At 45.6% G+C, this 72,089-nt stretch overlaps 1 long non-coding RNA gene across 2 annotated transcripts; it reads right to left on the reverse strand.

Moving 5' to 3' along the window:
* Nucleotides 1-21,620: 21,620 nt before the first annotated feature.
* Nucleotides 21,621-41,436, reverse strand: LOC129784244 (uncharacterized). Of its 2 annotated transcripts, none has more exons than XR_008746710.1 (3): nt 41,306-41,436; nt 40,002-40,111; nt 21,621-22,114 (listed from the first exon to the last, which is right to left on the reverse strand). It is a non-coding gene; the product is annotated as an uncharacterized LOC129784244 (long non-coding RNA). The 2 variants fall into 2 exon arrangements; XR_008746711.1 differs by lacking the exon at nt 21,621-22,114 and adding an exon at nt 38,934-39,843.
* Nucleotides 41,437-72,089: the final 30,653 nt, after the last annotated feature.

The raw sequence follows: 72,089 nt of genomic DNA on the forward strand, positions 1-72,089 counted from the left end.
AGCCACAACAATGCTGGGGCCCACGGGGCATAATTTAGGAGAGGAAATTAATAGAACTGAATGCAAATAATCATCTCCCAAAAGAGCCCAGACGACCTCCAACAGCAACGCTTGCCTCGGCAGGCTCTGATTTCCATTTCTGGGGAGCAGGGCAGCTGGGAATTTCCCTCCTGCCTGCTGCTGGTGGGGCTGGCTTCCGAGCACAGGAACCTCCCAAGAAAAGGCCTATTCTGGAGGCCACTCTGCTTGAAAAAACTCTTTATTTAGCCAATATGCATCCGAACTTGGACACAGCTGCAGTTTCTTAGGGCTCTCCAGGCTTCCTCACTCAGCATCCTGGCTCCTGTTGGCACATTGCTCCCCTCCTCGATGCTGTCAGCACTGTGACCCCTCCTGTCCCTTCCCATCACCAGGACACCTGCCCACTCCTGTCTTTACTGATGCCTCCTGCTATGCCCAAACCCATCCTCTTTTTCAACAATTCCCATCAGCAGTGATGCTCTTACCCAAAACACAGTAAAATACAGAAGCCCAGAAAAATTGCCACATGCTTCCCAGCACTGACACTGCAAATGGTCAAAAGATGCATTAAAGCAAATATCACTTGTCCTCCTACATCCATTAGGTTCTTTTTCATTAATATATAAATCAAAGAACTGTGTTTGTTCTCCACTAAAAATAAGTGATCCTGCAGTTTTAAGACAAATCAGATTGTTTCACCTGGGGGGGAGGGGGGGAAGCCAAATTACTGGGGAGGGCGGAATAAAGAATATCCTGCACTCCCGTCATCTTAGAGGAGCTGGGAAGAGCTGTATCACATCCTTAGACAGAAGACAAGAAAAACCATCCACACTGGTGTGAAGAAAGTAGGAAATGTTCCAGGTAGGGAAACAGGATAAACAAACATGATTATTCCCAACTAAACATTAGATCAAGCATGTCTATCACCTGGAATGCTTAGCACCCAAGCACTGCCTGTGGAGGCACTCTCAGTCCCTCCACCTCCAGCTTTAGAAAAGGAAAATAAACCAGGAAAAAACAGCAGATATCCTGTATATATATAGGAGATATCTCCACATACACAACCCTCCCCTCTCCCCCTGAATTTTTTTCTCTTGCTCTATAAGATAGATAGTAAGGGGTCCTGGATGTCTAGCCATCAAGGAGCTTATGGTAGAAACTCTACAAATTGGATAATTTGAAATGGGAGAAAGCACTTGAACTTGTGCACAAGGAATGCTGGCCCCAGAAGGGAGTGTGGTGACCTAACTGGTCTTTTTCTTGAATCTGCTACATTCATCTCCTAATACTTTACCAATGTTAGCCCCTTTCCCATGGTTTGCATGTGTTTTTTAAAGTCCTTCAACCACCATCAGTACCTCAGCAAGGGAAACCTATTAAAAAAAAAATTTAAAAGCCAAAAAAAAAAAAACCCAACAGAGCATTCTGTTGCATCAGGTCACAGAAATTTTGGTTTTGTATGATTTCTCCCTCTGGAAAAGGTGCAGCCCTTCCTGGAGGCGGTGTGGGGCTGCCACAATGCTTGGGCAGAGCCGGTGCTGGACCACTGCAGCTTCACCCTCGGGACGATCACAACCACAGCACAGGCACGTGTGGATACACACCTGAGAGCAACATTTACCATCATAACACAGGAGTCACTTCAAATTTTGCTTTTTGGTCTGTTTTTTACATTTTTAGTAAACTGGTCAATACTTTCTAAATCTGTGTGTGGCATCCCTTGACTCTGCTCAGACCAGCTGAGCCCAACCGCACCAGTCTGGGTAGCTTGAGGCATCACGCTGCCGTGCAGCACAGCCCTTCAGTAAGCACCCTGCACGCACTTTGCCAAACCTGGACTTATTCCCACTTTTCTCCTGATGCCAGCAAGCACCTACCCTTCCTGCTAAAGAGCCAAATGCTGCTAGAAATTTTACGTGTATACCTACACATATTTGCAAGTATATACATATGTACATCTATATGTACATATATACATGTATTTACATAATATACTTTCATTAAAAAGCAAGCTGTTCCAAATGACCACAGTGCCAACTCATTAAATTAGATCTTCTCTTTAAAAGATTGCCACAGCTACCAACAACATACCATTTATATTTCTTTCAAATGCTACCTCACAAACCAGACAAGACTTTAAGATTCATCTTTCTGCCAGTTCAGGATTTCCAGGTTAAAACAACTTCCAGGGACTTTTTTTACCCACCAGACATCCTTTGTTATGCAGATGGTGTGGGGGGAAGAGTGTGGCTGAGCGCAGCTGAATACACTGGGCTGACTGATGTCTCACACACCTGTGAGAATTGCCGTGGAGCACACCACCGGGTTGGGTAACCAGGGCTTTCCTATTGCAGAGGCTCAAATAATAAGAAACTGGCTTTTCCCCCCAACTGGGTTCCACAAGCATTTTGACTCCAAGCCTGCAAACAAGTTATTTTAATTCTGAGAGTTTAGCTTTACTGCATGCAAGACTGTCATCTCCTCACCACTGTGGTCTGGCCCTGTGCCCACGTGTGATGCTTTTCTAAAAGCCAAGCCAAGCTGCAGTGCTAAGCTGCAAAAATGTACAGGTTGGAGCGGGACAGGCATTACGAGATTAAATGACCCAGCAGTGGGGTTTGAAAGAGGACAAATTCATATCCAGTGACCAGCTGGTGGGATTGGTGTCACCTTGGAGCCCACAATAACCTGTCCCAGCAATGGGGGTAGGAACAGAACAGAGACCAAGACCATCATCCTTCCCCCAGGCTACTGGCCTCGCTGAGTTAGGGCTGAGCAACACGGAAGGAGCTCACCAGGAGATGTGCTTGCTCGGCACCTCCCTTACAGACAGGGCTCTCAAGCTAACAACAAAAATACCCTTGAATGCAGCCCTGACAGTCAGTCTGGAAATGACACTGAAAGGCAGTGCTTCTGCCAAAGAGAAAGCAACAGGGAGAGCTTTATATCATCCCAAGTCAACTGCTGAGGTCTCGAATAAATACCATCTGGAGCTTTCTTGCAGATCTGCTGCCTCTCCTCTCAGATGTAGGATCTACCTAACATACCGCACAGCAGCTGCAAATCTGGGCAGGCTTCCTGCGAGCCATGAAGCCGTTCATCTTCACCTGCAAAAAACATTGGCTGTGTAAAACACACCGCAAGCGGGAGGAAGTATGTACAAATTAATTACCTGCCTGAGGCGACTTGATATTTTCCTTAACTAGGTCAAATAAACTGTAGCAAACCACTCTGTCTCCCGCTCCCCTTAAAAAAATACCGAGTTGCAGGTTTAATGAACTGAGCTTCCTTCCAAAAATAGTTTTGCAGGTTGAGACTGCAGCTTCCCCTATCATATGAGATGTACACCACAAAAGAAAGAAAAATAAGTCAGTGTTGAGCGTGTTGATACCCAACCTGTACAGGACCAGACTTCAGAGCTTCTAGCTGCAAGTAACAGATACCCATTTGATGCATTAGGAATAAGACTTTAGGATTTTCACCTTTAAGCCATCGGTTGTTCAATGCCTGAAGCAGCTATGGTGTTCCTGTTATCCAGACTTAGGGTCCCAGCCGGAAGAATCTGAGGGCATGACTTCACCTGCCCTGGTCCCATGTCATCATTCCACTGGTGTTAACCAGGGATAGCGTGCTACTAAATCACAGCAGAATCCTTGGCCCTCCTTTTGCACAGAAACACAAGAACCAACAGTCCCAGGCAATGGAGGCATCGGTGCCTGTGCCATGGGTGGTGCAGCTGGTGTTCTCAGAGCAGCTGACACCCCTTTTGTCCCTGGAGGTGGCCAGGCAGGCTCCAGTGGGCACTTATACTAGCAATGCTTTTGAAATTGCTGCTCAGACTGCACTTGTCTAGGGACAGACGCGAGGCACATCACAGGCAGGGAGATGCTCACCTGCAGATGGTCGTGCTGTACCCAAATATAGAAAAAGCAATACATCCAATTCCATGGTAGTCCAAAAGGGACGATGAGCTGTTGGCTTCTTCTTCAGCAGCCCAGGCTCCAGGGGGAATCAGTACTAATAAATAAAGCCAAGTGACACTAGGCAAAACTGGCACAGTCCCAGTGGCAACAAACAAAAAATGTGGCACAAGACATCCTGGATAACTTGTTGTCTGCAGAATTGCTTCACATGTACCTGTGGGATGTGCCAGGTTGCACCAGCCTTTGCACTTGAGCTCACACTCACTCCATAGAGAGGAAGAAAATTTCTCAGACCTGGAACTCTTCCTCTTCCCTTGGTACGCTGGAAAACCTATTTAACAAGCTCCTGCAAGGCTATAAACAACCCTGTATTCTCCAGTAGGAAACAGCACTGGGGGAACCTGGAGTCATCTAGAAAATTAATAGGGAAAATCCTGAGTCAAAAGCAAAACACAGTACAAAAGTTTCATTCACCAGTGGATCTTGCACCAAGAGTCAGACATGGCAAGACCATTGCATTTTAAGACTGACTCATTTTTCTGGATCCATGTGAAGACACCACGCTCATCTGTTCACAAATTTCCCACCAGGAATATGGGAATCACTTACAAATGCACTTGTAATTACTCTGAAATTGTACTGTCTGCTTTTGCTGCCGGGTTCTGCCCAAAGCCATAACGCAGCACACAGGCGCCGTACCGCTAGAGCCAAATGCAGCTGAAACACACCTGGGCTACAGAGGATTTCTTTTAAAGGAGGCAGCATATCCAAAGCTGTACCAGTGAAAGAGCATGCTTAGGGCTTTCAGGCACCCTGGTAAAAATGAAAGTACAGCTCTTAGTGTTTCGGTTTTAATGCTACAGCAAAAAGGCAAAAGTTCCTATTTTCTTGGGCTTATCATTTCTTTGCAGCCCTGGGACCTCCACACAGACCACAGTGACTTTAAAACATGCCCCATCCAGGTGGGCTAGCTGCAAAAATGCAAAGATGTTAAATTTTGTAACAAGGGATTTCTCTGAGACACTGATATTTTGAACACATCAACGGGGAACCCTACATCAGTTTGCCCAGCCCTCAGAAACCATGAAATGTTGCACCATGAAGCAGAAAATTGAGATGACCAGGGATTGTTCACACTTTTTCAACAATTGCAGAGCTTGTTTTCACTTCTGTCCCAGCATGGGTGTTGCTAACATCCCTATAGTCTATCTGGGCAGTGAAAAGGAATAGCAAGAAGAAAAAACCCAGATGACCAGTAATACAAACATGATTGATTTATCAAAAACAGCACTGCTGTTTTAAATCAAAGTAGTGAACAGTTACTGTTTTGGCACACTAGTTAACAATCAAAATCAACAACTGCTTGTAATTTCACTGGTGGCCTATAAAAATCCTCTCCAAAACCACTACTGGTCGTCTTCCATCAGTGAAGACTGCCCTAAGAGCCATCCACTCAGGCAGCTTATGCCATTTAGAGTTGTGCTGGGACAATACCAGGGTTTCAACCACAGGATTTTGTCCCTCCTGAATAGTCAGTATTTTCAGCAGCGTACTGCTTTCTCACAGCAATTTCTGATTTACTCACAGATCCTCAAAACAGTTTTTGTACAACTGCTAGGGCTTCAAGCTTTTGGAAAGCTTCAAATCAAATCACAGCTGTACACATAAAATTATGCCTTTTTTTGTTTTTGAAAAGCACAAAAACACCAAGATCTAAAAATATTTTGAAGGAAATAAAATAAACTTTCTCCCCATTCCTGAACAGCATATCTCACCTTTGCTAATAGCTCCCAAACTAAGTTCACCTTCAGCTGTAATAAGAAATATGTCAGAAAATTAAATAGGAATGAAAATAGGACATTATAAAGAATTTCTTCTTGCATTGAGCTACAGGACTTAACACTGGAAATTGCTGCATTTTACAAAGAAGTAAAAAGTACATTGAGTGAACAGCTGCACTTCACATCTATGTTTAATTAAAAAACAGCTGGGATGAAAAGTGGCTGCTTATCAAGAGCTAATATCTACATTTCCTACTAATCTACAGAGTGCTCCATCAGTGGGGCAATAACACATGTAAATATGTACAGACATACCCATATATATATATATATACATATATACACCTACATATGGCATGTATTGGTTTTGCAATACGGCATATTCCAAGGAGTCTTCTGTCCCCATGAAGGGCCCTCAGTCAGGCAGCTACACCACTCTTTAAATAAATGGCATTATAAGAAAATCTGTGTGTCTCATACCAGCAGCATCCAACCTGTGCAGGCTCCTGTGGCGTGCTGAAGCATCAGGTAGAGAGAGGCTGAAGGCAGCATAAACCCCCTGCACCCACTCCTGCGCTCTGAGGGTACTCGGGCATCCTCCCGCTGCCTTGCAAAGCCAGGCAGGCATCAAACCCCATGCTCAGCAGGAAGAAATTAGGAGCAAATGCTATAAATACAGTGGGAGTAAACAGAAGCAAAGAGGCAGAATAACAGGCAACATTTCAAGCAAAATCCAGTGTTGCACATCTCAGAGGATGGGGGAAATTCCCAGGGTCCACATGGCTTTGCATCCCACATTGGGCATTGCATGGGCGTCCGGGCAGAGGGATTCAGGGCTCTGCCCCAGCTTGGCACAGCTGCCAGGGGTTTCCTCCGTAACCCCATTATTACCTTACATTGCTCTACACTTAACAGCTTAAGCCTCTTATCTTCTACATGCTCTGAGTCTTTGCAAATAGCGCTAATAAAAGCAAAGGATTCTCATTACAGGCACAAATCTCTTCCCAGTGCACAGTTGTGGCTTTTTTTGCTCTAAGCACCAGGAAAGAGCTTGGGAACACAAAGCAGCACAGCCTCAGAGGACAAAAAAAAAAAATTAAAAAAATGCAAAGACCAGCTAAGATACAGCAAGTAGAGCCTTTTATTTGCCCCATCCAAGGCCAGCAGCTCCATCCCTCAGAGTTCAAGTTCATGTTCAGAGGGATTTCCAGAAGCCAGCCAAACCTGCTGAGTGTGTTCAAGCAAACACGTTCTCACTCCCATGATTTAACTTTCAGATCTAAACCAAAAAACCAAAACCAACAACAATAAAGAAATCAAGCAAGAGCAGACTGTACTGTCTTGGTATCCTAAGGCCCAAAGGGCAAGCACCAAAGGACCCATTTTTTGCCCTGTACTTCCCGCTGCCAGCTGTGCATCGCTGCTACGACACTTGTTATCCAACATGATGTTGCCTCTGACACTTCAGCTGTGCATCTGCTCTCTGCAGGTCTCCCTTTGGCCTTTAACCTGGGCACTGTCTCCCCACCTTTGATCAAGCATCTGGCAAGGTTTAAGGGCAATTTATGTATGATGATTGTGTTCCAGTGTTAAGCAGATGGAGAATAAAGAAACCCACGGGAAAGGGAGGGGGTTAGGAATGAAACCTAGAATTCAGTTCCTGGTTGTGAACCAGCGGATGAAACCTCTTTCCTCAATCTCCTCTTCCTATGTAGGTGCTTATAATGCCAGTGTCACAGGCTGTGCACACATGAGAGGCAGTACATCCCAAAACGCACAGAGATCTTCATAAAAGCTAATGTCACTCCAAACCAAAACTGGGGGTTTTTTCCCCTCTTTTCCTACTGATTAGGTGCCTGCTACAAGAAATACCATTCCTCAAACTTTTGACTTGCTTCCATTCTCCCAGTAATTTCACAGCTCCTGCCCTGGACTTTGCTACCTTAGAGGAGCAGTAATTTACCATCAGCAGCTGCTAACTACAAACCCCACCAGAGAGAGGGGTTGTTCTACATTTAGCATGAGCAACACAAGGTAGGGGAAAGAAGGGAGATAGCAACCACAGAGGAATAAAACTGGATACCTGTAGATTGTTTGCCCTGTTTATCCTGAAAGCTGTTTCAGTAACACAGAGTTATTTAATTACTAGCTAATGTAGTCTAAAAGACACAAAAATGCCTTTCTCACAGGTTATCAGTACACCGTGCTCTGCAGAGGCTTCAGGGTCAGATGTTCACCATGTTCCCTGTCCATCAAGCAGCATTGGGATAAGCAGATAATGAGAGACTACAAATAAATATCTAAGCTGGTTCCCAGCAAAGTTTTGCACAGATTAAAAAGGACAGAACATCTCGTTGTCAATTAAAGAGGCCAGCAGGGATTTGTGAGCTGTTGCACTGGTTCCTCCGCTTGCTACCACAGCCTGAAGTTTCACAGGCACATGGGGAAGGTGGCAGGGCTCTGCCTGCAAGCCTGCGTCTCGTCCGGCTAGGGGCCTTGGAGAGACTGCAGCACACCAGGGACCCTCCACATCCCAGCATCGCTGCGACTGCTCCTCTGCCACCGCCCCGGGATGCTCTGGGTGGGTGGCCGCAACCAGAGCTTGCAAACACAGGCAGCACTTCGGCGCTGTGTGCAGGGAATAGCCGCAGCCTGACAGATAGTGTTGGCAAGTCGTTAACACAAAGCATTTCCTAATCCCTTGTTCATTTGCAGTAACTCTGTAATCAAATCCCAAAGCAAAGCTCCTGGCAATCACAAGGCCAGCCCTGATCCTGCCGTTCCTGATCCTGCCGTTCCTGATCCTGCCGTTCCTCTGTCTGCAAGTGGCCAGCAGGATGGGAGAGCCTGGGCAGAGCACGCTCAGGCCAGCACGCAGGTCTGATCATTACAGTTTATCACAAAATCACTGCATTTCATTGAAACCAACAAAATGCAGACCAGTGTCCGAGGGATCTGAAAGCGCAATTATATCAAAAGGAAACCTGCATTTTGTTGAGATTATTTTCCCTTTCTTCCCTCCCTTCTCCGTGCTGTCGGTGCTGGCAGGTGCCCCCTGTTCAGATGAAACCTGCCCAAGGAACCAGCCCCTGTGATATTACATCCACCCTCAGATGCAAACAGCATGAGCATCAAAACATTCCTGTTAACATCAACTAGATTAATATAGATCACGCAAGTATTTCAAAGTATGCCTGCATGCATATTCATCTTTATCTGGATAATGTGTAACACCAGCCCAGCAAAGCCCATGTCTAATCAGAAATGCTCTGTTTGAAAGCACTGAGCTGCCCTTCACACCACACCAGCCAGCATTTGCTCTTCTTCTTTTTTACCTCCCTTTCTTTTTTTTTAACACTGTGACTCTTCAAAGAGAATTTTCCACACTTTGGACACATGCTGTGTTTAAAGGCTTGGGAAGCCTTTTTAATTTGAAAAAGGCACCACTGAAAACAGAAACACTTGAAAGGAAAAGCACTCAGGAAATATTAATACGAAAGAGGTGGGATCCATGTGTTTTCCTTTGAAAAGTTCTAATATCTGAAAGCTCAAACATACCTTGATAGACAACAGCAGGTCAGCCAGGATGTATGACATGACATTTCTGTTGGCCACAGGTTCTTTCTTCTTTCCTTTTAAATAATTATGCAATGGTTTAAACTCTGGAGGCTGCTTACAATCCATATGTAATAAGACTGTCATGTTTGAACAACTGATTATGCAGACTACAAATATGCAAGGATGTATTTAATTATCTGAAATTACAGGGTAAGGGGTTGCATTTTTTTCACACATAGTTGGATGGTGGTTTTTTTGAAAGATCTAAAGTCAGTTTACAGTGTAAGAGGAGTCGGGACCAGCCTGGTGCCAGTGAAGATCCTGGAGCAGAGGGTTGCAAGTATTTATGAAGAAAATGCACAAAAGTATTAGTTTCAAAATTAAGTCTCTAAATCTAAGTCAAAAGCATCCACCTCAAAGCATGGGATGCAGCCATTTGCTCTCATCTGAAATATTCCTGAGTTAAAAATGCAAAATACTGTGGCAGCCTGGAATCAAAAGCGGAGTGCAACCAGATGAGACAGTGGCCATGCTCTTGGGCTCACGACAAGGGTTTTGCACAACATTTAACTTCAATGACTATGAGAACCCCCAGCTCTTCTCCTTAGTTTTTTTGCTGGCCAGGTCAACCAAAGCTCGGCACCTTTGCTGGCAACACAAGGATGCTCCCCTCAAGCCTCAGTGCTTTGGAGATGCCTGGATGTCTCCTGCTCAAGGGCCAGACCAATCTGCCCAGTTGGTGAAGTGCAGTAAGATGACAGGGCTGAGGTACAGCCCATGTGGTCGTTCGACTACACGTGTGCCAACCTGCTTTGAGGAAAAGCTGTGAGAAAAGAAAGAGGAACGGGGGGAAATGAAAATTCGGTTATTCATGATTTTCTTCTAGAGTCCAAGTGCTATTCCAGTGAACACGGGTCACATGGGACTTTCAAGGCTGAAATGCTTCTGTAACTCAAGCATCTCCCTACTGCCTTTCTCATGCATTTACACCCTGAAACACTCTTCCCAACAACATGTCAACAGTTTCTTAATATTGCTGAAACCACAAATTTACACCAGCTCTTTTCTCAAATTTCTCCAGTGTCCTTCCAGACTAATACAAAACACCTACTGCCTGGTGAGTCTCACTCTGAAGAACAATGAATGATTCCTCATCAGCACACTGCAAAGGACAAACTCCACATCTCACACTGCCTCAAAAAGCTGCAATCATTCACATTGTCATCAGGAAATGCGGCATGCCTTCAGCTTCCGAAATCATGCCGCGCTCTTTGTATTGCATCCCATTAGCTCCAAGATAATAAATAATGACAATGTGCAGCACTAACATAACACTTCTATTCTTGGAGCACAAAACACTTTATGAATGCATGCAAACACCATTAATGCAATTTTGCAAGTGGGGAAACTGCATGGAGAGCTTTGGTTATTTTTTTCCTGAAGTCCTATAGGGAGTGAAGTGGTGGAAAGTTGTTCCTTTAACCCAGTCCCATGGTGTATTTAGGCACAGAAAAGCCAGCAGTGGAGTTAACTGCTCAGATGAGACAGGCTAACTAGAAGGTGTGAAAGTTTCTCCCTCTCTCCCATATTTTGTTTGCCACTTTGGACCCAGCCAAAGCCGGCAGCGGCTGCGGTTTGCGAGCTCCTGTGCAAGCATTCAACACTTCCCAGGGCTGTCATCCACACCACGAGTATCTAAACAAAACAAACCCACCGAGCAGAGCTGCAGGGGCTATGTGTCCTCCTCGTGAGCCCAGACAACGCTCCATTGAGGTGAAATACTGACAAGCAAAGGTGGATGAAAGTATTCTGCCAGGGTTCATACCCAGAGCTGACTTCCCGATCAAAAATTAGACCCTTTCCTTCCCAGCACTGAGATCCAAGCAGCACTCCCACACAACAGCTCATCCCGCAGCTAAAATATTGCTGATTTATATGTCACCTGGATGTTTCTCCAGAATCACATCCGGATGAGAAAAGTGATGGACTAAGTCAAGAGGTCATCTATTTGGTGCTTTGGGCTAAGCAGCCTTTCTGCAGCTGAGCTCCCTCATCTCCACAGTGGAACAGAGACTAACACCAAAGCAAGCAAACCAGAAGGATACACAAGATTAAAGAGGAAATAATAAACCTAAAGTAAATGGGAATGTGTGATTCCTGACAGTGGGGACAGACGGTATTTTGTTCTTTCTCCATAAAAAGCATCTAGATGCATGCTGGTCTGTAGAAGATCAGGAAAATACACTGTGCCCAGGATTGTGAATGGACTTACCAGACATAGTATGTGCTGGGCAATTATTAACTTTTATGTTACTTCAAGAAGAATACATAACACTCACATACACATTAGCCTTGGCTTCTTTAATACCCACGGCAATTTAAGCAAGCACAGAGAATGCCTGTATAGCAGAGAAAATAACAACCAAAACTCATAGCAATGCATACATTGCAGGCAGGGGAGGAATAAAGTAAGATCTGTAAGGCAAAGCACACCAGCTAAAGCACTGTTTGAATTAACAACACAGAAATGAGGAAGGGCTCTCCAGCGGTTAAGCAAGCAGCCTGGCTAGTGGCTTAAATAGTATAGGCTGCACAATTTATTTTGAAGCCAATAGAGAAAAACAAATCTGCTGCTGAAGTAAACCAGAACACATTTATATGGTTACAGCAGCAGCTCAAGCTGACAAAATTGGAGCTAAATATTGGCACACCAGGCATGCCAACACCACCGCACTGTTTGCTACCATCCGGCCTCCCTACATTGGATGTCAAGATGAGGTGACACAGAGGTGTCACCCCTGGGCTCTGTTCTGGTGCAGGGCTGTGCTGCATGACAAGGACCATGCAGATGCTGCAGCCCAGCTCCTCGCAGCCTGTGCAGGGACAGGTTTTGAGCTGCAGCCCAGTGCAGGGTCTTCTCCCACCACAATGCACAGGAGCAATGTGGCATAACAGAAGGTGGCCTTGGAGAGCTGCCTCCAGATGGTCCGGCTTCTGAGTGGGACACCTCCCAGTGAGACAGAGGGGAAAACAGGGATGCAGCAATGATTACATGGGTTACTTATTCCCTACTGCTTGCTCTGTGATAAATGATTGCCTACCCTAGCCAAAATGCAACAGCTCGGTTTGTTAACACCAAAACACATCCATCCTCCACAGGCTGATTACATTCAGATATCCACAGGCAGCCTATTGAAAGTCTATTTTTTATTTTTGCAAGAGTTGGGCAGAGCTTAATTAACCAACCTAGTGGAATAGGGAATAAACAAGCCAAACCGTGAGTGCACAACTACAGGGCAGGCTGCAAGGACAGAGGCACTGAGCTGATGAGTGGCATCTGGCACCAAAATTTTACATTAAACTTTTAAAAGGAGTGAAGCTTCAGCCAACAAAGTTTCCTTAAAAAAAAATAAAATATCAGAAGTAGACTAAGGGAAGGCCCAGAAAGCTTTTTTTGAATAAAAAGCTTTGTAGAAACAGAAAAATCTGATAAATGTTTGCTTATTTGCAGTGGTTTACTGAAAGGGGTGTTTTCCCGCTTTGAGAGGCTTGCTGTTTTCATTACCCCAAGACTAAATTTTCTCTGTAAAAATGACAGTAATCTCTCAAATATTAGTGAAGCTGCATTAAATCTTCCCTTGTTGCCTAAGAAAGTTGGTATGGTGGGTTTTTTTAAATCTTAAAAAAGTTCACTTCCAGTTCTAGATTAAAACCCCCAAACCATCACCATGCAGTTCCCTTTATGTGCTGATGCACTAGACCTCCAAACGATGCACAGCCTGCCTCTGTGGGTTTATTCCTTCTTTGCTGTTGGATAGGGGGGTATTTCCCAATCCAAAAGCCTTTCTGTCTGTTGGGGGGTGTTGTGGGGCCCACAGCCACCACATGTGGGCATTTTTCAGCAAAGAGCCTTAGCGCAGTGACAGATAGAGCACCGGATGGAGCTGTTACTTCCTCCTCTGTTCATAAACATCTCCATTACAGTGAAGACCTATTTTACTAGGCAGAAGATTTTTCCATCTTCTCTTGACCATCAGCAATCTAGGCAGGAACTGATCTACCTCCAAGGTTTTTTTGGTGGAAGGGACCTCATCTCCAGCCTCTCAGCTTTATGCTGCCCTTTGGTGTTTCTGCCAGTTAGAAACACCACAAGCAGAGGTTCAATTTGCACCATCACTGGTTTTCAAGGACCCATCCCAAGACCGGGATTTTGCCATGGAGCTGAGGACAGAAGCAAGGTGATGAGGTGATATTCCCTTTGCAGACTGACTTGCAGGAAACCTGCAAACTCTCCTTTGCATCAGCTGGAGCTTTTTGCCTTGCATTGCTACTGCTTTAAGACATTGGAAAAATTAAACGATCCAGCTTTTTGTTGAAAAATGCAAGACTTCAGTCTTGTTCAATCTATATGGAAGGAACAACCCAATTTACATAAACCCAGAGCTTGAAGAGGCCTTTTTTCCTATTTACCCTCCTGAGAAATGCCTCTCAGCGATATGTCAGGGGGACTGCTGGGTATTCCCAGCATTTCTGCAAACAGAAGGTGCATGAATTTAGTAAGGGGCGAGTCCTTCAAAACTGTTTCCTCTCCACCCAGCTCATTTCAAGCCCCACCTGACAGACCTGAAGCCAGCTGTTCCTCGAGCTGGGATTTCTGCAGAATTTGTGACTTTTTCATAGTAGAGAATTTGGGATAAATGGCATACAAATGACTGCTCTCAGAAGACCAGTGACAGAAGAGTTCATGACTTTCCACCTTTTCCCCATCTGCTACAAAAAGAAGGGGGAAAGGGAGAGAGCTCACAAATACTCACCTCCAGCCCCACAATCCAGCTGGAAAGGAGCAGCCACAGCCGGGCAGCCCCCAAGGGCTGGGGCTGTAAATGTTGCCAAGGGCTGCAGCACCATTGCAGCCATCTCCTCCTATGGCATCTCTGCATGTTGGTCTCAAGGGAAGGCACGATGCTCTGCCGTGCCGATAAAAAGGGCACCTGCTGAGGGCTGCAGTCACCTCCTGTGCCTTAAAAATTCAGCATGGAAATGCAAGGTCGAAGGTGGGACAATATCGCAGACATTTTCAGGGGAAATTTTCTTTTTTTCCCTTGAGTAAAAAACTAGGGAAACATTTTAAGCATTGCATTTTCATTCGGCAAGGAATCGTTATTAATGTCCATCAAGACACATTAAAGTTCTCCCACCAGCTTGCAGAAAAAAAAACCCAAACCAGACCATTTAAACCCTTAGAAGGAGGTTTCTGTTTAAGCAAGGATACTATAGGATGAAGCACGCACGCAAAGGCTATCACTCTTGTATGCAGAAGCTTCCACCCAAGGAGGTCACTGCAGAGACATCTTAATAACAATCCTTACCACATGCAAGTCCAGTAGTTTCAATGTAATTGGAACGTCAGGGTTGCAGCATAACTAAATGTTTTAAAGAAAAAAGTGTCTTTCAAAGTGCTCACAAGATCAACAGCACCCAGTTCTATGTAGTCATTCCTCTTGTCAGGGTAGGCTTTAGCTGGCACCATTTCATTAACACATGTAAATTACACAATCTGTAATTTATACATAGGGCATCCTGCTAGAATTTCAAGCCATTACAGCAGCAAATAAATTCCACCATACTCATGGCTGCTGCATCTCTAAATCAAACCTAGCTGCATGTGGCCCTTACATACTACTGCCCCTTAGTTAATCTGAAGTAATGACAGCAACTCCAGCATCAGGGAGGATAAAAGCCTTGCTGTCGGATGGGAGCAACTTCCTGGGGATTGTCTTTGACCCCTGCCTCTTCCTCAGTTCCAGAATGCAATGAATTGGCAAAGGATTTAGCCCGAGTGAGGCTTCATTAACACTTTTTCCTCTGAACAAACCACACATTTTCATGGAGCAAGGCTGCCAGGTAGTAAGAGAAACACCTTTAAAAGGAAGGGCCCAATGAACCCGAGTAATCAGCTCACCAGCATTCTACAGCAGTGCCTTTGCTTTTACGTTTCAAGGTATGCAACTTTTCAGGAGATACTAAAAATAAACCTAGAGCAGAAAAATAAATCACTAACATCTATGTCAGAGCCTCACTCAACTCCCATAGTACCTGGAGACCTGAGAATATTCAGACTACACAGAGATCCCACAGCAACGCCAAGGCGTGGAATCAGGAATTACACAGCAGGCAGCGGTATCCTCATAAAATCATGGGCATCATGCAAATTGAGACACCTCAGGTAACACTTATGTCACTCTCTCTTCCCAGTTCTTTATGCAAAACCCAAAAGATTAGCTTGAGCTTGTTGTGACAATCCACTTTTCCAAAAAAGTCAATACATAAATTCAAGGTATTTACTGCATTTGTTCTTTAAATGATGTACTTTGATCTCCACCCTGATAACAAGCAAGTAATTGAGGCTAGCCTAAAGCACAGTGGCAGCATGTTGTTCTGCAGCACAGCACAGCCAGCAGCTGGGTGTACTTGGCATTCCCACAGCCCTCACTCGCTAGCGAACAGAGAACACAGCGTGACTCTTACAGGTTGGGGAGTCCAGAAGTGAGAGACTCCAGCATCCAGACTCTTGGCCCCAGCACGCAGCTATCCCAAATTCTGCAAGTGCCACAGCTTTTCTCATTTTTCTAAAAAAGCAGTTCTCACTCAACAGAATCCTTTTTGAAAATGAACTTTGTTCAAACACAAAGAAGCTGAGCTTAGCTTTTGACTTCAGCACCTCTTGCAGCACTAGCAAGGATGGCACAGAGGGGACACAGCCCTGCAAAAAACAGATCAGTGGGGATGTGAGCATCCCCGTCGCCAGCGGGAGGAGGAACATGGCTTTGGCCTGTCGAGAAGCAGATGCTCCTGGATGTCAGGAGCTGCCTTCACAGAGTAGAAGCTGGAAGCAAACTCGGTACTCAGTGTTATTCCTAAGGAGAAGAAAAAAAAGAGAGGGGAAAAAAAAAAAAAAAAAAAAAAGAAAAAAAAAAGGTGAACAGGCACCACATCATGAGTCCAAACCACTGAGCTCTGTAAGCCTGTCTCTTCCACTGACCCAGGGCCTCACACAGCTGGGACAGGGAAGGCTTACATCGCAAAGTTTTGGGGGTAAGTAAAGAACTCAACAAAACTCCTCAAAACAGCAGTCCCAGCTCCCAGCCAGCTGGGAGGAACATCTCAAATTGGGGGCATCTGTAGCTTACAATTAAAAAAAAAAAATGGCTACATTTCATCATTTAGCAGTTCATGGTCAGTATTTCATGAATTATGACCAGAATTGTCAGGCACAACTTGCTTCCTTATCCCTGGCTGCAAAAACCAAACCCCACACAACTCTCTCCTGAATTTCAGAGACAAATGTGTTTGCTCCTTCTCCTCTCCTCCCAGTTGAACATTTGCCGTTATGCAGAGCTGCCTGTTTAGGGCAAGGCATGATAAATAAAAAGCCTGTCTGACACCGAGCTTTGCTGAGGCAAACTCCAAAATCATCAGATTTTGATTAAGTATGTCTCTATGGAAAAGCAGCCTCTTCTTCCAAATAATACAATGGCAATTGTGGGGGCTACGTGCCCCGAGATACTCGCACTGTAGTCATTGGTCTGTGTTCTGACTAGCTCTGAAGTCATCTATAATTGTTTCTATTTAATGCACGTTTGATCATTTATACAATGAATTTGGCAAGTCCTAAATTCAACTCCATCATTACAAATTCGCTATTGTGCTTTACGCTGGACTACAAACTCTAAGACAGGACTGTCTCTCATTATGATGATGTAGATACACCCTTAATCTCTTCTTCGTAAGGAAATTGCTCTGCTCTCATCACTGTAATAGCTGGTCGTCACATTTATCCTAATTTGAATTCATCTTCCTGACCACGGGGAACAGAACTTTGTACAAAAGCAGCCAAGATCCCCATCACAATCCTCTCTTCCACCCACGATGTCCATGCATCTCCTCTGGGTATTCCTCATACTCACTCCAAGATCAATGTAAGAGAGAAGCTCAGCCCATAGCTGATCACCAGGCAATTCCTTTCGCAGCCTCGCCCTCCTTGCCAATTCTCTATCAGCCAACTCCGTTCTCTTTGGTGTGTAATTCTCCATGCGACACTGTGACAAACACTTCCAGACATCTGGGAAGTTAAGACCCAAAGTGCTTCCCTTGTCTGAAAAACCAGCTCTCTCACTGAGCAATTGGGATAACCTGGCTTTATCTCATTTTAGTTATCTAATAAAATAATAATGTGATAGACGTCACCTAGACTTTCACCTTAGCAGTAAATTTTGATGCCGTTTGGTTGACTCTGCTGAGAAAGCCAGTGGATAGAGAACACAATAAAAGTGAAAACCTCAAACATGTTCCAATGGTCACTTTGTCCATAAAGCCCAGTGGCCAAACGCAAACTTCTGGGGAAAAGGTGGACAAGGAAGGAGAGTCTAATACATCTGGGGAAGGGGCAGGTGATAGTGGGACTTCCCACATCCAGTATTAAAACCATGCAGGAAACACAGGAAGGACAGCATCCCGTACGTTTTTAATGCAACTCACAGTCTGAAATACAGGAAATCTCACGTTACACGGATGTCTAGCAACCCTACCTCGTGGAACACCGTGGGAGCTGGACCGGCGCCTGAATTCCGCCTCTGCTTCCAGCTGATGTTACACACACTGAGAGCACAGTGGTCTGATCTCAGAGGGGACCAATGCTCAAGCCTCAGCTTGAAAATGGTGGGTAAGATCTACTGCAGCCCAGCACCCCTTCAGCTGCACCTAATACTATACTGGGGCTCCAGACAAAAGGAGGCTCCCAGGCTCAGGTAACACATGGGGGAAGCTCTTTATGAGTCCAGCAACTGAGGAGAAGAAAAATGTGGCAACAAACTCCAGGCCAGGCCATGCCAAGTGCCTCCTTAGAGCCACAAGCAGGTAGTTCACAATAACAGGAATCAGCATGTTGAGAAAGGACAGGGAGTGTCATGCTGCCCAAGGCCCTCGATGCTGTGTGCTAATACTTCCAGCTATTTCATCAACCACCTTCACTTGCATTGAATAAAATAACATAGCGCAGTGCAATGACATCACATCCCGGTGATGCATCTGCCCACAGTTGCCTCTGGTGAGTTACTGGAGTCCCACTGCAGAGGTTTGTGCTGCTAGGATAACAGAGCTGTCTGGGCAAGATGACGGCACCTTGATCTTTACTGCAGATTCCTCTCTGTTTTCTTAGGATTCCTGCTATTAGCAAGAGCAGTACACAGTTGTTTTCGTATGGCAAGGAAAGCACGTGATTAAAAGAAGAAAAAGCCTCTGATCTTCTCTGAGCAGAATGTCTGGCATTGCTCGCTCTTGCAAATCATTCAGCATAGTGCTGAGTCCCTGATAGCACATGGAGCTGCTTGCGACCACTTCAGTGAGCTGGGCTGCTAGGACACTGCACCAGTTTAGGAGAGTAAGAGATGTTAATGTGACTTGGAAACAAGTACAGCTGTTACAGATGTTCAAGAAGAAGGGGGACAGTGATGCCCTCCATGCAAAATATCACGCCGGTCATGTCAGCCATGGCTCGGGCTGCCACGCCGCATTAAGCACTGACTATGCACCTAGTGTGATCCTGAAATGCAGGGATGAAGGTGGGTTTTCCTGGTGTCTGCAAGTCTCTACCAAGAAACCAAAAGTATCGGAATTAATCATTATTGGGATAAAGAGCCAGCAGGAGTCAAGGTGAAAGCCACCCATGAGGTGCTGTACTTTAACAGCTACAGGGCCAGGTTCGTAGCTCCCTGCTTGAGAAAATATAAAGCAAATGGATAGAGGGTATTTAAAATAGAGCTACTTCCCTTTTCTAAGATCTTTCAGGAAACAAGATACAAACTGAACTTCAAGAACATGAGTTTCCTCAAAGGGAAACAGGAGAGACCTTGAGAGCCCATCACGCAGCAACATCCCTGGAACACAGGCTTCGAGGGCAGCTTTGGGGCCAAACCCTTGCATCACAGATGCCATTTACTCTAACCAACCAAATTTCCTAGTGGCCAGCAGGCATTAAAGTAGAAGCTGGCACTGCTGAAGGTCCTGTCTGACAGCTCCAGCCATATGAAGAGCAGGGGTGGGCTTGCCCTGTGCCTCAAAGACTGCTACACAGAGCTGGGCAATAAGGACAGCCAGACAGGCGCAGTCTCGGCAGACACTGCCGACAGAAAGAAGATGCTCCCACATGCTGAGGGATAAATGTTCATCACTGAAATGAAAGACACATGCAATCGCTCAAGGATGAGTCCCACACTTCTCAGCAGATTGCACAGCACACTGAAAACTGATAACAAACAGATCAGTCTTCTAGTTACCCCAGTGCAAGCTAAGGGTCAGCCTATGGCAGACAGTTTACATGAAAGAGCAGGATTTGTGCTGTGCCCCACCATCCCCTGATCAGGTTGTAAAAGGAGCCCCAGAGCCAGCACACATCTGCTCAGCAGGACTAATCACACAGGTGCTACTCAGGATGGGGTGGGATGCTGCCAATTGAAAGCAAGGGACAGAAGGGAAAAAACAGCAGCAAGTTGCAGTGATCCAACAGGAATTCTGGGGAAAAGACACCTGAACCCAGCAAGCCTTGAGGGGAATTCTTGTCAGCATGGGGAGGCATGCCCTGGTACCCCTCTCCTACACTCAGGAGCCAAGAAAAACAAGTGCTGTGAAAACAAACACTGTGACACTCACACCTGCAAGCTCTCCTTTGCACAACCCAGCTCTCCCCAGGGAGCCCTGCCAGCCACCCATCCCATCCTACTACAGAATCCCAGGCTCAGCTCTCCTCCCTTGGTGTCTCCAAAGAACTTGTCCCTGTAGAAGATTGTTCTTCAGGAGCTGCAGTCTCTTGAAAACCTCTAAGGCTCTCTAAGCAGTAATTTCCATCAATTATGGTCACGCTACTCAGTCCCTTCTTTCCCTAGATACCCTTAGCGCATCCTGCTCAGTGCTCTCCCTAAGCTGTCCTGCTGGCAGAGTCCCCCGTAAGCTGTTCCCCTTGTGACATGTCCCACAGACATCCCGGGGCCATGAGGCTCCTTGCCCTCTCTCTCCCTGGCTGTGCTGTTCCTCTTGTTCCCAACCCTGTCATTTGACATCACCTTGAAGAAACTTTGCTGTTCCTGACAGATCCACCCTCACCCCCATACAAATCTCTTTCCCCATACCAACTATTTCATCACTTGATAGCCAAAAGTCATTTTGACTAGAACCAAAACCAAATCCAGCCAACACCTTCAAACAGGCACTGTGACCACCAGGTAGGTTATCTCAGCTTTATCAGCTTTGTCTTGAAACAATGCTGCCAGCAAACCCTATCTATGATTTTAAAGACAGCAAAGCTTCTTTAATAACTCAGCCACTTATTTTTCAGGTGATAAACCCTGCGCCCGTACGCATCTCTCCTCGCATCCACATCCTGCAAACCAGAGTGCCCACCACCATGAATGCCTAGCCACCACCACAAAAACAAACAAGCAAAACAAAAAAAAAAAATCAAAACCCACAAACAAAAAAAATACCCAACTAAAAACGCAAGCCCTGCTGTGCTAATGCATAGCTGAGTCGGCAGCTGATGCTCAGAGACCTTTGTAGAGATGATGTGCAGAACTGCACCCTCCAGACTCTGCATCTGCCCAATGCCCCGCTGAGCACGCCACGGCTGCATAAAGGAGTCACTTCTCCTCCTCTCCATTTGTCTACCCTTGAAAGAAACCTCACTCATTTTGCAGTCACCCACTGAACTGAGAGTGAAACTCCAGTATCAGGCAGGTTTCAAGGTCTCCATGTACCAGACACAGCCTGGCTCTGGGGTGAGGAAACCAAAAGCAAGAAAATTTCTCACCCATTCAAGCTATCCTTAACTCTTCTGTTAGGGCTTCCAGGTTTAACAGCAAAGGAGGGGGAAGAAAGAGAAAAGGAGGCAGCAACAGCAAGGTAGCCCTGTCCTGGGCAGTGCAGCTGGGTCCCGCCGCTGCTGCCGCTGCATGATGGACTTGGGGCCAAGAGAGCGCCGATGGCAGCACCGCTCCCCAGCACCGCCAGCAGTGCGGTCTGTGGGCACAGAGCCAGGCAAGGGGCTCTGTGAAGCAAAAGAGGGAGGGAAAGGGGGAAGGAGAGAGAGAAAAAAAACCAGAAAACCCAACCTCCCCAAACAACCCTGCACTGAAACTTAATAAACAGCAGCAGCCTGCATGCACCTTTCACAGAAACCCCTCTTTATTATTCGTGGGCAACTGTATTTTTATCCTGTGGCTTTCTGTTTTTCAGACGCATTCCAGCACGAAACCAGAGACAATACGCACCACTGAGCAGCAGAGTTTATTTTAAGGGACAGAACATTTTCCTGAGAGGATGCTCTATTTGCATCTGCTGCAGGAAGCAGTAAAATGGCAGGTGTGTTTCCATGTAACCCAGAAACACAAAACAAAATGCACAATGCAAAGCAAACGCTTTTGTCTTGCAAATCTCTGCTCAGTGTGCTGAAAAATAGAGAGAAAAAAAAAAAAGAAAAAAAGAAAAAAAAAGATAAAAAAAGAAGGAGGGAGAGGGGTTTTCCCCGGGGCCTGTTTTCTAGCTTATTAGTCCTGCAGATGCTCAAGACCTATTTGCCAGGAAGGAGATTCATGCCCACCGGCAGGAGAAGGCAGCAGTCTCAATCTGCAGGCGTAACCACCGCTCCCATTTGCATGCATGTAAAATTTGTAATTGCTGCCGTACATGCCGTGCCTTGCAGGAGGCTGCGCTCCCTCCAGCAGTACCTTCAGCGACCATCTTCTGGTGAGGCCTTGCTCAGGAGTGTGCAGGCAGGGTAATCTGGAGGACAGAGCAGGTAATTGTATTTAAAATATATACAATAACCCTACCTGGTTTGAATGTAGCTTCTTGAAGCCACAACAACTTCTTCAGCACACCAGCCCAGTTTGACTTGCCGCTGTAACAAGCCTGTTGCAGTTATTTCCTCTGAACAATTAGTACCTCCAGCACAAAAAAATACAGTGAACTTTCAGGACGTTACAGAAAGAAATCAAAAGAGTTTTGCGCTCCTTTGTTTCCCCCAGCCTTACACTTTGTGAAAGATGTATTTTTTTATACTTTGAATGCAAATATATATACCATTCTGCCCTGGCAGTTATTACCTCATTTTGCAAAGGTAAATGAGAAAAAGCATGATACAATGGGCAGCATTATATAGTGAAAAGAAAAGGGGTTTCATTTGGGTTTTTTTTTTAAAAAAAAAAAAACACCACCAAAAAGCACGATGACTCCGTGTCACAAAAGACCACCCTTAGTAAGATACCAGGAACACTGCAGCATTTGCAAGAATTAGCAATAGTACTTAGTGTTATGTTATATAGGATGATGTGCCACAAAGGATGTAAAAGCAAGCATTAGCTGCTCATGGGCCCATAAAAGATAGTGTTTCTATCCAAGTTAAAAGCATATTTATGGACAAACTAACACAAAGGGCAAAACAGGCAAAATCTTTTACTCAAATGACACACTTTTCAGGAAATTGAACTGTTTTTCCCTTTTTCTATTCTCTAGAAAATTCTGAGGTAACCCATGGGTGTTGCTGCTGTTTTCACTTTTTCATTCTGCAGAGGACAATACTCCTCTACCTGTTCCATCAATCTGCGGTCATCCTTTTCCCTAAGTACCCTACCTGTTACCTTGCAATCCTTTCCTATTTCTTTTTCTTTTCTACCCGTTATGGCTCACGGTTTAAGTTTTGTTTCATGGGAGTCTGAGTTATCTTTGGCCACAGGCCTGGATGGGCTGCAAAGCCATGGGTCTGATCTGGCCTCCAGGCAACACTGCCCTATAAACCCTAATAAAACAATAACGTCTGTGCATAATTTAGACCAGCAGAGCTCTCTAACTCTGAAAACTTAAAAATAAATATTGTGCTTTCACTCTGACTCTTGGTACGCGTGTGGGCACCTCACTGCCACGAAGGAGTCTGGGAAGCATCTCTGAAAGTCTCCTCCTGCTGCCAGGGTGCTGTGGCCAGCATGCAGAGACACTAAACCCCACCGAGTGTACCCAGCTCATCACCCACAAACATCCCCTGGGGCTGCCCCCCACCAGCTGCAGGAGCTGGGTGCCCTCTCGCACCTCGGCTCTACCAGTGTGGCACCCATGTGTGCTCCAGCCTCCTGCCCGGCACTAAACCACCAGGTGTCTCCTCCTAATGAACGGAACAAGCAGACATATCATCTCCAAGGCTCAGTTCACACGCAATTGAAAAGGCAACTCGGCTACATGCTCAGGGACTCCTCCAATTTATTTTCACAAAGCACAGGGACATGGACAACACCCACACAACCATCCGTGCAGCCTTACAGCACCGATGGTACAGATGAGCTTCGCCAATGTAAATTCTCCTTATGAGGGAGGTTGCCTCATAGCAAAGTCACCCGGCAGAGCTGAGAGCTTAGTTTGCTAAACCTCACTGAATTGCCCACGCGATGGGAGGGATACAAGCACGGCGCACGGGTATGGGTTGCTGAAAAGGAAAGGGCTGGTTGAGCACAGCACTGCAAGGGGTTCAATTTGCATATCGGAAAGTTAGCGAGAGAGGGGAGCAGCTCCTCCCAGTATTGTATTACTGACAAATAATGTCACTGTGCCCTGTGTTACACGGTCAATAATTAAAAGATTATAGGTACCTCCCCTAAGGAAAGCATGCAGGGACAGAAGCTGGCAGAAAACAAGATGTTTCCACTGTACAAAAAAAGACAGAATATAACTTTATTTCATGCGCAGGGAGTTACTTCTACAAAACAGTTTTCTGTTGCAGAACAACAGAGAGCCCAGAGAGTATTACATTCCTATTATAAAGACTAACAGCAAAAATAAAGGGACAGCTTGTGCCCTGCCTCCATGGAAAGGTTAAGGGGATCTTTGGGTTAAAAAAAAATGGTTGCAAATCTGGAGTGCCAGTGCAGTCTCTTGCCCCACAGCCCCCCTGCAGCACCAGCACTTCATCTTTTGACACCCTAGCTCTCCAGCTGCAGAACAGATGTAATCCCTCCCACCCTGTTCCCCTGAGGGGTTTCATGTGTAAGCAGGGAGGAGGACACAAAAAACCCACCTCCCTTCTCCAGTGACCCCTGCACCACATCTCCTTCAAGGCTGGGAGAAGCAACAGGGGGCTCTGGAAGCTGCCCCACCTTGCAGAATGGATGTGATAAAGGCCTGACATACTGTTATTTTAACAGCAAGCAATATACCTATTCCTTTTGTCCCATTTTTTTCAGTCTTTTTGAGTATTTTTGGACTCACTAAAGCATGGAAGTTTTTTCTAACTCACAGCTGAGCAGCAGGTAACCCCCTCAGGACTTCCCCCATCACGCTGACAGCACCAACACACTTCCTTAGTGCCTGCAGCGCTTTCCAATGTCATGACAAATTTTGCCTCCCACTGCCACTCAGACGTAAACCGCAACAGCTGGCTGCTCGTGAGAGAATGCACCAACTCTCCACACCAACGGGGCACCGCTTGCCATTGCATCCTCAAATCCCACCACCAGCAAATGGGACAGCAAGTTTGGACAGTGCCACTTGAGAGAGATGGGTTGAAGAAAGCAAAGACCAGAGCTACAAAGTTGTTACAGGGTACGCAAGATCTAAGAGCAACTCAAGCCTCCCAAACCTCTCAGCTAGAGGAGTTCATTGTTGCAGCTTCGTGCAGCAGGCTCGCAGGTGCATAGCTGCCTTCCCCACCTGCCTGACCCTCTTCCCAGTGCTCATACACTCTGCTGCCACTTGCCTGTGTCCCTGCTGCACTAACCAGTTCCCAGGACCTTTTTCAGCCCTCGTGTTGCCAAGTGCATGATTCAACGGAGTTGCTGGCCTGGCTTTTGCAGTATGCACGGGCCACATATTCCTCCTGGGCCAAAACTCAAGCTCACCTAAATCCTGCCTGGCTCAGAGCCTGCAGATCAAAGTCAGCTCCTGCATGTTGAGCTCCCAAGTGGCTGAATGACTCACTGCAAGGGTGGCAATGGATAGACTGTGTCGACAGCAAATGAAGCTTGACAAGAGGAGCTGGATGGGCTTGGAGCCTTCTGTGAAGCGCTACGGTCCAGCCCAGGTGAAGAGCAGCAGAAGCATCCCACAGGCAAAGGACAGCACGTGCAGGACAGTCCCAACCCTGCGAGGCACCTACCACACAAACCCTATCACCTCTGTGAAACCATGCTGCCCAGCATGAAAGCATGCTTTTGAAAATGAAGTTTCCTGGTTTAGGTTTGTGCATGACCTAACTTCACCTCCACAGAGCTGAGGCTCACATGAGTGCTTTCAACCCAGACAAGAACCTGGAGAGCAGCAGAAACTGGAAGAGGCATCAAAGCTGCACTCCTGTGCCACCAGCTGACACCCTTTACCATTGCTGAGAAAGCAGAGATGGAGGATCAGGCCAACAGAGGTGATAAGGCACTGACCCAGCCAGCTCAGCTTCTCCTGGAGGCAGAGGTAAATACCAAGGGAAGGTGAAACAGGGCCACATCTGACCACCATTCACTCCTATAACACCCTCCAGGAGGAGGAAATTCCTCCCTGATGTTCACAGCAATCCATTTAACCTCACCAACGAACAGGTGAATCTCCATTTTGCAACTCAAACTGCATCACAGAGAAGGACCTGGGACCAAAGCTGTCCTAGTACCAGTGGGAGCATCTGCCCACCACTGGCCATGCATCTCACATCTCATCTTTTCTCCTCCTGCACTGTATCCCGCATGCTGGCTGAGCTATTTCTTTTCACTGACTCTAAGTCCACTGCCCATTAGTGGCAAAGTGACCTCTTTGTCCCTTTTTTATGACACAGCATAAGGAGGAGATGCAGCCGATTTCCCCTAAGACTTCAAATATTCACATACTCCCCAAGTCTACTCCTTTCCAGAGTAGGTAATATACTGACATGAAATGCAAATGGAGTGATTTTCCTCTTTGAAGTTATCAGCTGTAATCTTCAAGTTTGTCCTTACGTCCAAGCGTTTAAAAAAATAATTTATATTAATTGTTCCCACTGCAATTTGGTTCACACACCAACCTCCCAGCATAAAAAAACTCCACCTAAATTCCTGACATGCCCAAACCTTCCATTAATTTGTGCCCACTCGTTCTCATGCTCATCTCTGGCCCAGTAACATTGGGAAATCATTTGCCTTAATTCCCCACATCCAAACACCAGCCAAGCTAGTCCCCACTTTTGACACAAGTTTTTTGACAACCTTTCTGGTACATTGACCAAACACATTTGGCCTCGTAAAACCTGGACAGCCATAAAATGCACCATTTTCCTCCATACAGACAGGAGTACAAGCAAACCAAGCTTTGACAAATGTTGGTCTTTGTGCATCGTGGTGGCACAGCTTACTTCTGCAGTGCTCGCGTCTTCTGGAGAGGGTGCTAGGGTTGGCACCCTGCCCTGCATCTTGCAAGCTTTGCAGCCCTGATGCAGCAAGAGTTTTGTTTAGCATAAAAATATATATATATATATTATGGGGTCCACAACAGGCATGCCAGAGGAACAGTGTGATGCTGTGACTCATGCTGGGACCTAGAGGTACATCACGGCACCATCCCATGCCAGGAAGAACTTTTCTGAGAGTACGATGCACAGCTCTGTTGCAGCATCAGTAGGTTTTGCATCAAGTTGCATCTGGGCTGAAATCAGCCTTCCCAGCCAGGGTGCCTGGGCTACGGACACTTAGGTGTTTTCAGCCCAGGCCCCCCAGCAGCTCTCTGGGACACCCCTGCTTCACTTCTGGTACAGACCACACAACTTCCCAGGTTTTAACATGGTGAAAAAGGAGCAGAAGCTGGTACTGGAAATATTCTGCCTTCACATTTCATGGCTCTGCACAGATTTTTGTGGTCAGTGCCCAGAGAGGTAGAAGGCCTCATCTCCGCATCTCACTCTTTTCTTTTGAACACACACTTCTCCGCATGCCTGTGCATACAGAGACACTTCTCAGCTTTCTAAGAAGTCTGAAGGAAACCCTGAGCTGCTAAGTCCCCAAATGAACAAGGCTAAGGAGTTTCAGCAAGTCGCCAAGAGCTGAAAAGGCTCATTAATCCTCACCCAAATCTAGCAACATTACAAATCCTCTGCTGCTACAAATGCTGTATGTTTTATCATACCCCACAGCTCACCGTATTCACCAGTTCACCCCAATAATAACACAGATACTTTCTTTACCGGGGAGCTTCAATCCACTTTCCCTACACACTGCTCATTTCCTCGATGGCAGCAACTTGCCTGACACCCATCCACGCTACAGGGGGCTGGGATGCTGTATCCACCTCCAGCAGCTCTTTGCACGGCAGTGCAACCTGCAGGATGCCAACACTGGCCTTGAATCAGAAAAACATTTAGGAACATGATTAAGCACAGCATTATTCAGGACGGCAATTAAACACATGCTTACAGGCAAGCACATGCTGAAATGCTGTCCCGGATGGCAACGCTTTCAGAAATCAGGGCCCCTTCCAAGGAAGATGCAGTTGCTGGGTGGATTAACACCGACCTGTTTGTACTGCTGCAGTTTCAGTATGTGTGAACAAACTGGGGAGAAAAAAACTGGACCCCCCCCCACCTCAGCTGTCTACACCAGGTAGCTGGGCTGTTTACTACAGCTCTATAAGTTCTGAATTATTCTCCACATCCCATAGTGACTGGCACAGAACTGAGCAACACTTGTCACATACCCAGTCCATCTGCATTCGTTCCCAGGTTCAGGCACCTGCCTGGCAGCACAATGGTCCCCAGTAAAGCACAGGGGGGACACAGGGGCTGCCGCAAGCCCTTGGGTGGCACGCACTGGGCACTGCACTGTCTACGTTAACTCCATTTCATTCGTGCTTTATCACTGTTCAGTGGCTATTCCTGTCCCCAGCTGTGAACAGCAGTGGAACAAATGGCTCGTTTCTGTTTTTTCTCTAGGATGCAGCAAGACAAAAGGTCCAAGTGCAGGGAGTCACACAGACCCCTCTGCCCCGGTGCTGCCCATTCGCACCCTTGGGCTGTTACATGCTGCTCAGTGGGGCTCTGCCACTGGGGTAGCCACACGTGTGCCAGGCCAAGTAACTGTGTTTGGAGACTGGAAACATGTCAGGGGGAAGGAAAAAAAGGTCTTTCAGTTGTTTTTCTATTAATACTGGCTTTAGGAAATGTTTTCTTTCCTATTTCTGTCAATGGCACAGAGTATAGGGTGAGTAGCTCCGGGGGGAAGAGGCTGCTATCAGGGTTACCTGCACCAGCTTCTTCATTTTTGCTTTGGGCCATCAGTCAGAAGCGTGCGGAGACCGGAGCACTCTGGAGCTTGCAGCAAAAAGAGGGTAAAAGGAGGCAAAAATGGCTAAGCCGAGTAAAAAATGTCATTGCACCAAGCTGTCACTGGTGAGGAAGCAGGCACTTCATGGGATTCCACAGGAGGGAACAAATGCACGAGCCCAGCTCCAAAACTCATGCTCACTCCTGCCCAGCTCTGCAGTGAGAGGAGAAAACGCAACAGCCACTAGCCCACCACATCTCTCCCAGGCAGCCAAGGGCACCAGGACCATAGGCACAGAGATGCAGGACATCTACAGAGGCCAACCCAGTCCTAGTCACCAGGTTACAGATAGGGGAAGTCAATCAGAATGGAAAGAAAATCAGATTTAAAAGGTTGCTCTGCTCTCTGCCCTGATTCAGCTGCAATTTACCCAGCTGCAACATATTTACATTTCTAGCAAACTTAATCCTAAACTCCTTGGGCCAGATATTCTAAGAAAGGAAAGGAACTTTATTAATTATGTACTAGAGCTGCACCCACAGCGAGCTGCTCAAGGAGCCAGGCTTGGACTGAAATCTCCAGCACTGCATAGCCCCCAGGAATTTCTGGATGTATGTTATGTTGGTTTTGTTAGTTTACTTTTTTAAAAAATATGTGTTTTGTAAAATCCCAGATTTTTCCACTAGATATTCTCACAGGTATCAAGGTAGCATTCAGGCCTCTTGCTCTAAATATGAATTACACTATCTACAAGAGAATTCAGAGCCTGGCAGGCTGAAAGCAAGCAATTCACCTTCAAGCAAGCGCTCACCTACTATTTCTATGATAATGAATACATAATTTATTAAGTGAATAAAATGCAGGAGACCAGAATTAGCAGCTGCACTGTGAATAACCTGTGTTAGAGATCTAACACCCCCGCCTGAAAAAACAGCCACGTATCTAAAAATTAAACTTTTTCTTAGTTTTCCAAAGTTTCCTGCAAGTTAAAACACTTTTCATATGGGAAAGTTCTGAAATACTGTCTCCTCGTAATGTCAGAGATCTGTGTGCATCTGTTTTACCGATACATAGGACAGACTGAAAAGCAGACATTGCATGTGGCAAAGCCCACGAGGCCGGCAGATGGAGATACCAGCTTTGCTCCACGTTAGCCTTTCCTGTAAACTGTCACATTTTCATCTCCCATTTCTTCAGGTCTGTTCCAATACTACATTTTATACAGCTCCGGAGAAGAGATCTTAAGGCTAACATTGCTTTGCATGCACTGCCACAAAACCAACCTGTTTTACTACAAACTCCCTTTGCCACAGTGCTCACGATAAAGACAAATTTCGTTCTGCATGGCCAAAGCAGTGAGGGTGCGAGTGGGGCTGGAGCAGCATCACGGCCCAGCCTGCTAAAAGGCTGGTCTGGTGCCCCTGCGGCTGCAGCTCAGGTCGAGGAGGAGCAGAACCCACCCTGGGGTACCAATCACATCCCTGCATCTGAGAGTTCAGCAGGAGGGAAGCATGTCGGCTCCTTTTCTCAGCTAAGGAGTTCAAGCGGAAAATTTCTCTGATGATGTCTTCTTATGGCTCTAGTGTTATTACCAGCATATCTCCTAATGAAATTATTCCTGGGGCTGCTGCTCCTTCAGCTTTCAGAAAAGCTTCAGTGCCACTATGCTCTAAGGGAAAGTGAAGAGCCCAGCCTTTCAGGGCTGGCTGGTGTGGAAGTGAAACTCCATCTAATTTAATTTAGGAAAAAAACAAAAGCCCCCAACTCTTTGAGCCTGAATGACTTAGGACTTTCCCTTGCAAAATGAAGGAAGAATTAAACCCTATATTAATACCATGAGGATGCAGGAGTGAGGAGCAGGCAATAAGCACAGAATGTCCAAATTAACCTAAGTCAGTCTGAACTCATTCCTCTGTTTATGTACATTTTAAAAGAGGTTTAATTAAGCTACCACATCTTAAGATGGGATTTTCAAAGCTATATAAGCAATTTATAAGAATCCAGACGGCAAAGGGCAGTTCAGGCACTCATGATTCTTTGAAAATCCTCAACTGGTGTAATAGAATTCATTTTCTCCTGCAAATTAGATACATATTTAACAAAAATAACCCGGGGCCACGTACAGAAGTTACAGATTATCATAACCTAAGCATGAGGGCAGAGTTAAGGTTACAGAGTCAAATTTTACTGCCATGTTCTCATGTCAGAGTGTCAAATATCCAAAGTATAAAAATGACAAGATAGAGAAAAATCTGAGCATCTTGCAGTAAGGAGTGGTTGGGCAGAGTCACCCAGTGGTGACAAATGTACCTGTGAAATCAATCAAATAATCAACCAAATCTAAGACTGGTCAAATTCTTTTGCTAAAGCTTTAGATCTGTTTAAGGTATTTAAGATAATCTAAGCCCTTATATTAGCACAAGCTGTTTAAAATGATCCGAGGCTTTAGATTGGTTTAAGCTGCTTATGCAGCTTTAAGGTTTTAAAAGGGTTTAGACTGCTAAAAAACATTCCCCAAAAAGCAAGTGGGGTTGTTTGTTGGGAGCTGGTTGTACCATTTCATGGATGTTAATATGGTGCAAATGCAGAAATAAGTACACAGGTATAAAATGTTTTGTTTGCAACGCTAAAAGTCAGTGTCAGTCAGTCCCAAGTCTACAAATACCGAGTTTACAGCTGATTCCTATTGGCATAAGTTTGAGAAGAGCAGCATGCCATAGTTAAAGCACCAAGAACTCTGTCTTCTTTAAATTAAAAAAAAAAAAAAAAAAAAGAGGAAAAAAAAGGTACTACAGGAAATTACACAAAATTAATGCAATTCCACCCTATTATGAAAATACAGACAATGTGCTAGCATATAAACCCTAAAACTCAGCTTTGCTCTCTTCTGTTCTACTGCTCTTATTTCCAGCTTTGTATCACCAAAACACAGTGTCCCTTGTCACCCATTTGCAAGCCTACAAGTGTCTCTGGGGATATGAAATCCAAGGTGCCCAAGTGGTGCTGGGAAAGCTCAATAGCAAGACCCCATCACCCACACATTCACTTTCCTCCAGCAGCGTTACTGTACCACAGCGGGTGCTGGAACACACAAGGGCCAGGAAGGCTCTTCCAGGAGGCGAGGATGGGCTCCACTGTGATCTGCATCTTTGCAGCACAAAATTATCCTCACTCAAGTAAATTTTTTGCAAGGAGCATGCTCAAGCCCCACGCTTCAAGCTAACTACCCATCTCGCTGAGGTGCAGAACTCTTACCTGCAAGGAGCACTTTTTATTTTCTTAAGTCCTCCCTGGCAAGTCCAGCTGGGCTCAGAACATGCCCACAGCTCCCAAAACACACTTCTCCATGCGATCTGTGCCCTGGGTCTTGCTCCATCATCCCTGCACCCTGCTCTTGCCACCCTGGCAGGACCTTTTGCCAGCCCCAGCTGCAGTGTCACCCTGTTCCGGGGCATGGGAGGGCTACTGGGGCACGGGCTGCAACAGCCCTTGGGCTCAGCCCCAGCCCAGAGCTTCGGTCTCACCCAGACTCAGCCTGGGAGATGGCGCTCAGCTGCAAGGATGGAGTCACCACCCCTCCCTTGGGAAGCTTGAATTTCCTTCCCAAAACACTGTCTGGAAAATCAGGGCAACTCTCCTGCTTGAGGGCACACCTTTTATAAACAGCTGCACAAAAACTTCTAGTCTCCTTCAGCCAGTTAGATCACGACAGTTTACAGTTTGCCTTTCTGCCCTGTGGAGGGGAGGGTCCCATCCCTCCCTGCCATCTAGATGCAGCAAACGCAGCCCCATTGGAACAAAGAGCCAAGGTTTTTAGCCACTGGAGCAGAGGCACCACGGCACACAGCCACCCTAGGCTCTCATTTACACAAACATAAAGGCAGAGCATCTGGCCATGTGTCAAAAGTCTTTAATTACATGATTGAGCTTATCTTAAATATCTATTTATTGGAAGTTGTAAATAACACAAGAGTGCATTCTCTCTGATAAACACCACACAGACAAAGGGAAGTTATGATTACATATTCACCCCAACACTTTCTTATTCCATCTTTTGATTGCTTAACTTTGCAACCTTTATATGATATTAATGTAGGCATCCTGTGTTCCCCCCTCCACCTTTGCAGTTTGCTTTTGAGTACCAAGTTCATTTTACAGCTATTCAGTCATGGAGAACCAAGTAAGTTTTTTTCATAATCAAGGTTTTTATACTAATAGGTATTTTTTACTTGGGACCGGGCTTCTTCAGACGGCATCAGTCCCCAAGCAGTTTTTGCAATGGCAAACACTGAACAAAATCCAAACGACTGAGAAAAAAACCATGAATGCTGACAGAAATAGCAACAGAAGCAACAGAAACCTGTTATGTACCATTAGCTGAGAAAATTAGCCTCTTGATTTTTCAATTTACCCAACCTTCTCCTCTGTAAGAAACAACAGGCTGCTCAGGGATGGGTTCATGCCTTGAAAGTGTACACAGCATCCCAAAACAAAGTGCAGAGTAACTATGGATACAGAATTACAGCTTCCCTGGAGTCCTCTCTGTCTGCGGGTTATCACATGACTCGCAAAATCTTCATAAACAATAACATCACACAAGGAGACAGCGCTGGGAAGTGAAAGACCAGAGTCAATGAGCTGATTTCCCAGAGGGAACATGCCCTCCTTGCACCCCAAAATTTCAATGGCCAAAGGAATATAGGTCCTGCCAGCTGCAGGCATACCAGTCAAAGCACTTTTGTATAGCTTTATCATAACTTGTTGCATTCCTGCAGTCATAATAAGCCAAATTCCAGCTAAATTAGCTATTCTGAGAATTTAGTTATTTCCCTGGTATTCCCCATGCATGTTTTCCAGGACACTTTTGAGTTCTAGTGTTATTTACATTACCACGACACCTTGTTATCGATCCTTGCCAGTTGACAAAGGGGTGTTGAAACTGGAGCATGGAAACACAGCAAGACATGCAAGGAGCAACAAGCTCTTCCCCACAGCACTCTGATGAACACAGCCCAGCCTTCTGCTCCACGGCCCACAGTCAGCCAAGCACACCGCTCAAGTTCACTGTCTTCACACAATTCACTGAAGGGCACGTCCTTTCTGATTTTATGACCTACTCCATACGACGGAGCAGCCTGAAATCTCCAAGTCGAGGGTCCCATGAAGCTGGACCCTACACAAACAGCAAGAGCACCTTCCTGCTTCAACAGCCCACCAGCTGCACCCATGCCACACAAACACCCAGAGCACTGGCATCTGCTGAGATGTCCACGAGGAACTGAAGCCAAGGAACAAAATTTTTGCCTTAAAGAATGGTATATTTCTGTAAAAACAGAAACAAGGACTCTTTCTTCTCTTAAACTGCCTGTAGCACAGGGAGACACAAGAAATCTTGAGTAGCATCAACCCAACCATCCTGCTGCGTTGGAAGAGCATGTGCATATACCTTGCTTCAAGGGCACATGAGAGTGCACTGGGTGGAGGAAGACAAATAATTTCACATGCTATGCAATTTTAGGAGCACAACCTTCGACAGGACTTTTGCTTCCAGGTCCCCATGGCAAAGCTAACTCCCACTGATGCTTAATCCATAGCATAACTGTAAATGTAAAATGACATAATTCCTGCCCCAGCTAAGAGGCATGTCTCACTCACTATGAAGCAAGCCAGGTATAAATTCAGCACTCCAAAAAGCAACTGAACTATAACAGCAATATCTTCCATTTGTTACCTTAGTTGTTTCTTTGAAGCCTGTGGTTCATACTCTGCCGACTGCCCCCAGGCATCTTGCAGCCCGTAAGCAGCACACACGCCAGCACACCCTCTCACCGTTGTTGAAGCTGGCCCAGGATCAATTTTCACCCCCTGTAGTGGGTGGTCTGATCCACAGAGCCACCGTACTCGCTGCTTTCTCTTGGCATAGCACCACATCTTGTTTGGAGACACAAGGTCACCCTAAATATTTTCCTTCAGTCTGCCATGGGTGCACAGTACATGCCCTTCGCTTGGCAGGTAGCAGATTTTTTTTCCACCCCGTAAAATTACTGTCCGATGAATTAATCAAAGTTATAATCAAATGCAACTATCAGTAAGGTAGACATTGCCTGCACTTGCTGGAGCCATCCCTGCCACAGAGGGATGTCTGGAGAATTAATTTCTAGCAACAGATTCACTGCAGCAGAGTTTTCAGACAAAACCTGGCCAAACTGCTTTTGAAGAGCCATTAAAAACAAAACAACCTGTCTGGCTCAGCAATTTTCACTCTCCCATAAAGTGCACTATGATGCCAGGACCAAAACAAAAAAAAACAAAAAAAATTTGCAAATATGAGTTAAAGCAACCAAAACCAGGGCAAATGGGAACATGTCTGCAATGTACAGGATTACAATGACTGACAAGCAACACAGAAAGGCCATAAGGAGAGAGATGAGGGATGATAAATTTATTTTCATGGGCTAAAACACACAGGCAAAGGCGAATTGGCTGGTGAGGATCAGAAATGCCTTTGAAACATAGGTGACGTAGGATGCATGTGGGTTAGAGGGACCAGATCTGGGGCAGGACAGGATGATGCTTGTGCAGCCGAGCCCATCCCAGAAGCCTGCTCTTTTGCACATGAGCATTTATTTAGAAGACCATATGAGGTCCAGTCACACCTCTATCAATGTTTCCTTTGGTTATTTCAAACATAGTAGACCTTTTAATATCAAAACCACCACTTAACAGTAACACCCAGCAGGATATATAAAGCATATTTAAACTCTAAAGGCAACTAAAAAAAGTGGGCTTGAAGTTTTGTTTGTAGCAGAGGTGTATTCTGAAGGATGCTGAGATCATCCCTGACATCATCAGAGCAGCATTCACCTTTCTCGCTTGCACTCTAACAGAATGATAAATTCTGTGGTGACTTATTTTCAGCAGATCACTTGTTACATCAGGGTTTGCTCATTTCTTTTTGCTGGCAGCCCCCAAAGCAGGACTGTGAGTCAGCAGCAGCCCTGGGCCCTTCCTCCAGAGATGCAGGAAGCGGTCCAGCCACCTGCGGTTGTCTCCTCCACCGGAGTTTATTGACCAAGCTCCCTTCCAAGGTGCCCATGTGTCCCACATCAAGACCTACCAGAGTGACAAGGTGGCACACGGGAAGGGAAGCAAGCAAGAGACAGTCTCTCAACTGCACTGAAAATCTGGGGTGCTTAAGGGGTGGAAAACCCATCTGAAGGTCTCGAGTCCCATGGGATTGCCATGCAGGCAGTTTGCAAGAAGCGCTGGAGCGGCAGGGCTGTGGGAGCCTCCTCTCTCAGCTGCAGGGAGAGGCAGATCACCCAGAACCATTAGGGTCAGGGTCATTAGGGCATCCTGGGTCACAACCACCCATACAGACCAGCCCCCAGCTGGGATCAACAGCTGGGTTCCTCCCGGGGACCATCCCAGCAGCCATTTCTGGGGCTCCCCCTCCCTCTGCTCGCAGGGGATGACAGCAGCATCCCATGTCCCTCACCCACAAAGGCTTTTCAGACATGGCCCCCCGAGAGCTCAAGCTGGCCACGCCACATGCAACATGCCTCGTTAAATTATTCAGGTCGTTGGTAACAGCAGCCGGTCTCAGCGTTCACCTCCAAACAGCTCAGACCCCGCCAGAGCACCCACATGCCCAGGAGCTAGCATTGCTCCCACTTCTCATGGCAAGGATCAACGCTGCAACAAAACACACCTAGCAACAGGAATTATCTGTACAGGCAGATACGTTCCCCCATGCATTTCCCTACAGCACCAGTGTCCACTTAGCAAATAATCATCTAAAAAAAACCAGCGAGCGCTGCTGTCTGCAGTTGGAGCTTAGAGTCAAAACTTATCACTCGTATTTTCAATCTGCCAGGGACTCACACTAAGATCTTGGCCAAATGGCTCCCCCTCCCTCCTCCCCATTTCACACACAGAAGAAAAAGTAAGACTCAAAAAGGTTAAACAGGAACAAAAAAGGCCATACTGCTTTCCCCCACCACCACTTCAGTCAGCAGCTGAGATCAGAGTTGAGCAAATCCATTACTTACATAGCTGCTAGGTTTCCATTCCTGGAATAAAAGTTTCTGAGCTTTTTAAAGAGCTAAATGAAGAGATGTGGCCTGTGAATTCTGACATCCCTTTTGCAGTCCGGTCAGTAATATGGTTAAATATGGGTAAGCAACAACCAGCCCTCTTTGACAGTTTTGAAGATCCTCTTCAGTTAACGACATGCACCTTCAAACACTCAAATCAGCATGCTGGGATCTACTGTTCCTTGGTGCATCCATACTAGCCCACATTATGCATCTGCCTGAACTAAGCCAGCTGCAGATACTTAGCTTTACATGCAGAAAGGAGATATTTTTTTAGCCCCAAACAAGTCTAGAGTGGTTTGTGCTCCTACCAGCACAAGGCAGTAAGACTCACTCCCAGCTGGTCCAATTAAAAATGATAGGTTTAAGTCAATATTGTGTTCCCGCTCTCCTGGCACCAATCCCTTCCTCACCAGCTCCAAGTCTTGAACAGTTAGCTGAGATTTCTGGTAATTGTGGGACCAGCCCAAGGCCAGGTGGAAAATCCAGAATTAAAGTGTGCCTGAGGAGATCTTCACAGCACTCTGAACCTGGGTCCCTCCAGGGTTCTGTAAAACGTCTTAGCCCATAAACAACTGTCTCAATTTTTAGCAAATATCCCCATTTACATAACTCGATTGAACAGCCCAGCCACAACCTTTACCAGAAATGAGCCAAGATGCCAAAGAGCCATTTGAAAGCCACGACCTTGCATGTCATGTATGTTTATAGGAGTTTTACAACTGTTTCAAGCAAAATAATTAACAGTCCCCTTTGCAAGCACGATGCTGTCAGATGACCCAGGCTCCAAGTGCCTCGGAGAACAGCAGTGTCATTTCCCTGTCTCAAGAGGTGATGAAAGAATAAAAGTCAGAGTGATGCAGGGCCAACAATTCCCACTGGTCCCAAGGCATTACAGCTCATAAAAGAGCGGCTCCTGGCAGGACTTGGATGCCACCATCTCTACAGAGAAGCACGCTGGCGCTGGTACAGCATGAGACAAAATGCACTGTGTCCTGTTCTAGCTGCCAGCAGGAGGGTTTGGGTTGGACAATGCATGAAGGGTTTCATGGCCCCAGAGGCAGCAGACCAGAACCCTATGCTCTGTACAGGAGATGATTTGATAGGAAAAAGACCACCTTCCCATCCTCCCCCTCCTTAGTTACCACCTGCCTGGGCTTTCTCAGGAGGTTCTCATCCAAAATGTTTCCACCAGCCTGAGCAGAGTGAGAGCTTGGGACTGGAGACGAGCAGCGAGCTCCTACATGGCAGAAATCCCGCCGAGCAAGCAGGCTGGCCAAAAGAAGGAAAAAATAAAAGATTGACACCACCCCCACCCCCCTCTGCATTTTATTGTGGCTGGATTTGCAATCTCCAAAAGAAAAAAGAAAAAAAGTAGGATCAGGCACACTCCATCTTTGGCATACAGGAAAATCAAGAAGTTCCATCCCTGCAGGACCATGCAACCCCGGAGCGACCCGAGCATTGAGGTAGTGCAAGGTTTGGGGAAACATCTGTTTTCTTTGCATCCCAAAGCACATGGCTGGGGTTCACCAGCACCTGTCAGCATCAGGGTCTGCCACTGCTGGCAGAGCAGGAGGGCAGGGGACACAAGGCACGCACAGCCCCGCACCCTGCCTGAACCAGGCTCAGAGGAGCATTCCCTCCTGCCACCTCCAAAGCATATCTTAATCATCTTCTCCTGTATACACCCTCTATCAAACTCCTAATTAAAAATTATTTGCTTTTGGAAGGGGGAGGGGGGACAGACCAGACTGCATGTTCAGTTTTGATTACTTTTTATCTGTCAGGTTAGGTATTCACAAGTTCTCTTTCTAGGAAGCCTCAAGGGGTTGTTTACATAGAATACGTATTTTATTTCATGTGCTGCCCACCCTCAGCTTGCACAATTAATTGGGGTAAACTTTTTGCAGATCATTTCCTTAACAGTCAGGCAAAGAAGCTACAAATAATCTTGCACACACACACAGAGAAGAAATTCATTGCTCAAACACATTTAAACACACTGAAATATAAATGCAAACTTCCAGACAAAGGGCTAATTTCTGCCCTCGGAGGTTCACCCAGCCAAACGAGCTGGATGATCCTAGCAAGGGCTGGATTTGGCCCTTGGAGAGGCCACTGCAGTCCCTGCTACAAGCCCAGGCTCACAGCTGGAGGAACACCCAGCTGAAGGAACTGGATGATCCCAGTGAGGGCTGGATTTGGCCCTAGGAGAAGCCACTGCAGTCCCTGCTACAAGCCCAGGCTCGCAGCTGGGAGAACACGGCAGAAAACCCGGAGCCCGAGCAAGAGCCTTGGCCAGGTGCTGCATGGGGCTGCCACTGCCTCCACCTGCCTCTGCCACAGCAGCCCGCCAGCACTGGGAAAACTCGAGTTCCCCGGCAAAGGACAAACCTCTGGGGGTAATATCCCAGCGCTGCCCAAATGCTAGCCCCAAGTGCACGCAAATAAAATTTGGCAGGGTGAAAAAGAAAAGCCAGTGCCCAGGCTTTGTGCAGGTAAAAGGGGATTCAGCCACAGGCAGGGATCTAGCTGTTAAAATGAGAGGAGGAATATTATTTTTAATATGTTTATACATGCTGTAGCATCAGGTAACAGCTGCTTCTACTCTGCAGGGAGCGTAAATGCAGGATGGGAAGCAGAGCAGGGCCTTGGCACAGGCACTCAGCATCGCCCCGGGGGGACAAGGCTCCCCACGAAGCAACATGTCCATTTTTCCACCGCCGCAGCGGCCAGGGTGCCCAGCAGAGCCGTGTGCCCCTCTGCATGCCCGCATCAATCCTGCACATCGCTAACACACGCAGCATTTGCCTCCCACTGCCCCCCAGTCCTGCCTCCCACCAGCAAGGCAAAAAAAATATAAAAAAATCTATGCACATCGGGAGAAAATGAAGTTGCTGTCAAGCAACGATAAATTCATGCGACAGCCAGGGCTAATTAAGCAGCAGCAAGCAGCAAAGTAGCTGGGAGCGTGGCGGGGACAGGGTTACAGGCTGGCTGCAGGCTGATTGACACCGCTAAGGTTACCTCGGGCTCGGGGAGCTCGCCCATCGCGCCATGCACGGCAGCCGCTGGCCACCCAGGGAACACACGCACACGGGGGGGAGATCTGCAGCTCGCTGTGCGGGGGGCGAGCGCCTCGGTGGCAACCTGGCACCTTTCGGGAGGCAAAATGGAATCTCACCGTCCGGTTGTGCACCCGCAGCAAGGCAGGGGGGAGAAAAATACACCATTCGCAAATCTGCACCCAGAGAACAAAAAAACCCCAAAACCACAAACCCAAAAAAACCACAACACAAAACCCCCGGTGCCTACCTTTGCTGGGTGCCAGCAGGCAGATCCCGGACTGTTTTGGGTCGGTGGCTGTTCCCTTCTTTATGAAATGTTCGGCTCAGCCGGTGCTATTTGCATTCTTTCATTAGCACCTGTTTCAAGTAAGGAAGGAGAAAGCTCATTACGAGATCAGCTTCCTTTCAAAATCAATTATTAAAAAAAAAAACAATAGATGCACACTGCCAAATAATAATCAAGCTAATTAAAAAAAAAAACACACACACGAAAAAAAAAAAAAAAACAAAAACCCAAAACCAAACATGTATATTAAAGCCCAAACTAGGCAGTTTAATAATGGGAGGTCTTGCAGGTTGTGAGCATGCTCCAGCCGGAACAAATCCTTCCTCTGTTATTCCTCTGAATAAAAATAAACCACGATCAAGAAACCCAAGCGGAAGCTTCCTCCTAGAATCCCTGCTGCTGAAAAATATGTAATAAATTCAGCCCGAAGACGCAGACTCTAATCAGCAGCTGTTTTCTGGATCCAAAGCCAGCCAAAGCCTCTCTTGTCTTTTCGCACTATGAGTCTAGGCCTTTTTGAAAAGGGTTTTAACCTTTTAAAGATACAGTACACCAATTATCACTTCTGGAGGACTGTCACTCACGGTACAAATAAATTAATAAAGCAGCTGCGGTGCCACAGTAGGAGCAGGGGTTTGCACTAGCAGGCTTGCTTCATGAATATTATTATATGATTATATTTTTTAAGAGGATCTCCCCCCTCCCCTCCCCTTGGGAGAGTAATAATAAACAGAAAACTTGCCACCCAGCTCTTGGATAAATGCAAAGTCATTATAAAAATGAACAGCAGCTGGATGTGATTCAGGGAGTTGTGCGGCCGCTCCTTATCAGGGTTAAATTTGTTGCAACTGAATTGTAGGCATTAACAGTTTCCGTCCCGCGGCGGTGTGAGAGGGTTAATGACATGCAGAGGAGCTCTGTCAAGTGCTTCCCATCAAACTAAGGATCAGGCTGCAAAGTTTGAGCCGGGCAGCCCTGGCACAGCCATGAAGCATGTTTCCAGGAGGAGGGTCTGGGGGGGTGGGGAGTAGGGGGGTGAGCAAACCGAACCAAAGCCCCCCCCAGAAAAGCTCAGCCCTCCGCTAACAAGCACCGCCAAGCACCGGTGGCCCCGGGTGCGTGGCACAGCGCCCCGCAGGACAGTGCAGAGCCACCGGGGAGCGGGGGGTGCCGGGGCCCCGCAAAGCGGCGGGGGCCCAGGCTTGGGCCCCCCCCCGGCAGCGTCCCCCGGCAGCCTCGTGCCTCTGCTGGTGCCATCGGCCCACCTGGGTGGCAATCGCATCCTCCTGGGCAGGGAGCAGGGAGCCAGGGGCCATCCCCGGGGTGCTGGGCTCCACACGCGGCACTCCTCTCTGGCCAGTCCTCTCTGCAGCCCCCGGCATACGAACCATCAGGAGCAAGCGGTCCTTCCCGCCCTCTCCCTCCCTCCCTCCCCCCCCCCCCCTTCCTCCTCCTCCTCCTCTTCAGCAGAAAATCATCATATTTCATGTGTCGCTGCTCCAGCCTCGCCAATTGGCTGCGCACCCGCCGGCGGAAATGTCAGGAGCGGCCCCGCATCGCCCCCTGCTCCCCCTGGACCACCAGCTGCCCAGGCTGGGGCAGGGGCCGCAGGGCTGCCCATCCGAACGGCAGGGAAAGGGGATGATGCATGGCTGGGTTGGGATTTTGGGGGGGGTTGGGTTTTTGATTGTTTTTTTTATTTTCTTTTGGGTTTGGTGGGTTTTTTTTTCATTTTAATGCCACTTTGGCTCAGCTCTGGAGGGATGCAGGCTGCCAGCAACTTGACCTTGACCTGCACGGTTGCATTGCCAGCAAAAAGCAATTTCTGGATGATGGAGACCCAGCACATCTGCTCTGCTCCACAGAGCTGCCCCCCTCCATGCCGGTCCATGCTGGGGGGCTACACCGACCCACCCCAACACTGGCTCCATGGGTGCAGCTCCACTCGCCCTACAGGTACCGTAGGTGTTTGGAGGGACGATGCCTGGCAAAGAGATACTTTCCCCCCCCTCTCCCCCACCTATTTTCAAAGTCAGTGCATTTGTTTACAGCTTACCCCCCACTTCCAGACCTTTCAAACAAGATGTATCAGCATGTTCCTTTATCATCTTCATAGCTGGAGAAGCTGGGATTTGGAAGCTGTTTGCCTGAAGCTACCCAGTGTGGAGCAACGGCTCAAGTAAGAAGACAGCCCAAGACTTCTCATCACCTGACCACTTCTCTTCTCAAAGCAGGCCGGGGGGGGGGGGGGGGGGGGGGGGGGGGGGGGGCGGGCGGGCGGGAAATATCCAAAAATTTTCTTGGAAAGTGGAGCAATGGAATAGCAGAACGGAATAATCTGATGAAACTGCCATCCTCCACGCTTGCAAATACACCATGTAGAAATGAAATGTGAACACATCCAGTGACGCTGAAAAATGTTCTCCTAAGAGCATCTGAGCCATGGTTTCCTGCTGGGCTCTCCAGCACAACAGGAGCATAAGGAACAGGGGAAATACAACAGCCAAAAGCTAACTTTTATTTTGTGGCTGTTTACACAAGGATAAATAAAATTGCATTGTCACAAAAAAATAAAAAGGATTTGAGTGTGGCATTTATGGTACAAATCAGCTTATGAAACCTGCAGTTCTCTACTGATTGTGAAAAAACTCAGTCGTAAATGGGCAGTATATTGGACAGAAGGGTAAAAAGCTCCAAAGCTTCCTTATTTGAGCATCCAACAAGCAGCTGATGAGACCGAGTCTCATCAGTAAGTGGAGCTAGCCCAGGGCAGCATGCTCCTGCAAGGGGAGCTTGGCAGTCACCATTCCCACCATCTACAAAGTCCTCTATCTCCCTGTGTCAAGGCAAGTGCTTTGGCACAGCAGAAACTCATCACCACTGTGTGTCACTGTAGGCATTAAAACAAGTGCAGTAAAAAGGAAGAAGGCAGATAATCTGGCTATTAAGCAAAAAGACCACTGTCTCAGTCCAGAGCAACAGGACACAGTTCTTCATGCTGTTCTTCCCCTTCCAGATTTCAAGAGGAAGCCACACAACAAGACATTTCATCACCTGTGCCAGCCTGGGCTTCCTCTGACAGATGACTCAAGTCTGTCATGGTAGGTCTACAAGGTGCCATGCAGCTCCATGCATAAACATTTGGAGGAATTAATTGAGCTACAGAAGTGGTGTCACGATGCTGGCATTGTGCTCCTACCAACATCACCACCCTCACATGAGCCCAGTTCTCCACATGCCATCACGGTCTACCACACAGACCTTGAGAAGTGGCTTGTCTTCAAGGGCCTTGCTTTCCACACCAGCAAATCACACACAAAAATAGCTGTGCTAAGAAAGCATGGCAGAGTTTACTGGAGTCTATCAAGCTGACATCTAAATTACTAAATGACTGGCAAAACCAGAGGAAGCATCAGCTTGTAACACAGCACAGGGCAGCCACTGCTTGAGAGCATTGTGCAGGCTAGAGCACATGGTCCAATCTCCCAAGGAAAATACCACGCTGCCCAGAATGAAATCCTGTTTGAACAAGAGACTTCCTTTGGGAAAATGTACAATCAGCTTAAACATTTCCCCTTGGTGGCTATATATCTCCACTGTTAAACATCAGCCTCATCACGAGCCTGCGTCTACCTGGCTTCAGCTCCTGATCTGGGGACCTCCCAAGCAAAAGCCAAGCCCCTCTGAGCAAAGCCAGACTCTTGTTTTTATTCCCTGTGGAACTTCAATGAGAAAGTCCCAAATGGGCAGGAGTTAGAAGAGATTACCTGCTACTGATTTTGCTCTCCATTTTTGCTCTTTTAGACCATTGCCACATTACCCTTATCTATGTAAGAGAAGGACAAGAGGTGTCACACAATTCTGCTTTGAGGCATATTCTCCACTTACAGGCGTTCAAGCTTCCCTCTGACCCCACACAATTTTTAAGAGATCCTTCCAGAGAAGCACATACTAGAAGGTGGCACAGAAGTTGCAGCAAACCACAACCACCTGATCAACCCCTAGAAACAGAAATCAATAAAATAATCCTGAAAACAATTAGCTAACTAGGTTTTAATCCTTTTCATATACACAGTGCTAAAGTTTCATCACCCTTTCTTACAGAAAACAGCATGCGTACAACATCCATGCAAGTGTTTTCTACCAGTTACTTTAGCACTTGGCTTGCTCCACTTCCCCCTATTTTTTTTTTTTAAAGGCAATACAAATTCAACTTTCCTCCAGTATTCTGAAACTTTCCCAGCAGTTCAAAATTTGTTATAAATCAACATTAACAGCAGGGAGAATTCTCTGAATAGCAAAGGAAAGACCTGCACTACAAATCATCCATGTCTTCCCATGCTGAGCAGGATCTGAAACCTGGGAGACCTCACCCCCGATGGGTGCATGAGTTCACTGCTCCCTACGCAGTGAAGCACACCCTCATTAGAGGCGACACACACCACAAAACCTGAGCTAATAAGTTTTGCGGGGCTTATTAGTTGGGCTCCATGCTGGAGCTGGTCTTTCTGGGAACTAGCATGACTGCAAAACCGCCCTGCTGTGTGGCCAGGGAGGGGAGCTGGCTGTCATCAGTGAACAGAGTGGGCAGGAGCAGTGGGATGGGCCAAAAAAGGAGGCAAAATTATTAATTTTTTATAAATTTTTTTTACCTTTTTTTTTTTAACTTGCTGCTAGCACACCCAGCTACTGGCTGTATTTTAGAGGCCCAAGACATTCACTCCGTAGCTCATTCCCCCTCCTCTTTCTCCCATGAAAATGATCACAGAAAATTATTAACAGAGTTCAAAATTTGATTCAAAACTATTTTACACTACCTTGTGCATGCTTTTCTTTTGACAATACTAACCTGCTTAACCCTAAGCAAGTAGGTAGGGAAGGACACAGGTGCAGGGACCAGCTTAAAGCTTGTTCAAAACTCTGGGCATGTTTGCAAAAGGCAGCCTGCCCCTTTCCCCACACGCTGTGCAGGGGGCATCTGCAATGCCATGCACATACTGTGCACAGCACCGTGCACATTGCTCAGCGGGATGAGCCTGAGCTCCTTACATGGGAATTCATGGGTCTGACATTTAACGGGCACTCTCCTGCGAGAAATGACAGAGGCATGTGACGCTACATATTTTTTGCCTTTTTTTTTTAAACAACCTCTCAAGCCTGCTTGACTAGAAGCAAAAAGTTGCATTTCCTTTTAATTGCTAGCTTCACTAATGCTCTTGGGATCAAAAAGGCAAAGGTAGGAGTTTGTTCTTCTGTTTTTCTTCTTGCACTTTTTAATAAGTAGCAGAGACACAAAGACAAAGTAGGGCTTTGGTTTCAAGTCCTCTGCAGCTGCTGCCTTCCTGGGACCTAACACATCAAAACAAACAGGATTCCTGGTGCCACTACATAATGCATTGCATTTGGCTTACACACTGTGGTTTAGGAAGATGCAGAAGATAACAGCAGGTAGAGGGAGAAGGGATGAGTTGTAACCAGGGGAACAGACAACAAGGCTGTGAGTGCTGTCAGAGCCCCGAGTGTCTGTGCCTTAACCAAGCAGCTGGATTTTGATCTATCTCCCCTCAGTGCCCACCTTGCTGCTGAAACTCGGGGATTTTGCACGAGAGCAAAGTGGGGAGCAGGATGGGAAGGATGAGATGCTGAGGAGCACCTGGTTGCCATTCACAGCTGGCTTTTTATCCCAGGGAGCTGGCTGCCTCCTGCATAACCCAGCAGCTCAGTCCCAGAATGGGAAGTGTCATGTGCCATTTGACTCTTTCTTGAGTCAAAAAATTCCAAAACCTTATTCAACCACAAACAAAAAAAGTACAGGACCTTGCAGACAACGGGTCTATGGAGGTTGCATGGGGGTGGGAGCTCTGCATTCCTTTGCCCATCATCACCCCACAGCCAGTCTAATGGGTGTCCCAGGGATCACCAGGAGCTGAAAGGGGCTGCACCAAGTACCTGCGCCTGAGGCACTGCACGAAGGGACCTGACCCAGTCTGGTTCATTTTGGGTTGAAGGGGGCACAGTCTTACAAGGGGAAGTAAGAATCACTGAGCAAACCTGAGCCTATTTCCTTACCAACCTCTCAGTTTTCAGTAGAAGCTTTTGGCCTTTTTTTTTTTTTTTTCTTTTCCCCTTTTCTTCTATTCCTACAGGAGGATCCTAGTTCTCTGCTACAGCAAACTGTATCTGCAGGGAATATTCACACGTTTGCCTGGGATTCCCATTGCATCATTTGTCCTCATTTTAGTATATATATTGCTAAGCTTGTCTGTACACCCAAAATGAGCATATGTTAACTAAGACTGATTAAAGAACAAACATCTGCAAATATTTGGATTATTACTTCCAGCTAGTTCTGTGATCCAAAGTTACCATCCAATATCAAGTGAATCCCCAAAAGATTCATGTTTCAGATTAGAAAACTAATTGATATTCAGGAGAGATTTTCCTGTCAGCTTTTCACTGAGCTCACAACCTAGTACTTTCCAGATCAGAGACATTTTTGCCCAATTAACTAAGCGACTGGGATAAAAAATACAATCTGCCATTGTGCTATAAAGAATACCAAAGCACAGAAAGGACAGGTATAAAAGCTCATGAGTCAGTAGTCTGTTCTCATGTTTTTGTTTCGGTCACTAAACAGCAATATCTTGCACCTCAGCATCTATCACCCAAAGTGATATTCAGGGACACAGGCATTAACTCCCCGTTGGTCTCTGTGAGGCTGCTGCCGGCAGAGCCCTGCAATATTGATTCCTCATCTCCGCTGTCTCACCACTGACTGCGATGCTTCTCAGGACAAGTTATGGGGCTCTTTAGCACTCCCAGTTGGCACTAGAGGTTTCGATGATCTCAGCTGTCAGGAGTAGAGGGATGAGAGAAACCAGCTTCTTCAGAAGAAATTATTTGTCTAGGTATGACACTACAATGAAATTTGAAGTTTGATGAATCACATCATGAGTCAACTTCAGTTCTAGCCTGAGTCCTATTAGACAAGAGCTATAACAGCAGCTAAGCAGTCGGATGGGCTTTTCTTATTGTTGGGAGGGAGTTGTTCCCTTCCCTTTAAGTCATTCCTTGTCCTCGTTAAACAGAAAACATTACCTAATTCCTCTACAGCCTGTACAGGATTGTGCGTTATCCCTCTACAACCACAGACAATAACCTTGTACCATTTGGTGCAGGAAGCATCATAATCTGCAGTGCATTAAAGGTCTAAAAAAACCCTGCCTAATGTTAGAAGAGTCTCAAGCTGTTAAGTGTCTACTTAACTATGGTAATTCACCATGAAGTCTCTCCCATGGCACAGCTAAAGAGTTGTTTTCACTTTCTAATAATGAACACGTGACTTTGGCATTTAATGAGGTCCCAAAATAACTGAACTAAAAGGCAAAATCCAAGAGGTTTTACTGCCCAGGGAGGGAAAAAAAAATAATCATAATTAAAATAGTGAATGGGCAGAAGAATAAAAGATAGGCCAGGGGTGATTGTAAAATCATTTAGGTGGAATCGTGAGCGTATTGCTTTCCTGTCCCAAAAGGGGTTTAAAAGTGTGACAGGAGGCAGCTGGCCTTGCAGTATGTACCTGGGGCTCTACATCTTCTCCTTACTTATCACCCTGTACCATCAGGAATACCGGTCCCTTGTCTTGGATTCAACACAGTGATGATTAAAAAGAAGCACCAACAAAATCATTCACTTTGGTAGCACTTTCCTCTGTGGCCATCAGAACACACTGCAGACATCGGTGATACCTCATTGCATCATCACTGAACCATCTGTTCAAAACTATGCAAGCAGAGGGGCGGAGAGGGTAGGCAGTGTGGAGAGTTGTATTTCGAGTTAGCAGGAAAAGCCCACAGGTTATGACTATGAACTCTCTGCTGTAAGGACAGGGCTGGAGAGTCCGTGGTCCCAGTGTCTTACTTGGGTCCAGAGTGATCCCAAAGAGCCATCACCAAGGTAGATCTAGTTTTAAAAATTCTGGAAAAGCCTGGCCTGTAAATAGTTTGGTTTGGGGTTTTTTGGGGGGGGTTGTTTATTTGTTTTACTTTTTAAATTCCAGCAGGGGAGTGTGTTTCTCTTCTGCAGAGATAAGGCTTGCCAAGCAGCAAAACCCCAGGGCAGAAAATTCATTTGAAGAAAAAGAGAGACCCAGCCACTACCAAAACTGCTCTGTGGGTACAGTGCAAATTCTGCTTCAGAGGTGACCGATTTCTGACACAGCAGCAGAGGTGGGCTTCCTTACTCATCGGGTTTGGAAAAGTGGGGTACAGTGCATTTCTCCAACCTTGTACTTTTACATTTGCCCAGAGCAGGAATGTGCTGCCAGCTCAGTTCTGCAGTATCTCAGAAGGATGACCACAGGCAGTGGTCAGATCCTGGTCTCATGAGGACACTGGTGTATCCAGGTGCAAATGTGAGGAAGGATGGTTGGAGACTTTGAGGTCACGTGGTAACCCCAAACTCAGAAATGGTTTGGAGGTTGAGACAGTCCAAGCTGCGGGTCTAAACTACATCCTAAGGCTGGTCCCTGGCTCATGCCTTCCTCTGAACCCAGCCCAGGCCTGGTTTACAGGGGACACCTTGTCTGCACCAACACCCTGCCAGGGACAATTCAGCACAGGTGCCAGCAGCAGGTCCACAAGCCAGCACAGGTGCTGGCCCCTCACCTGTAACCTGAGGGACTGTGCGGTACGCATCTGCCCCAAGTGACCCACCTCGGGTGACAAACGCTGGTCAAAGGCAGCCCTCCATGGTATGACTGCAGCAACAGTCCTGAGTTCAGAATTTGTGCATGTTTAATTTTCTTATTTAAATACTTCTACACATTTAATTCATCAGGTTGTTTTACAAACAGTAGAAAATAAGAGCTAAGAAAACTTGTGAATTTTTAGATTAAAACCTGTGGTAAGATTTCATTTCAAATTGGACTTAAGGAAAGTAAATTACATTTTGGCTAAAGGCCAAGTTCTGAATTTCTAATTAATGCAATCAAACTTTTTCATAGTCTAACCCTTGATAATTTATAGAACCAATTTCGCTAAAAGGCAGTTAGGGTGAGCCTTGCACCAAATAAGACAGAAATAACCAGTGAGTTCAAAGGATTTGTTCTCATTAACCCTAGAGAAAATGGGTTCAGTGATGAGCTGAACAGTAGTAGCAGATAGTAACTCAAAAAATGTATTTCAAAAGGTTGAGTAAACACTGCATTGTTAAGTTTTACCAGAGATAGGCAGGTAATGTTGATCATTCACATAAAAAACCCCACATTTTACATTAATACTAAGAAATGACGAGAGAATTCAAGCATGTAAGAATTTGCATCTTTTCATTAGACCAACTAAACGGACTGGAACCAAAATAGATGGAGCAGCATGCCTAAAACTTCACCCACTTTTATCAGTCTTATCAGCTGGTGCACTGAAAGATACGGCCAGTCCTCATGGGCTCCTTCAATACCTTTACACTAGCATGTCAGTAACAAAACACATCATTAATATATATAAGCAATCCGCAGTCAGGCTTTCAGAAACCTGTTATGACCAACTTTATCAGGAGATAACTGTTTTATTTCCAGCTAAACAGCCAGGTTGCCTGTAGAAGCAGTCACTGGAAAGGAATTAATGAAAATATCCATTGCAGAAACAACCTAGTTAACTAACTCAAGACCATCACACTCAGGGGAAATGGCATATGCTGGCCTGACCCGATGGAGTAGGATAAACTGTCTGCCTGGTCCCGGTCACCCACTGCTCATCCTGCTCCTGAACAGCCACCCAGGGCACCTGCTCGGTCAGGTTTTGTGGCAATTTTTTTCCTGTTGCGTGATCTGCCAGCCCAAACCTGTGTCAAAGCTACATATTGTTTTACTACAGAATATTCTGCTTGCTTTTTCGTTTGCCCCCGGCCCACCCCCCACCCCCACCCACCCCTTTTTTTTCTCTCTTTTCTCTATCAAGTGGATGATCCTTGCTACCACCATGCAGAAGGAGCCTTGCCCAGGCACACAGATAACCACTTCCATTCTGCAAAACTGTCAAGTCCTGAATGATGTGACAAAAGAGGCTCAGCACCCAAGAAGGGCCTGATGTGCACAGCAGCAAGAGCAGGAAATTAGAAATTAGGGCCAAGACATCTGCAGAAGTGAATCTGGCTTGTTTAGCTGACAGCCAAGGAGTGTGACACACCTATGAAACAGGGCTGTTCTGGTGACCCCGAGCAGCTACTAATTAAGCTTTAGTTTTGCTCAGGAACCACAGCATGATCTATAGCATTAGCTATATGCACTCTGATACACATACATGTTCACTACATAAATATATTCAGTGTTGAATATATATTATATTGAACCTAATGGCTGCTCATACTCCTGGGAAATCACTCTTGATGGTCTCAACATGATTTTTGCTCACATTAGCTATGGGGACAGGGAGCAGGCAGAGCTTCTGCGAGCAGGAAAACATCTTACATGCAAGAGCCCTCACAAACAAATCAAGCACCTTTTGGAGCAGCAGTAAGGGCAGCAGTGCAGCGCTGGCTGCATCAGCCCTCTCTGCCTGAAGTTGCCCCCAAGGAAGCAGTGGCCAGTTGTCATGGGCATTTCCAGTCCCAGATGCCTAATAGAAGAGAACACAAATAGTGAAATTTGGTTAAATTTATCAAGTTAGTTGCAAGAATACAACTATCAAAACTGTAAATTACACCTTTGATTCAAGAGGAAAAACTCATAAATGAAGGGAACTTAGCAAGGTCAGTTGAGGTAAAGCTTAGAGATGGGAACAGAGAGGATGACTGGAATTTCTTTAGCTATTGGGTGCAAAATTAGTAGGAATTTGCATTCTGGAAAAAGAGGGGGTGATAAAAAAATCATGAAGAAAAGCTCCAGACTAGCTAGATAATTAAAACTCTTTCAAGGCATACTAGCAGTAAGCAGAGAGATTGCGAAGACAGAGGAAAAGAAACTATCCCAAAGCAAGCTGCATCTTAAAGGTTGGGAAACAATGTTATAAGTGAAAAATAGTGCAAGTCAAACTGAATTAGAGTCTGCAAAGGAAATTAAAGCAACTCATTGAAATGACAGAATGTTTTCTCCATATAAATATAATTAAAACAAGAAAAGAGGTCACTATGGGTGGCACCAGGATTAAAGGTAAACAAAATATGTTCCAGACTGTATAATACTTCACTTCAGATTTCAAGAGGAAAAGGGGCAAAGGCAGGATGACCACTGGGAGCTGATCACATCAGGGGCTGACATAAAACTGAGAGACCAATGGCTGTACACAGGTCTAAGAAGTGGCCTGAATCCAAACAGTTATGATGACTAAGACTTCATGTTACATTTTCCCTGTGGAAAGTATCAAAGTAAGCTGAGCACAGGCTGCTGCTGAGTCTCATCTTGCTTTGTAGCACACAACATCAAGGTCTTTTGAAACTGGACTAGAATACTCACTATAATGCCATGTAATCATGCATCCAGCTGGGAAAATGGCAGTAAGAAGAATTGTAAAGGACATAAGAAATTGGTCATCAGGAAGTTTCCCACCGTTTTCACCAATAACAGGACTAGTAAGCCAGGATGACCCTTGAAACTGCTCCAGAATTGTTCTCCAGACCTATTTAATATAAAATTTTCATAAGGCAAAGCAGGTAGATTCTGAGGAAAAGTGCTGACGATATGAAGAAAGGAAGCATCATCAATGAAGGAAAATGAAGTATCACACAGGGCAAGTGGAATGACTCTGAAGACCGCAGCACTAGGACCAGGATGGAGCTTCATGGTGCAGAGGATGAGCAAGTTTGTAAGAAAAGGAAGAGGGTGAAAAATATTCTACAAATAGCTGGGAGGTCTTTAGTTAGAAAAAGAGGCTTTGGAAAGAGAGACTCAAGTGCACCAAAGGGTGAAGGCAACCAACAAGAAGCAGAAAACAAATATTCAGTGTTAAAACACAACCAGCAAGATCCATTCAGGAGATACCCATGCTGTTGTACAAGTCCCTGATGCAGCCTCACGTGAAATCCTTTTAACCAAATCTCAGAGAAATGCACCAGCAAAGGTGCAGAAAACCAAAACCATGATCACTGAAGCAATGGGGGACATACGATCCAAAGGAAGACTAAAAGAGGACAGTTTGTTTGACCTAGCAAAATGCAAGCTGAGAGGAGAAGAGCTATTTCAAGGACAGTATTGGCACAATATCAAACAGAGATAACACAGCCAAGGACTGAATTTAGTCTGGAAGTCTGTCATAGTCTTCAATGTTTCTCTTCTACAAGAGTAAAGGCAAGAAGTTACAAGACAAAACCTGGTCCCTTTGCAAGAAGCCCATGGGAAGACCTTGGCACTGGGTCAAAGAGGGCTTTGAGCATCTGAGCCTCGGTCACCCACCTGCCTGCACCAGGGTTTGGGCTCACAGCGAAACCCCACCGTGAGCTACGGTCACCTGCAGGCTGCAAGACCTGCTTCCGCCTTCATCACCAGCAAATCAGGAGTATCAGCACGGTTCCTCCATGGCTTTATAAACAACATTTGCAGTAAAGGGCTAAAGTTAGCCCTTTGTAACCGTGTCCAGGTGAATAATATTAAGAAAAACTCACGATGGAACAAGGAGGAAATAAGAAAATTTCAACAAGATTGTCAGGAATAAACATCTACAGTGGTGTGGGAAGGAACTGGCCTTCTGTGAGAACCAAGGTCAAGTCAAACCAAAACCAAATCCTAACCTGCAGCTAAGACCAATTGGACTACAGTGGTCCGGATCCCAGCTAAAAGGCTTTGTTTTCGTCAGTGACTGTTTGAGGGGACAGATTCTTGGTGTAAGCAAAAGATCTAAACCGTATTTGGCATCTGTTTTTCTGCATGGATCAAAGATAAACAATTCAACTGATTTGTTTGATTTAGGAGGAACAAAATAACACTACTGTTAAATATTTTAGGTGAGATTTCACACAGTTTCCTTTGTGTCCAACACTTGTTATTTCAGATAACATCCTGCTTGGATCAAGAAAATATTTCAATTAAATTCAAAACTGTATCAAGCATCCAACTATTCAGCAAGATGAATATTTGCACAATATTTAGCTTGACATTCATTCGAATTTGACTACTGGAAGCAACGAACAAGCTTGCTTTTTTTCCCCTCCTTATCTCAATTCTGATAATATTTTGCAGTTTCTCAGGCTGGTCAAACTCCGTGTTCACTATGAAAGTCACGTTCAAGTAATCTGATGGCCATCAGCCCCTCCAAGCCTAGCAAGGCAGCACAGCCCATTCAGTCAGGGATCTAACCCCTCGCCGGCTGTGAGCAAGCAGTCTGTCAGAGGATGATACATTTCTTACTGTGCTTCCAGTGAAGCACATCTGCGAGTCAAAAACACCATTGCAGTGTGGAAAATCTATGCTTCCTCCTGTCTGACCCTAATCCAGGTGAGTTCAGCTGTGGAAGAAGGAAAATGAAATAAAATATTAGCTTCCAAGTGTTGGATTAGTCCTACTAGAGGTGACGCTAGCAGTATCTTTTAGAAGACAAAAGGAAGAAAAGAAAGCTAGGCTTGGGACTTAGACTTCACACTGAAGGCCTGAGTTTGGAATTAGAAGTTGCTGAAGCTAAACTTTTCACTTCTGGCCCTCCAGTGCCACTTTCTTTTAATTTCTGAGGTCCCAGGCTAACGCACCTTTGCCTGGCTGCAGGCACCAGCTCAAGCATGCAACAGCCGTGCTCTGCTTCCTTCTGTAAAACAACAGCTAATTAAAAATCCCCAGAAAATGGATATTTATTTTTGACATTGCTCTTTGCTCATCAGTTCTCCCAAAGCACAGTAACAGCAGCAGCAGTTTCAGGTTGGATCACTGGACTGTGCTGAAGATTAACCCCTTGCTGATCCTCCAACCCAGAGAAGCTCATGAATAAATTAATAATCCTGCCATCAAAAGAGGGTTTGAACAATAAAAAACAACAAGGTGATGACAAGTGGGCACAAACAGAATGATAAAGATAAAAACTAGTCAGCCAAGCATCCCACGTAATCTACAAGAGTCCTAATGTAGCTTGCACATGAAAATGAATTTGCAGGCTGCATCACACCCTTAGCTCTGGCACAACTGTTTCACTTGCAAATGTCATAATTCATTCCAGTCTCTTATGTGGGATATTTACAAATGATATGTGTTTGAAATGAGAGTAAATTATAATTTATTATCCATATTTTTATTTCTAATACTGCCCTAAGTATTACTGAGTATTTTTAAATGCACCCAGCTATAAAATTTATTCAAGTACCTCTGACAGAAGTGAGATTTACTGAGAATAATCATTAGATCCACTGATATCATTCATGGATATAATTCAAAAGTGTCTACATAGACTACTTAGGCATCTTTCAGTAAGAAAATGTTGAGGGTCATGGCTTGGTTCCTCTCTGCTAATTAAATTACTGTGAAAATAATGGACACTTCGGGGATCTGAGAAGACGAAAAAGCCAAAACTTGCTCCAAAATCAGAGGTCTTTGTTCAGTTTTTTTAATAGTCCTGAGGAAGCTGAGGACTCACTTTTCAAAGAAGAAAAATCAAGTGCATACTAGTACAAAATGCTCCTGTTGTTTCTTCTGTGGCATTTGTACACCCAAAGAGAACTTCACACATATCAGTGCCATCTACAGAAGGAGGAAAATGAGCCCGAGAAGCACAGAGGTCAGACCTGCTGTCTGATGAGCCTTGGATGCTCTCCTCACGTGGAGGGCTTTTAGCCCTGCTGTCCAGGCAGGGGCTGTGCCCCTTCACAGGGGTGCAGTGGGCTGCAGTGTTTTGCATCCTTCCTGCGCACATCCCTGAGGGAACACTCGCCTGCAGAAATCACGCGTGTGTCATTTTGAAATAGGCAGTCTGTGGACTTTGTGAGAGTACTTTCTGTAAATTACTTTCAAAACATAGACATCTTTTCAGTTCATTTGCCAAGTAATAATATTTATACAGTGCTGTTCATTGAAAGAGTTCAAATGACAGCTAATAAGAGACGTTCAAATTGGTGCTTCAGCTCCCTTCACCTCAAAAATAGAAGGAAAACCACAAACCAAAAGAAAGAAAATCCAGCAGAAAAGCACAAAGAAACCCATGTTTCTTTCCTGAGGGTGTACAAGCTGTACAAAGGGGCTCTGGAGTCAGGACTGAGGACCGATATCCTATTCCAGCTCCAGGTGGACCCTCACAGGTTGGCAGGCACCGCTACTCAGCGCCGTTCCCAGACCAACATCTGGGTGAACCAAAAGCTCCAGGCAAAAGCAGCCTCATCCAATAAATCAGTTATCACCAGAGCTGGTGATGGCAGATGAAAACAGGCATCCCCACAGCTGAGCCACACAGCAGGGCAGTAAAATGCACCCCACAAAGATACCTTCTTACATTGTCACTGCTCTTTGCAAAATTCACTTTTAAAGGCAGGCCAAATCTAGTTTATTTGTAACACAGCTGAAAGTTTTATCTAACAGTGCGCACGTACCATACCAGTGAAGAAGATGTAAGCAGTATGAAAGAAATCTGGTGACTGAAGTCGGGCAGATGGCTGGGGCATTGCAACTGCAGTCACTGACGAGCGGTAACCAGGTGCCCGGACTGCCCCAGCCAGTGCGAAAGCTGCTTTATGGAGCCTACAAACGCTCTGCCTGTACGCAGTGTTTCCTGCATTCCAATGATTGAGTGATCAAAAGATTTCATATTTTTAAGATTATTTCTTTGCAATATGACAGTGCAAGTTTAATGATCCATCCTATCCACTCCTTTGCATTGAATGTCACAGGAAGCCACGTGCTTAATGAGGCATTGGAGATTCCCTCAGAGGTTTCTCATCCAAATATTGACCCAATCATGTGTTGAAAATCCAAGCAGCCAAGGAAACTTTGGGGTTTAGTTAATAAAAGTGCAGTGACATCATCTACCCTAACCTTCTGATCTTCCAAGGCAGGAGGTTTTAATTTGCTTTTCTCCCTTCTTATAGTGGCAGCTGGTTTAGATTAGGAATAAGCTCTCTAGAAACTGGAGGATCTCTCCAAGAAGACAGTTTAAATTCTCACATACAATCTCTGCACATACTTTCTCCATCATGCTATCTTTCCCAGCTTGGATTCATTAAAAAGAAAAAAATCAAAACACAACTATTAATCTGGAAATCAGTGAAAACAAACAGCTCTTTACCACTTGACACTAGATAAAGAAGTAAGAGTAACAAGAATCAATAGATAATTGCCTACGATAGCTGAGCAGAGCGCCTTGGGTCAGCACCCTTGCCGCTGAGCTTTCCTGTGCCACTGGTCACTTGCCCACTAAAGCACCAGCCACAGACCTGGTCAGGGTGAAAACAGCCCTGAAATGCCCCAAAAGGCTGGAGGCAGAGGAAGAACTCAGGCAGTTTCACACTGAAGCTGCAGGTTAAGCAAGCACACCTCACCCTCCCCAGACCAGTCATTGCAGCAGGATTTCTGGAATGATTAACACATTTAATTTGCAATATCGAGTCCTGAGCACGAGAAGTTTTCAAGACAGTAGCCTGGATACAGCCACAGATGGGCTGGGCAGGAGCAGTCTCACAGTAAAATAATGCCTCATAACATGATTGATCTACCTGAGTAAATGTAGCAAGGATTAAACAACAAGACTTTTCGCAGCTTCAAATGCAATTCCCTGCAGGTTACCACCACACCTTTCATTTCTCAGCACTGGTAATAATGTTTAGTTTTTCTTTTTAATTGCAAGAACTTCTCTAACATATTAGCTAAGCAAGAGGAAAACCAAACTCTATTTAATGGCCTTCTACAAAAAGGAAAAAATGCCTCAGGGCAGGGGTTTATGTATGGTTTGGGGGGAGGGGGGTTGTTGGTTTGGTTTTATTTGTTGGGTTTTTTTAAAGAGAAACTTTTAATTCTTCAATAAATAAAACAAGGGAAGGGGTTGGGTGTTGCCACACCAGCCATTTGTTTCATCAATAAGCTTACACAAGTGACTGTAGCAAGTGACAAGGAAGCACGAAAAATGAAGGCAATGCTTTGACAGGTATCTCATGCATTTTATCAAAGTAAATGTGATCCAGAAATATGAAAGATAGGTTTTGCAATACACTCTGGCTTCAGGAAATTAAATGCTTGTTTCTATAGGGCAAGCAGCAGCGACTGGGCAAAGGATGACCTTGCAGGGCAGCCTGATGGACTGCTGTTCCAACTTCACATTACACCCCATGATATCAGCAAATCTTCTCCAGGGTCCTGACCAGCTGCTCATAGTCTCTGTTCAGATGCCACCCTCCCCTTCCCAGCTCAAAACACTTCACTGCAGTTCCTCCACTGGCAAATGGAAAATATAAGATTTAAACCCTCTGAAATTACAAAAGCTTGGTGACAAACGAAGATCCATCATCAAGGCCCTTCAGAGCTCACCTCCCCATACATAGGCACTGGAAGGTCCTCCCGCACACACACATGCTAAAAGATGATTTTTTTCCCTGACTGTTCCTTTGAGTTTCATCTATTCCAGTGCTGGCACATTGTGCCAGTGGTTCATTACTCTCCAAACACACGTCTGAAACTTTTAATTAGGCAGAAGCTCTGGTCTCTGAGCGCCCAAAGCTGCCACGCGTCGGCTTTAGGGAGCAAAGCACTCGTGCCTCCGTGGAAAGGCAGCGGCAACTGGGGGCAGGAGGAGGAACTGGAGACCTGACAGCCCTGTCTGATGGGCAGCCACTTAACAAGTCTCACGTTTTTTAAGTGAATAATTTATTTTAAATTACTTCTAGTGCTGAAATTAATTTAACCTGTTTAAACTTTGTGTGTCGTCACATGCTGCAGAAGTACAGCTTGCCATTGCTCCATGTGTATTAATAGCAATTCTGAGACTATTAATAACTGGAGCCCAGCAGCTGATCTGTGTCATCTGCCTGGGGGTCTCCAAGCACCAGCAAATGCCAGTGTCCCCTTCTAAGCAGGAGGTACATGAGCATCAGAAGGCACAGCTGGTGATGGGAAGAATGAGCAAAAAAGACACAGAAAAACCCAGCTGTGGCCAGCCAGGGAGGCTGTGATGGTCCTGGGAGCAGAGCCCAAAGCCTCATCCTCTAAGCTTTGATCTGGCAGAGACTGGGATGGGCAGATGGGAAACTGTGATCTCCTTGGGGCAGAGAGTACTCATCTCTTTTCTTTGTACATGGAGGCAAGCACAGTATTCAAAGATGAAAAAACAAATATTTTTTTTAAATGAGCACTGGAAACCCCCCTGATAATTTTGTACCAGTGGCAAGACCCAAAACTTTCTGTTGGTAGGTGGCAGGGTGGGATGAGAAAAAATTTCATTACAAGATGAAAGGTTTCACACTCCTCCCTCCAGCTAAAATCTGCATTACTCTGAGCATGAGCAGGGGGTTTCAGCTCCCTCTGTCCCATCTACCCTGTGGCAAATCCTTTGAGCGGTTACAGCAAAAAAAGAAGGAGGCAATGTCCCTATCTGGAAAGTATTTTTTAAAAGCATCTCCTCTGAATAAGTTTGTCACATTAAATTATAAAGAAATCAGAAGCCAACTTCACTTCTGTCATCCCTGCTGCAGACAGCAGATGGGAAGACCCTCAAAATACCATTACTGTAAGTTGTACGTTAAAACATGAGGTTTGTCTTGGGGCAATAAAACCAGATCACCCTGACAAGGAGAGATGAATATCTTCAGCTGCACCCTGTTTTTTGCTTAAGCAGGTAAACACAAACACATCCCCTAAAGCAGAAATCCATTGTTATCAACATATACATACACACACACACTTAGCTATTTTGTAAATTACAGTGCAGAAAGGAGTCACAGATCAGTGGAATTTAATTTTCAAAATAAATGCCAAAAAAAATCATGGCACCATAGGCTTTCATGCTTTCTGTAGATTAAATCATCTTCAGCCAACTGGTGGCAGAGAGTGGGAAGTCAGCTGAACATACCGACAGTTACAACCTCAAATTTTGCCTGGAATGGCACAAAATTTAGTGTTTTACTGAAATCTCCAACTCAGCGGCACAGTCAACTACAGGAAAAAATCCACCTTTCATGTAACATTCAAAAGCCTGTTTTTCACCTTACTATGCAACCGGAGGGAAAAACCTGTGCCCGCTGGAGCCAGAGGGTAAAGCTTTCCTCTGTGCAGTGCTCGCTGGTCCCAAAGAACGAGAAGCCTTCCCCGCTCTGAGATCTGAGACGGGAGCTGGAGGCGCAGCTGGACCCATGGGCGCTGAGCTGGTGCCTGCAGGGCTGGCATGGGCTGCTCAGCAGAAACCCCCCCAGCCCCGGCTGATACAGGCGGCAGAGCAGCACCCAGCTCCCACCCCTGTGTCCCGGGACACCTCTCCCAAAGCAGCCCCCAAGCCATCCTCTGGCACCTCAGAGCAGTGAGGCTGGAAAGCACCTTTCTCAACAGTTTTTGAGGGCTTTGGAGAGTTTTTCTGTGCTCTGCAGGAAGACACCAGAATTTCAGAGGAGCCTGAATGTGCAATAAACTCTCTGCATATTGTATACATGGATATTTAAGATGCAGCCAAATCCAAATAATTCCCTATATCACATATATAGTATTTAATTATATTATTGTATTAATTATATACGGTAACAATTTTTTTCCTATTATGTCACAAATAACATGTCACAGAGGAAAGCCCATTACAACCTCATCTGGGTCCCAGGAAGTTTGTAGCCCCATTCCAGCACCTGCTGCACAAGCATCCACATGCAAAACCAGACCCCAGCGCCGCCCACAAGAGGCACCTGAGGATGGATCTGGTTTTGCAGACTGCCAGCACTGCCTCCTGCGCAATGCCGCCAGCCCCAAACAGGGCTCAAGGAAACAACCGAAGCATCAGGAAAGTTCACATTTTAGACACATTCAAACTTCAGAAGCATACTGCCACTCCTTTTCTCCTAGTCCTGGTCTAGGTGTGAGAAACATTAGAAAACAGCAACAGATGCATTTGTCTGATGCAAGGAAAAACACGGACTTATAGATGATTAATATAACAGTTTGCTCTAGCAACACATTCAACCACTTTTCATTTATTTCTGTCACCATCTGCAGAGGACAAAACTTTTCCCATTTCTCTTTCAGCCACTTCCCTCCCAGGGGAGCTTTGGCAAGTTTTTATAAATGCTACGCAGACACTCACTCAGTACAAAAGGACAGTGGTTCTCCAACTCAGGCTATCCACAAGCCCTTGGATAGCAACAATTTGGGCTTCTTTCTCCTTCAGGCTTGAAGCACCAGCAGCAGCGTCAAAAGCCTGCACAGGCTGCCTGTGAGCCCTGGGGCTTTGTGCTGATCAAGCCCAAGGGTCTGGCAGGAGCCATCTGCGCCACCGGCTGCTGGCCCGGGCTGGCAGCCGTTCCCCTCGTCGGCAGCAGCATCCCAAGCACAGCCTGGGGTGCCCTTGCCTCAATAGCATGTCGAAATTGCTCAAATGTTATGTTCCATAACAACAGGTTTTTCAGCAGAGGCAGTTTTATACACATATATATGCTCATACAGACAGGCGCATGTGTATATATAGATACGTATATATATGTATATAATGTGTGTTATTCAGCAAAGCACCGCGCAGCAGGTGGCTGGTTTGCAATCAAGGCCACTACACCACGGTTGCTGCTCCCAGCCCCACATGCCAAGGCTGGGCAGCCATACCCAGAAACAAAGAGCTATTTCGAATGCCAAGCTTCACTTTCCTTTCATCTGCCTTTTGGGCTTCTCACATTCACATTTTTGAGACTTCTTCTGAAACATAAATATATATTTTTTGCAGCCAGTCTGACCTCGAGCACACACAGCCCAGCTGGGCTTTTGCTGGGATCAGTTGGGTATTTGTCACCTAATCAAATGACATGCTTTCATCTGAGGTTGCAACTTCCCGGTATAAATTATGTCTGCATCAAAGGGCAGAAGCCAGCCTCACTCCCTATCCCAGGCCGTTTGATCAACTCCTTTAGAGCAGCATCAACTTTTAACATGGCCACCAATCTATGTGGGAAAAAAGTTATTTGTTGCAAAAAACTTAATGGATGCAAGTTATTGTGTTGCTGCCTGTGTACAAGCATTGGTAGCTGATGGCACTGCAGCTCAGAGGACAGAGGAAGACAACTGCATCATCTCCTGAGGCCAGATAAAGTCTTTAGTTCCAAGACATAGCATCTGAGTGCTCCCCATAATGGCTTGTCATCTCCTGGACATCAGATCTAATGGCCTCAATGATGGCTTGAAACTCAACCTCTCACTGAATGCTTTCTCTCCTCCCTAACCCGTACCTCCTCTTCGTCACCACAGAGTGCCACAAGAACGTGTGGTCTGGCCCCAGGTCTCTTGCAGAACCTTGTTTCTTCTGTTGGGCCCTCTCCTTCACACACTTGGACAGCCACCCAGTGCATGAAGAAGTGAGTGAGGATACCAATATGCTCATTAAATTGTATTTTGCTTCCATTCTGCAAAAGTTATGACTGGCAGCAGACATGCAAGTCAAGACAATCAGCCCTCTATGTCTTCCAGCAATACCATCTTCCTGTCCAAATCATCACTAAACTGATTTCCTATTGCAATTAAAGGTGCTGCCAGCAAACATTAATGAAGACTCCGAAAGGTTTCAGTTATTTTAGAGGCTAGAGTTGGTTTGATGACTGTACTCTGATTCAGTACATTTTTCTGTAGCCATTTAAAGCAAGACTTTACCCATCCTGGTTTCTTTTACAACCCTCAGCCTCCTTAACTATTCATTTCATAGAACAGAATCATAGAAGCATAGAATTGTTTAGGTTGGAAAAGACCTTGAAGATCATTGAGGCCAGCCATAAACCTAACATTGCCAAGTCCCCACTGACCCATGTCCCCAAGTGCCACATCTATATGGCTGTTCAATACCTCCAGGGATGGTGACTCAGCTGCTTCCCTAGGCTGCCTGTTCCAGTGCTGGAGATGTTTCATATGATATTCCTGAATTCCAGACAACTTTAGTGATGCCCCAGAGTTTGGGGCAGAAATCTGACCCTCAAATTCCTGAATTTGAGGAGAAGGATTTAATTCTTTCCTGTGTTAAAAATACCTTTAACTGGAAACCCATCTTCCTTGTGTGCTAATGAGTCTGCTTGCGACTCCTTCTTGGCTAAGGCTCCTTCCAGTTTAACATTTTCTGCCAAACTAGCTCTCTCCTGACAGCTACTAATTTAGAACTGTTTTGCCTTAACTCGCATTTCTACTCAATTGACCTCATGGGCTTCTTTCTCAGTAATTCCAGAGAAAATGTGCTCAGTGTGCAATTCCCAAGCTTGTTTTTTTCGTTGTTTATTTATTTATTTTTAGCTTTTCAGTGCTGCAGACTCTAGCCTGGAACATGAATATTATTCCTGGAGGTTTTTTGCTATGTCTGTTATCCAGGGTGCCATCACTGCAAATACTTTACCAGTTGAAATATCGCTCATAATTCCTAGTACAGGAGGGGAAAAAAATGGAAAAAAGATCTGTTTGCTCTCCCACAGGTGCCCTGCAGTGACACGAGCCTGGAATGGGTGAGCACCAAAAAACCTAAGAAATAACTGTTGTTCATAGCTTTCAATACACATATATTACAAATACATTACACAATACATTTTAATTACACTTTCAGCTCTAGCCTTGCCAAGACATTCAGGTTACATTGCATAGGCCCAGGATCCCCCAGCTACATCCCTAAATAAAACATCTTTATCTAACAAAGTTTAGGAAGGGTCAAAGCCTGGGTACCTGTGGGTAGGTTGCTCAGCCCTTACCTGAAAATTAGCTGAAAGAGCAATGCATGAGTGTTCCTGCAAGTCTCATGGGGAACGTGTCACCTTGGGTTTGGATTCCTTCTTGCTGTAAAGGAGAGCTTAGCCTAAACCAGGGCTGGAGCCTAACTGTTAAAACGGGGAAATAACGCCTCATTTGCAGTGATGATATATACCTGACGTTTGTAAGGAACTTTGTAAGATGGTAAGTGTCACAGATACAGCAGCTCTAATTTATATTAGGTCCAAATACCATCAAATTTGTATTAACAAAACTGCTGCAGGTGTTTTATTCCATATGAGCACTAAAGTACTGTGCACAGTCTCTATACCTGACTTTAATTGTCTATCAGACTTTGCTTAATTACAGTGTCTCTTATCAACCTACGTAGTATCTGACTTAGCAAAATTCAAACTTTTTTTTTGATAGAGAAGCCAGGGTCAATTGCTTAGTGCATATTCTCTCACTGCCCTCTTTTTGAATACAGAGCTGTTGGCTCAGTCTTACCATGGAGAAGCCTTCAGATCAGAGCATGGCCTCCAGAGACAAGTATTTTAGTGCCTAATGATTAGAGTACCACCTAATCATTAGAGTACCACAGGGAAATTACCACAGCAAAGATCATATTCCAAATTGTGCATCCTGGCACGCTAGTTATGAAATTTACAGCATAAACGTTTGGAAGGTGCTCATCTGGAAGCTACAGAACCTGACGCAGGAAGATCAAGTGGAGGAAATAACCAACCATTCATAGACGGATTACTGATATCGTAGAAAAGAATTTCTCTGTTCCTTTTAAAATACACATGCAAACAGTGCCTGGCATGGTCTGTCAACATACGACGACAAATGCAGGTTTGCCAACTGTGTCTGAGCTGAAGCATGATGCCATGGGCATGATTTGAAGCATGACTTCTTCCTCAAACCCCAAACCAACCAGGATCTTCCAGAACACAGGAACCATCCCAGGGAGGTTTGGTATCTGTGAAAACTGGTCTTTATCTTACACTTCACGAGAAATAAGAAGTTCTCCATTTAACAGAGTAATTTAGTTAAACTGCTCAGTTTTTTAATATTGCTATTTAAATACAGTAACTAGTGCCTTCGGTTTTATGGATGTCAGGAGAAACATAAGTTACAAGTTATATGCAAACCACAGAGGAAGTATTTTAATTTCCAACATACAGCATTTCTCCTAACCTGAAATAATGATTTTAACTTGCTTGTGCTCCCAGAAGTCATGAAGTCTGCAGGGCTCTGAAACATTAATTTTCCAGGAGGTGTGAGGGAAGTAACACAGCATACCTTCTGTATCTGCTACATCTCTCAAATTAAGAGGCTGTCCTCTAGGAAAGGTGCTTTACTGATCTCTCTATTTTTTATTCATGAACTTTAGGAATGTCTCTTTATGCTGTATTTCAGGGCTTCTTTAAAATCAGCTAAGTAACATCAAGCATCACAAAATATGTTCATCTTCTCAACAGAGAGTGGTTTTGTGAGGTTCTCCATCAAGTTTCTCTAATTAACAAGTGAAAGGATATTAGCCATTAAGAGAAAAGACAAATCTGAAAACACAGGCTGGTGTCTGCAGCTCAGGCTGGTTTCTCTCTGGCTCCCATACCACCAACCACAAACATGCTCAGCCCTGGTCAGCAATTTGCTGGTGCCCAAGCCTAAAACTAACCCAGCTCTTCCTTCCGTGCGTGCTGCCTCTGCAGTGCAGCAGCAGAACGCCATCCCACAGGGTATGAGTGTGTCATCCATGAGGTGGTTTGGGTTTGGGTTTGTTTTGTTGGTTTTGCTGTTTGGTTGCTTGGGGTTTTTTATTAGCACAATAGTTTAGAGAAGTTGCATTGGGAAGACAAAGACAAATGGAATCTTTGCTCATTTGTCATTTAGTATTGGTAACCCTTCATCCTGCCATCAGCTCAAGTTTTTGTGAGCAAAAAAAAATAATGTAACAGCTGTTGGATGCTGGTTTGATCAGCAGAGTCTGGTGGTTCTCAGCTCTCAGCCTCCCAGGAACGAGGGATGCTGCTAAGTGGCCCCACAGTGAACACGTACAGGGAAAATACAGGTTTCTGTGCAATGAGCACTCTTAGGGACACACTTGCTCTCCCAGGCCAGAGATAAGGCACATTAAGCAGAGGGTACACACAGGACTTCTCTTAGGCTATCTGGTACCTTTCACCAACATTTAAAATAATAAATTCCAGAGTTCAATGAATGTCACAGCTACTGTTTGATTTTTATTTTTTTCCCCCCTCACCTCACCTAACCATTCAGGTCTTAATTATACTCCAGCAGTCAGTCACCACCAAAACAGCAATAAGAAAGACACAAAGCACATAAACATGGGTCTACCTATTATAATGGAAACACAAATTGTGTTGCCTTGTAATGACTCCAGTCAGAAGTGGTGTGAAAAGCAAAGGAAAAGAGTCCAGCCATGCTTAGCTGCTCAGTCACTTTGCTGCCCTTTTACCTGGGGAAATTTCAGTTTAATTTTCACTTACAGCTCAGGCAGGATGTAATTCAGTTTCCTTCTAGACCCCACCGGACTTTTTTTCCCCTCCATATCACAAAGCATATGTATTCATGTAGCCATGCATACAACTGAAATCCTCAGAAATGCCACATGAAAGGTCAGGATGGTCTAACATCTGCATTAACAGGGTTTTACGAGGTGCAGAAGAACCATCCCAGAATTGTACTGTATGGGCCAGTTCAGTCGTCTGGCAAAAGTACAAGGACTCCTGGCAGATGGCTTTATTTTAAATTAGGATGGGAACAGCTTCAGACCCCATCACTGCAGTACATCCAGACACCCACAGAAAACAGTAATCTGGCCATGCCCAAGAGTTAATTTTCAAAGGGGTAGGACTCCAGCTGCAGTAAGGAAGTGTGGTTTTCTATTCTCCATTGTACAAGGCACAGGAAAGGACTAAATCTGCATTTAATTTAACCCACTAAATAAATAAATAAAATCAACCCAGCATCTTTTGACCTCCCCTTTCCAAAGCTCATCAGTGGCCAGAGGGAAGATACCATGGGAGCAGAGAGGAACCAGCTGCAGCTGTTACCAGCAAGACGAAAGAACAGCAAGGATGGCAGCCAGGTGGGGGGAGACACAGGGAAGCCCTGCTCCCCACCGGCTGCTGGGACGGAGGCAAGCTTTGCCCCTGTTGCAAGGGAGGTGGATGTAACACAGCAAGAACTGCTTGTGCCAGAGGATGATGCACACTGGGTGCGACATCGCCTCTCTCATCCTTGCAGCCACGGGGATTTGCCGCCTGTGGCATCCTGCGCCTGCCCTCTGCAAGCTCCTCTGAGCGCCTGGTGAGATCGGGAGCACCAGCACTGGAGCTGAAGCAGCGTGCCGGGGCCAGACCCATCCTGCTTCCAGGACTTCAAGGAGTCATCTCTCCACCGTGCTGCATTTGCCAGTTCACCCACCCCAAGTACTCAGCCCAGCAGCACTGAGGTCCTGCTAGTTTACATTTTCACCTCCTCTGAGAGCAGTGTGTGTCCAGAATTGGTTATTAAAGGGCCACGGGTCTGTAAGATGCTCTAGCAACAGTTTCTTGCCTCTAAGTCTGTACAAAAAAGGGCATTATCAGCCCTCTATCACCATTCTTAAGAGTAAAGACAGAAAAACAGGCCAACCTTCAGTAGGACAAAACTGCTGCTTCTTGCCCTGTAGAAGAGCAAGCACAAGCGGGGGGCAGGGAGCAGCATCCTCGCCATGCCTGCTGCTGCTCTTGCCTTGCAACTGCCTTCAGGACTTTCTCCTGAGAGGTTTCCCTTATCTACACCGGTGCTATTGCCTTCCTACTAACTCCCCCACAGCAAGACAATCCAGATTTCACAAAACGACAGGAGCCACGGCTGGGGACTAGCTTTGCATCCTCCCCCAGCATCGCCAGCAGGATGGGGCATGAGATGCAGGGGAGAGCGCTGGGGTGGCCCATGGCCGGACCCCAAGAGGCTGAACTTGCATGACAGCCCAGAAACCTGACACAGAGGTAATGACAGCCTTGCTGATGAAGTCCCATGAAGGATAAACAAAATTGCTGCGTTAAATTGTCATTCCTGGATTGTCACAAATACATCTCCATGATGTACCCAAGTGGCCTTCAATTATGTTGTCTGAAAAAGCACGGGCATCTACCACATCACTCAAACACACAGGTATCCTGCCTGAAAGGCTGAAATCTGGGGGAAAGCAGGAACAAAAACTCTGTACTGGCTGGCAAGGGTGGATTTCAAACCTGGATTTCTCCTTTACCCAGAGGCTGGCTACAAAGCCCAGTCTCCCTGGAAATGCAGAAATTACCTGCATTGCAAGCACCCATATTATTATATTTCCTTACCTTATTCTCTGGTCTTGTGTGACTGTTTTGCTTTGTTAGCATAACACAAGTATTTTGTAATATAGAACTGAAATTTAGGTAAGAATTACCTTCCCTGCCCTTTAATTTACACCAAAGCCAGAGTAGATTTAATTAACACGACAATTCTGAGCATAATTTAAAACCACAAGAAACTTTAATTTTAAAAATTGATTTTTATCTAGTTCTAGCTATTTTCCTGAAGACAGACTGATGCTTGTTAACTGACGTAGCGATGAGTATACAGTAATTTAACCTTCATGTTAAATTTGGTACATTTTTTGCTACCTAGAAAGCACAAAATATTCTCTAAGTGTTGTCAAGCAATTATATTCCAGATTCTTTTAGTCAGAAGCTCTATTTGAAGTCCTAATTCATTTTATATGCCTTATTGTTGTAGGAAATAAAGTATTTCATATATTTACTATTTAGTAATTTTTGTCAAGATGTCTTTGAGCTGAAATTGGAATTCTGTTGAAATTATGTAAAGCTAGCATTTTTATTTGCTTGTAATTTAAGCAAATCAAATTAAAATATGCTGGAAAGACAGCAATAATAAATTATCAAAGTATATTTTGCATATAAAACTAAGCACCTTCTACAGGAGGTGTATTAACAGTAGTTAGTAATCTGACTCTTTCAGGTTAACATATGATTTTTCAAATACATTCATGTGCCCCAAGATGCACATAAAGTACCTAACAGGAGTTGTTAAAGTACCTAAAAATAGTAAATAGCAAAGTACTATTGAAATGAGAAGTTAATTCCCAGCTTCCACAATTATCTACTGGGATTTTCAAAAACTTTTAGGTAAGAAGATGGCTTTGAAAGCCTGACTCCAGGACTTGGGAGGTAGCAGAGTCAATCGTTCCCTGTGTTTTTCAACTGGAGACTGGAACAAACTCTCTTGTTTTGGTAATTCCTATCCTTTTGCTCAATTTTGCATGAAGAAATCCAAACGAAACAAAGCAACCCTCCCAAATACTCAATTGAAAACAAGAGTGACAAAAGCAAAAGGTTTAGAGCATGGACTTGGTGAAAAAAAAAAAATCTATTGGAAATAAAACCAGAACTTCCTCCAGTACTCTTCCTTTATAGAGACTAAACCCCATCTACGTTTAGTAAATGTATGAAAGGGTGTATGCAGTAAGCTTGAGGTGACTTCCAATCTTAAGACACAAGTTATCACTTGAGAAATATTTTTAATGCCTTAAAACCCAGAGAGGTCCCTTTCACAGGTTCTTCCCCAGCAGTTATTAAAAATACTTGATGTAAACTATGACTTGAAACAGATTTTCAGAATTTCCAACTAAACAAGCATCCCCCAGTACTAATTTTTTTCTTCTAAATTTTTTTTTTAAAAGTCTCATTTAAAATCCCAAAGCAACCAGAAATGTTTATGGAAAGTTTTCACATGTCTAAGACAGCTGCAAAACTTCCAGCTTCACACATAACTCAGTGTTTCCTGCAGCAGCTCAGACCAGCGTGCCTCAGATTTCTTGGTGGCTTTTCTCACCAATTGCTGTAACAAGGCTCGGAGGTACGAAAGGCTGATAAGGGAGATGTCTAGGAAAAATTAAACAGTGGTGTGGGACTGTGAGAGGCAGCTCCTCACCTCCACCCCTCCCTTGGAGTGCTCTGTGCTGGGCAGCTCAGGTATTTCAGCATCTTGGGGCTGGGGGCAGCTGGTGGATGGTAATTACAGCCGAGACGTGAATGCTGAACATCCCGGTGCAGAATGACCAAGCCAAGACAAACCCCAGCAATAGGCAGAGGGGGAATACGCAACAAGGAAATAATTCCCTAGCCTGGGGTTTCACCTACTCCCCCCATCCCACGGGTCAGCAGCCCTCACCTGAACGTTTGCACCAGCAGAGAGGTGATGCCCCTGCCACAGCGTGGGACACCTCCCTCTGGCACGGCATCTACAGGAGCCCCTTACCTGCAAACGGAGCAGGCACAGAGTGACTGGCTCGTGCTCTGGCTTGTGGCCAGAATTGCCACTTTTTCCCTAACAAGACAGACAGTTGACTGTGAATTGGCATAAAAATATACATATTTGCATAAATCCTGGGGCAGACCATGCACGGCTCGTGCCTTCCCTTTTGAAAATGTGCTGCCTCTTCCTATGCAAAGATGGTTACATGCATGCAACAAATAAAGAAAAGATAACCTCATGACATATTCCAACAGGAGCCTCAGGTTTCTTTGTTCATCTTATCGTTATTAAAGAGGGAGGAAGGAGGGCCCCCTTAGTGCTATTTTCAGCCATTATTAATGAAGATCAAAAGGAACAGCGGAAAGTCAGACCCCTCTGAATGGTGCAGTGCCGCAAGCCCAGCCAGAGTGGATGCTGGCAGGACAAGGTCTCACACTTCGGTTCCCAGTGCTCTGCTGGGGACACCCTGCAGGCTCCAGAAACTCCTGCAGCAGACTTAAAATTCAGTAAGGACAAAACAAGAAATCCAGTAACAGATGTCTAAAGAGAGAGAGGGGAAGGGATCTGTTTGGACTTGCGAGAGTAAAGAAAATGAGGTATGCAAATCGCTTCTCTATTTCATACAAAACCACCCCTTTCAAGGTTTGAGCCAAAGAATAGAGGAAAACAAGAGTTTGCTTCAATTTGCTCATAAACCTGGAGGAAAGGACAGCACGAGACTTGGCTCACGCCACCAGGCACATTGTGCATCTGCACAGGAGAGCTGCCTGACACACACCCTGCTCTTCACAACCCAGGCAGGGGCTCCTCCTGATTTGGGTAAGTCCTGGAGAAGCCAAGCACCCTGCGCAGAGACTGAACCAAGTCAGGGTCAAGAAAAACTTTCAGCTTCTGGCATTGCTACCGCTATCACTCCATAAAAGACAATGAAGCCTTTTCCACAGCCTGTTGCACAAAGAACCCAACACATGGCACAGACCCACTCAGGGCTGGGTGCTTTTATCAGGTTCCCTTTACCACTCCACGGGGTTTTCCTCCTGGAAATCCTCCTGGGTGAGCACACACTGCCAGGGGATGCGCTTATGGCTGAAGCCTCCCCCCAGCAGGGCATGGTGGCAGCGGAGGTGCTGCAGGGAGCTGGTGAGCAGCCGTGTGCCCAACCAGTGCTGGCAGCCGAGGGCACCTCCCTTCCCCATCCTCTTTGTTTAGGTTGTGCTTTGCTCAGCCTGAAGGTCATTTATGGATTTTGATTGTCAACCTTAAAATCCTACTCCTTTGATTAAATTAACTGGAGCATTAAGAGGTCTTTTCTATTTAGAAAAACCTTGAATTCAGCGTATAAGCACCAGCTTCTCTCCATGCTAATGTCACCCCATGCACACCCCACCAGAGCTACTCTGGAAGGTCCAGTCAAAGCCCCGCTCTGCCCCTCCACTGCTAGGGACATGTAACTCACTGCATCATTGCTACATGTGGCACAAAGGCATAAAAGAAAGAAGAGGCTCAACACCGGAATATAAAACCATTAACGATCACCAGTCCTGCCATTTCCGACTTCCACACGTGGAGAACCAAGCATGGACTCCAGGGCTTTGAGTTGGTGCCACACCGAGCTTCAAAGCACACCACTGAAAGCAGAAATCTGCCTGCCATTCGCTGGTGATGTCATTCCAGGGCACGCAGAGGGATGCGATACAGAGGCTGAAGGGTTAAATGAATTCTCCTATTCAACCACCATCTGATGTGTGCACATTCAAAGTACTAATTATGTCTAACAAAGACAATGCACAAAGCCCTACATGATTCTGTAGAAGATTTCAGTCATGCCAGTACAGCTTATTAGGATCTTTTTTTTGCGTGTGTGTGGGTTAAAATAGGCGACAAATATTCAAAACTTGCACAGATATTTGCATGCAGTGTCCCTAAGCACAGTGAAATCTGAATTAAGAGCAATTATCAGAAAGGTATTGCATGTTCTGTTCTATAAGTCTATTACCTTGTTCAAAGGTCCTTCAAGTACTAATGGAGAAAAGCTGCAGGGAAATTTAACCAACCATGACCTGGGGATATCCAGTTAGAAACCGAGGTGGATGTAGCTTAAGCAAAAGAACTGGAGAGACATTTTCCAAAGCAGTTTCAAGAGATTAGAGGAAAGGTTTGCATTGCTGAACAGCAAGGCTTCCCCACAGCAGAGGCATCAAACCCATCCGAACCAGCGAGAGTTGGCACACAGCTGGGACACAGCTCTTGCATCCTTCACTCTCTTCTGGATTAACAAGGAAAATACAAGTCCACACATGGAACAAGATGTAACACTGGAGTTCAGCATACTGAAATAATGAGATGTTGCTGAGGTTAAGGCGAGGACAGCTGGGAACTGAGACACAAGCCTTGTCCCTCCCATGCAGGCAGCTGAGCATTGGCTGAGCCAGTCTGCAGCGCTTGCACTGGGGCGGCTGAGGCAGAAAGGAGACAGGTGCTGAAAAAGGAAACAGTTGCTAGCAGTATATATATGCACATGTATATATGCATATGTACATGCATAATGGCAGCAACACAGAGAGCCGGCTCCAAGTCCAACCAGTAAGCAAGTGCTAGATTAGTACTGTTTTAATTATAGAACTTTTGGCTTTTTGCTTTGTTTGGACTGAGTCTGCATTTTTATGTTTATGGAGTACAGATACCCAGGAGGCGAATAGCAAAGTACCTGTGTTTCTTCTGTTTGTTATTACTTGGCATTGCAGAACCGGGGAGCCCAAGGCACCATCATGCCCCAACACGCAGGCGTGCATTGCAGGATCTGAGTAAGTCCTTCCAACAGTGGTGAGCGGCAGGATTAAAACGTGGATTTCGATTCCTGGTGGCTTTTTTAACTGCTGTATGTTCCAGTGCTACTTATTAGTAAGGCTTCCTATGGAAATAAGGTTTATGTA

This window comes from Falco peregrinus, chromosome 3 (genome assembly GCF_023634155.1).
Source record: "Falco peregrinus isolate bFalPer1 chromosome 3, bFalPer1.pri, whole genome shotgun sequence".
Classification (NCBI taxonomy): Eukaryota; Metazoa; Chordata; class Aves; order Falconiformes; family Falconidae; genus Falco; species Falco peregrinus.